This window comes from Chiloscyllium plagiosum, chromosome 12 (genome assembly GCF_004010195.1).
Source record: "Chiloscyllium plagiosum isolate BGI_BamShark_2017 chromosome 12, ASM401019v2, whole genome shotgun sequence".
Taxonomy (NCBI): domain Eukaryota; kingdom Metazoa; phylum Chordata; class Chondrichthyes; order Orectolobiformes; family Hemiscylliidae; genus Chiloscyllium; species Chiloscyllium plagiosum.
The window spans coordinates 79,329,523-79,394,211 of record NC_057721.1 but is presented as its reverse complement, the minus strand read 5'-3'; the positions used below and the strand labels follow the sequence as shown (position 1 = coordinate 79,394,211).

At 43.5% G+C, this 64,689-nt stretch overlaps 2 protein-coding genes across 2 annotated transcripts; both read right to left on the bottom strand.

Annotated features, from left to right (window-relative positions):
• Positions 1 to 10,700: 10,700 nt before the first annotated feature.
• LOC122554856 (lysozyme C-2-like) lies at positions 10,701 to 28,337 on the bottom strand. The gene is made up of 4 exons (XM_043700202.1): positions 28,208 to 28,337; positions 25,416 to 25,628; positions 12,936 to 13,014; positions 10,701 to 10,767 (listed from the first exon to the last, which is right to left on the bottom strand). The coding sequence occupies exons 1-4, from the start codon at positions 28,335 to 28,337 to the stop codon at positions 10,701 to 10,703; spliced, it is 489 nt and encodes a 162-aa protein (XP_043556137.1).
• Positions 28,338 to 44,792: 16,455 nt separating this feature from the next.
• On the bottom strand, positions 44,793 to 61,543 carry LOC122554855 (lysozyme C-1-like). The gene is made up of 4 exons (XM_043700201.1): positions 61,414 to 61,543; positions 54,649 to 54,828; positions 51,541 to 51,616; positions 44,793 to 44,859 (listed from the first exon to the last, which is right to left on the bottom strand). Exons 1-4 carry the CDS (start codon positions 61,541 to 61,543, stop codon positions 44,793 to 44,795), a joined length of 453 nt encoding a protein of 150 aa, XP_043556136.1.
• Between the last annotated feature and the right edge of the window lie 3,146 nt (positions 61,544 to 64,689).

Here is a 64,689-nt window from a genome sequence, read left to right as displayed (position 1 = left end):
GCATTATAAGAAGGATGTGGAAGCTTTGGAAAGGGTGCAGAGGAGATTTACTAGGATGTTGCCTGGTATGGAGGGAAGGTCTTACGAGGAAAGGCTGAGGGCCTTAAGGCTGTTTTCATTGGAGAAAATAAGGTTGAGAGGTGACTTAATAGAGACATATAAGATAATCAGAGGGTTAGATACAGTGGACAGGGAGAGTCTTTTTCCAAGTATGGGGATGGCATAGCTTTAAATTGAGGAGTGATAGATATAGGACAGATGTCAGAGGTAGTTTCTTTACTCAGAGAGTAGTAGGGGTATGGAATGCTTTGCCTACAATGGTAGTAGATTCGCCAACTTTAAGTACATTTAAGTCGTCATTGGACAAGTATATGGACGTACATGGAATAGTGTAGGTTAGATGGGCTTCAGATTAGTATGACTGGTCGGCACAACATCAAGGGCCGAAGGGCCTGTACTGCACTGTAATGTTCTATGTTCTATGTTCTATAACTTGAACATGACTCTGGGCAAATGAACTGTGCCTAGAATCCTATGAAACTCGCTACAAACATCAGAGAGTCTACAGTCTATCAATACCTCTACTTCTTCAGGAGGCTAAGGAAATTCAGCATGTCAACAATGACTCATAACACTTTTGTCAGATGCACCATAGCAAACATCCTATCCGCATATACCATAGCTTGGTACTGCAACTGGTCTGCCCAAGATCACAAGAAATTACAGAGAGTTCTGAATGCCGCCCCAGTCCATCTCGCAAACCAACCTTCCATCCATTAAATCCACCTACATTTCCCGCTGCCTCAGGAAAGCAACTAACATAATCAAAGGCCCCTCCCACCCTTTTCCACTGGGCAGAAGATAATAACGTTTGAAAACGTGTGCCAACAGATTTAAGAACAGCTTCTTCCTGACTGTTATCAGACTTATGAATGGATTTTTCTCTGGACCTTTCCTGTAACACTATCTACTGAATTGTGTTCCATTACTCTGATGCACTTATGCAAGATCTGATTTATCTTGTTAGCACGCAATGCAATACTGCATCTTGGTAAATGTCAATAATGAATCAAATCAAATTGTATTAGATAAGATGGTTACTCAGGGAGAGTTAGACTATTAAATGCATTACCTCCCGATTAACTGTTAAACAAACCCAATAGTTACTTTACACACAAACCCCAAACCCCTCACACCCTCAGATTTTGACCTGACATTCCTCCAGGACTGAAAGAACCACATCCCCGAGCCCTACTCCTCCATCCCGCCACCACCCCCTCCAGCTGAAGCCAATCTGATCCTCTCACCCAACCCCCACCGTTGCTGAGGAACCTGACCCCTGACCTGACAGCCCTCCTTTGGACCAGGATACCTCAGACGGAACACCAGTCCTCCCCACTGAACCTGTCCTGCACAAATCGACTTGCCCTCAATGCGTACCTGTCCTCTTGTCACCTTGCATCCTGGCACTCTGCCTAGCTATCATCTTACCCAGCAGGCACAGTAATTTCTGGCCACCTTGGCACACTACCCTTCTTTACCTGTCTGGCAACTAACACCATAGCATCATCACATTTACTTTTGGGTATTTACTGTTCGAGAGCAACGGCCAGGAAATGTAAATGTCGGAATACAGTGGCTGGCTGATGTGAAAAGGGGCCACGTTTCACCTTTCTCTGACAATTCCACAAGCAGGAGAGCTGTCAGGGTGGATGCATGGCTCTGCATTTCTGAAGGAGAGAGACCTGAACAGACTCTCCTTCTTTCCTTCTAAAAAAAGATGAGCCAGACCAGTAAAAGTTGAGAGTGTGTTGCTGGAAAAGCACAGCAGGTCAGGCAGCATCCACGGAGCAGGAAAATCAATGTTTTGGGCCGGAGCCCTTCATCAGGAATGAGATTGATTTTCCTCCTCCTTGGATGCTGCCTGACCTGCTGTGCTTTTCCAGCAACACACTCCAGCTGTGTCTGGAGCAATGGAAGCAGTGAGAAAGGGAGATGGAAACATCAAGCATTGCAACTTCTGCAATTGCAGATGTAACACCTGCCCGTTTAATTCCTCCCGCCTCACTATCCAAGGCCCCAGACGCAACTTCCAGGTGAGGCAGCGATTTTCCTGCACTTCACTCAATCTAGTCTCCTGTATTTCCTGCTCACAATGTGGTCTCCTCTGCACTGGGGAGATGAAATGCAGACTGGGTGGCTACTTTGCAGAACACCAACTCTCTGTCCACAAAAATGATCCTGAGCTGCCAGTTGCCGCCACTTCAATGCATCACCCTGTTCCCTGGTCACCATCTCTGCCTCAGGCTTGCTGTAGCGCTCCAGCAAAGCTCAGCCCATGCTGGAAGAACAACACCTCATTTATCGCTTGGGGAACCTACAGCCATCTGTGCTCAATATCGAGTTCAATAATTTTAGAACTTGAACACTTTCTTCCATGTCCTTCACTCACCCCCACACCCCAGGCTATGTCATGATATGAATTGTTTTCACGTCAGCCAATCTATTCCCACCTACTTATGGTTCCCATTATCAGTGTTTCTTTCTCCCTGGTTTATTATTATCCATCCCTTTGTCTGACTAACTGACTTTCTCTCCCAGTAAGCTCTGTCTCCACCTGTCATTTACACCACTTACCCCCCCACCGTCTTCAGCATTTGTATCACCTTTTCCCAATTATTAGTTCTGTAGCCAGACAGAAAATGGACTCAAAACGTTAACTGTGCTTTCTGTCCACAGATGCTGCCAGACATACTGAGTTTCTCCAGCAATTTCTGTTTCTGTTTCAAATTTCCATCATCCACAGTTCTTTGTTTTACTAAATTACCTGTTTTGTTTAGAATTAATACCTTTTCATTGCTTATAATTCTGTTTTATGCATTAAATTTTTAAAAATAGTTTTGCAATGTATTTTTTCCAGTTGCAGTTCAAACTGTGAAACTCCCACCCCTGTTTTACATCTGTGCTTTTGAGAGTTAATAAATTAATAAGTGCAACAAATAACAGGCCTTGAGTGTTACATTCCTATTGTACGAAACAATTCTTTGGAATATATTTGGAGGTGCCAGTGTTGGACTGAGGTGTACATGAACCCAAGGTCCCAGTTGAGGCCATCCCCATGGGTACTGACCATGGCTATTAGCCTCTACTCGGCCAATTTGCGTTGTTGCCTGTCCCGAAATCCACCTTGGAGGATGGTCACCTGAAGGTCAGAGGTCGAATGTCCCGGACTGCTGAAGTGTTCTCCGACTGGGAGGGAACACTCCTGTCTGTTGATTGTTGTGCGGTGTCCATTCATCCGTTGCCATAGCCTCTGCTCGGTCTCACCAATGTACCATGCCTCAGGGCATCCTTGCCTGCAGTGCATGAGATAGACAAAGTTGGCCGAGTCACATGAGTACCGACCGCTTACATGTTGGGTGATGTTCCCACGTGTTTTGGTGGTATCCCTGTTGATACTCTGACATGTCTTGCAGTGTCCACTGTGACAGGGTTGTATGGTGCTGTCCTGAAAGCCAGGCAGTTTGCTGCAAACAATGATCTGTTTTAGATTTGGAGGCTCTCTCTCTCTCTCTCACACACTCACACATCAACATCCACGCTCAGACACGTACCCTCTCACAGCCTTATACCCCTTTACACTCACACTCGCACTCATACACATGCACACACTCATATCCTCCTCCCCTCCCCAAACACGCACACACATAAGTTTGTGGGGTGAATTTGTACTTGCAGAATTGCATTTTATTTTGCTCAAAAACTGCATGAATCTATGTAATATTCTGTAAATCCATTTTTTAGAAATTTAATCCGTCTGAACATTGGGGCACAGACAGCCTCACATAGGGTACCTTACACCTTCAATGCATTATCTGAGCTGACATGGCACCTATTGTTAAAGTTCACTTGAGAATGTAACTTTAAAAAGATTCTGGATTTATATATGAAAGAACTGAAACCAATATGGTCATTCTAAAAGATGAGTGACTTAACAATACATCCAATATATAATCTTAATTGCATTATACTGTAAAATTTTAGCTATAAATTCTGTGCCTTACGATGTTATACTCCACAACCACCTGACGAAGGAGCAGCGTTCCGAAAACTAATGCTTTCAATTAAACCTGTTGGGATATAATCTGGTGTCATGTGATTTTTAACTTGGAATGTGGGCATTGCTCGGTAGGCCAGCATATATTTCTCATCCTGAGTTGTCTTGAATCACATAACTTCATGCATTGTATGTACAGATGCATCCACAAAGTTGTTAAGGAAGGAATTCCAGAATTTTGACCCAGCCCCCATTGAAAGAATGGTGATATATTTCGGAATCAGGATGGTGAGTGAATGGCAACTTGTAGGCGGTGGTGTTCCCATGTATCTGGTGCCCTTGTCCTTCGAGGTGGTAGCGGTTGTGAGTTTGGTAGGTGCTGTCATCCCAGTTGTGGTGAATAATGTTAGATGATGAATTTCAGCAATTTGACTTTTCACCAGTGACAATGTTGCATTGCTGACCATTCCATCTTCATGGATAATGCCATGCCTGAGGTGAAATGTCCCCTTCATGGGTGAACTCATAGTAGTAAGGAGTGGAAATATTGCAGGCAGGGTTGTTGGGTATGAGGACATCACTGCACTTCCAAGAGGATAGTTACAAGAGGTTGTTTCCTGGATCTGGAAAGTCTTGAACTACACATTGCAGTCTCAGGGTAAGGAATCATCCGTTTCAGATGGAGAAGAACAACATTTTGTTCATACTGAGGGTTGTGAACTTTTTCCTGCCCTAGAGGTCTTTGGGTGCTTTGTTGTTGAATCTATTCAATATATATTTCATGTTGACTTTCAGGATAAAGTTTGATAGATTTTAGGATTCAAAAGAATTCAAGGGTTATGCACTTGGTAAGGAAAATGCAGTTGCAACAGAAGATTGTACAAGTTCTTATGAACTGGCTGAGTAGGCTTGAAGGCCTGAATAGATGACTTATGTTATTTTTCTTATTCTCTTATGAGGCTGGTGGCAGGAATATGGCAAATTTACCTGATTTAGAATCGAACTAATGAGCTGCAGAAACCATGAAAAGCCTCAGATGATGCTGTCTATTCTTGACTGGGAAGGGATCTGCAGCAGGGTGAGAGTCACAGATTCGTAGAGATGTACAGCATGGAAACAGACCCTTCGGTCCAACTCATCCATGCCGACCAGATATCCCAACCCAATCTAGTCCCACCTGCCAGTGCCCAGCCCATATCCCTCCAAACCCTTCCTTTTCATATACCCATCCAGATGCTTTTTAAATGTTGTAATTGTATCTGCCTCCACCTCATTGGACAAATAACATAAAAATAGGGGGTACAATTCTGAAAGAGGTGCAGGAGTAGAGGGACTAGGTGTACATGTGACAGATTATGAAAAGTGGCAGCACAGTTGGAGAGAGGAGGAAGGAAAGCATACGATGTTCTCGACTTTATTAACAGGAGCACAGGGTACCGGAGCAAGGAGGTAAGGTGGTACTTGTACAAAGACACTGGTTAGACCTCAGCAGGAGGATTGTGCTCAGTTGAGAGTTCAAGACTAGAGGAGCGATGTAAAGGCACTGAAGAGAGAGTGCAGAAGTTGAGCCATTCCTGGAGGACAAGAAGGGCTCCAGGAATGAGCAACATCAGTTCTGAGGATAGTTTGAAGAATTTGGGGGCGGCACAGTGGCTCAGTGGTTAGCACTGCTGCCTCACAGCACCAGGATCTCAGGTTCGGTTCCAGCCTCGGGCGACTGTCTGTGTGGAGTTTGCACATTCTGTGCATTAGTCAGAGGGAAATGGGTCTGGGTGGGTTACTCTTTGGAGGATCGGTGTGGACTTGTTTGGCCAAAGGGCCTGTTCCACACTGTAGGGAATCTAATCTAATCTAATGGGAATCTAATCTAATTTAGGACTGTTCTCCCTGAGGCGAAGAAGGCTAAGAGGAAATTTGATAGAGGCTTCATGAACATAGAACATAGATTGTTACAGCGCAGTACAGGCCCTTTGGCCCTTGGTGTTGAGCTGACCTGTGAAATTCATCTGATGCTCATCTAGCCTACACCATTCCATTATTATCCAAATGCATGTCCAATGCCCATTAAATGCCATTAATACCAATGAGTAACTACTGTTGCAGGCAGGCCGTTCCACACCCCTACTACTCTCTGAGTAAAGAAAATACCCCTCATATCTGTCGTAGATCTATCATCCCTCAATTTAAAGCCATGTCCCCTTCTGTTAGCCTTCACCAGCTGTGGAAAAAGGCTCTCACTGTTCACCCTGTCTAACCCTCTGATTATCATATACGTCTCAATTAAGTCATCACTCAACATTCTTCTCTTAGTTCCCTCAGCCTTTCCTCATAAGACCTTCCTTCCATATCAGGCAACATCCTAGTAAATCTCCTCTGAACCTTTTCCAAAGCTTCCACATCCTTCCTATAACGTAGTGACCAGAACAGCACACAATACTCCAGGTGCGACTTTACCAGTGCCTTGTACGGCTGAAACATGACCACGTGGCTCTGAAACTCAATCCCCCTACTATTATATATCAATGCACGCATTTGCTCGGTGGTTAGCACTGCTACCTCACAACGCCAGGGACCCGGGTTCAATTTCCACCTCGGGCGAGTGTCTGTGTGGATTTTGTACGTTCTCTCTTTGTCTGCGTGGGTGTGCTTTGGTTTTCTCCCACAATCCAAAGATGTGCAGGTCAGGTGAATTGGCCATGCTGAATTGCCCATAGTGTTGGGTGTATTAGTCAGGAGTAAATGTAAGATAGGGGAATGGGTCTGGGTGGGTTACTCTTCGAAGGGTCGGTGTGGACTTGTTGGACCGAAGGGCCTGTTTCCATACTGTAGGGAATCTAATCAAACACCATATGCCTTCTTAACAACCCTATCCGTCTGGGTGGTAAATTTCTGGGATTTATACACCTGGACACTGAGATCTCTCTGTTCATCTACACTGCCAAGAATTTTACCATTAGCCCAATACTCTGAATTCCTATTACTTCTTCCGAAGTGAACTACCTCACACTTTTCCGGATTAAACACCATTTGCTACTTCTCAGCCCAGCTCTGCATCTCATCTATCTCCCTATGTAAACCACAACATCCTTTGGCACTGTTGACAACTCTGCCTACCTTTGTGTTATCCGCAAAATTACTAACCCATCCTTTTACACCCGTATCCAGATCATTTATAAAAATGACAACAGCAGTGGCCCCAAAACAGATCCTTGCGGTACACCTCTGGCAACTGAGCTCCAGGATGAACATTTCCCATCAACTACCACCCTCTGTCTTCTTTCAGCTCGCCAATTTCTGATCCAAACCGCTAAATCACCTCCAATCCCGAAACTCCATATTTTGTCCATGTGGAACCTTATCAAACGCCTTACTGAAGTCCATATACACTACATCAACTGTGTTACCCTCATCCACCTGTTTTGTCACCTTCTCGAAGAACTCAATAGGATTAGTTAGGCATGGTTAGAATAATGCTGGAAAAGCACAACAGATCAGGCAGCATCTAAGGGACAGGAAAAAAGCCCATTATCAGGAATGAGGCTGGGAGTCTCGGGGGTAAAGAGATAAATGGGAGGGGGTGGGGCTGGGGAGGAGGTAGCTGAGAGTGCAATAGGTGGATGGAGGTGGGGGTAAGGGTGATACATCAGAGAGGAGGGTGGAGCGGAGAGGTGGGAAGGAAGATGGACAGATGGGCAGGTCATGAGGATGGTGCTGAGCTGCAAGGTTGGAACTACGGAAAGGTGGGGGAGGGGAAATGAGGAAACTGGTGAAGTTCACATTGATGCCCTGGAGTTGGAAGGTCCTGAGGCGGAAGATGACCCACTTTTGCTAAGTTAGGCATGACCTACTCTTCACAAAACCATGTTGACTATCTCTAATCAAATTATTCCTTTCCAGATGATTATAAATCTTATCTCTTAGAACCTTTTCCAACACCTTACCCACAATGGAAGTCAGGCTCACTGGCCTATAATTACCAGGGTTGTCCCGACTCCCCTTCTTAAACAAGGGAACAACATTTGCTATCCTCCAGTCTTCTGGCACTATTCCTGTAGACAATGATGATATAAAGATCGAAGCCAAAAGCTCTGCATTCTCCTCCCTGGCTTTCCAGAGAATCCAAGCGTAAATCCCATCTGGCCCAGGGGTCTTATCTATTTTCAGATTTTCCAAAATTTCTAAAATCTCCTCTTTATCAACCACAATCCCATCTAATTCAGTAGCTAATATCTCCATATTCTCACTAACATTGCCTTTTTCCAATGTGAATACTCACAAAAAGTATTCATTGAGCTCGTCCCCTCTGGCCTCAGATTCCACACACAACTTTCTACTACTATTTTTGATGGGCCCTAAACTCACTCTAGTCATTCTTCTATTCCTGATATACCTATAAAAGGCCTTAGGGTTTAAGTCATAGAGATGTACAGCCTGGAAACAGACCCTTCAGTCCAACTTGTCCACGCCTACCACATATCCTTATTTAATCTCGTCCCATTTGCCAGCATTGGGCCCATATCCCTCTAACCTGTTCCTATTCATATACTCATCCAGATGCCTTTTAAATGTTGTCATTGTACCAGCCTCCACCACATCCTCTGGCAGCTCATTCCATACACGTACCACCCTCTGTGTGAAAAAGTTGCCCCTTAGATCTCTTTTATATCTTTCTCCTCTCGCCGTAAACCTATGCCCTCTAGTTCTGGACTCCCCCAACCCAGAGAAAAATCTGTTTACTCTATCCATGCCCCTCATGATTTTATAAACCTGTATAAACTCATCCCCTCAGCCTCCGGCACTCCAGGGAAAACAGCCCTAGCCTGTTTAGCCTCTCCCTGTAGCTCAAATCCTCCAGCCCTGGCAACATCCTTGTAAATCTTTTCTGAACCCTTTCAAGTTTCACAACATTCTTCCCATAGGAGGGAGACCAGAATAGGTAGAAATTGCTCAGAAAAGGATCAAGAATCTGTGGAATTCATTGCCACAGAAGGCTATGGAGGCCAGGTCATTGAGTACATTTAAAACAGAGATGGATAAGTTCATGATTGCCAAGGGGATTAAAGGTTACGGGGAGAAAGTGGGAAAATGGGGCTGAAAAACCTGTCAGCCATGATTGAATGGCGGAGCAGACTTGATGGGCTGAATGGCCTAATTTTTGCTCCTATGTCTTATGGTCTAAGAACAAGAGAACATAGGTTGGAAATTAAGAAAGTGTAATGTGAGAAAAAAATAACATTTTCCCAAGAGTGGTTTGGATCTGGAACAGATGTATGCTTTTATCAGATTCAGTTGAGTCAGTCAAGAGTGCAGTAGCTAATTGTTGCAAAGGCATAAGGAAAAGGCAGGAGAATAGCACAAGGTAATGATGCTCCTATGGAGAGCTAGTACCCATTCAATGGGTCAAATGGCCTCATTTTGTTCTGTAAAACTTTGTGATTATGTGACCTGACCTCTCCAGAAGTCCATAAACTGTGATCCTAGGATTAGCGATTATTCCCTGATTAACATTCCGAGGAGCATTCAGATGCTCACTATGACTAAAGTTTGATTTAAAGTCAGGCAGCTATTGAAAAATAACGTGGACACTTAACAATTTGAGTATGTTCTTGTATTTATTCATTTCCTAATCCTTGTGGGAACATTTGGAAAATGCGTGGGTTTCCTCTGCGTGCTCCAGTTTCCTCCCACAATCCAAAGATGACCATGTTATGTGAATTGGCTGTGCTAAATTGTCGAGGAGAAAGTGAGGACTGCAGATGCTGGAGATCAGAGCTGAAAATGTGTTGCTGGAAAAGCGCAGCAGGTCAGGCAGCATCCTTGGATAAATTGTCCCATAGTGTTCAGGGATGTGTATGCTAGGTGCGTTAGTCATGGGAAATGTAGAGTAATAGGGTAGGGGAATGGGTCTGGGTGAGTTACTCTTTGAAGGGTTGGTGTGGACTTGCTGGGCCGAATGGCCTATTTCCACACTGTAGTGATTCTATGATGATTCTGTGATTCTATTAGCCAGATCAAAACAGAACAGGAGCTCAATGCATTGCAGAAGCAGAAGTCAAACAATGAAGGGAATTGGTGTGAGGTTGGAGCATGTTAATAGACCTTCTCAGGGACTCTGTCCCTTACCATCACACTCTCATCATTTGAAATTGTGAGATTAATAGCAACATCTTGAAGAGAAATTTTGTTGTTGGTCTCAAATAGAATATCCAAGGCTGAGTTAGATTTTTGCTGAGGAAGGGAATCAAGGTTTAAGGGGATTGAATGGCAGAGCTCACTCGATGGGCTGAATGGTCTACTTCTGCTCCTGTATCTGATGGTCTTTCCGGGTCAGTCGACTGTTTTATTTCATCCTGTACTGCCCAGTGACACTGAAGCTCATTGAAGGCCATCACCCCTCTCTCAGCAGGAGGAAGGGGGAACTGATTCAGGAACTTCATGGCAGTGAACCACAGATGAAAATTCACAGTCCTACACTGCCTTCCAAACACTGATCAGGTTGGGGGGGTCAACAGCAAATGATTCCCAGGCCTGACTAATTAGCAGCTCCTGCAAGTCCAGGTTAATGAGATGTAAATGCGCTGGCAATGTGAAGATGTGAGAGGTGAGGTACAAAGTGTAAAGCTGAGCATTGGCTCTTCTGTCTTCACATTCTGCAACTATCCAGAAGATGACTGAGATCTTGCCCCATGCACTTCTTCTTCCAGCCAGACCTGCAATGGAAAACAATGTTAAAGCTGGAAAAAGCAGGAACTTTGAACAAGAAGAGTCCCATTCATTCCACTCAGCTATATGCCATTCTAGTCCAGAAATAGGTCATTCAGCCCTTTGGGTCTCACATTTAGAATATTGTGAGTAATTGTGGGCCCCATATCTCAGGAAAGATGCACTGGTCCTGGAGCGAGTCCAAAGGAGACTCCTGAGAATGAAGGCTGAACATATGAGGAATGTTTGAGGACTCTGGGTCTATACTTGATAGAGTTTAGAAGGCTGAGAGGGGATATAATTGAAACTTACAGAGTGCTGAAAGGCCTGGATGGAATGGGGTTTGGGAAGATATTTCCATTAGCAGGAGAAACCCCCTAAGACTGGAGGCCACAGCCTTAGAGTAAAGGGAAGACCCTTTAGAACGGAGATGAGGAGAATCTTCTTCAGCCAGAGAGTGGTGAATCTGTGGAATTCACTGCCACAGAAGGCGGTGGAGGCCAGGTCATTGAGTATATTTAAAACAGAGATAGATAGGTTCTTGAGTATCAACTGGGATCAAAGGTTACAAGGAAACATATGTGAGAATTGGGTTGTGAAACTTATCAGTCATGACTGAATGTCAGATTAGACTCAATGGGCCAAATGACCTAATTTTTACTCCTATACCTTATGGTTTGTAAACAGCATGGTATTAAAGTGAAGTCCAGATTCAACCTTCCCCAGTCAATTGTTTTTTTACCTCCCTGCCAAATGGTGCAGAATCCTGGTTCTACTGGGGCTGTCACTTCAAATCTCTGTTATGTTTACACCACTGAGGCCCACCAGGATTCATAGTGTCCCTACAGTGCAGAAAGAGGCCCTTCAGCCCATTCAGTCTACACTGACTCTCTGAAGAGCACCCCACCCAGCACCATCTCATCTCTATAATCCCACATTTACCATAGCTGGTCACTTGCCCCACAGATCTCTACAAACTACGGGGCAATTTAGACTGAGGAGTGACCTTGTAGAGTGGCAGAGATACAGTAAATGGACAAGGGCTTTTCCTTGGGGTAGGGGAGCCCAAAACTAGAGGGTGTAGGTTTCCGGTGAGAGGGGAAAGAGGGACCTATGGGGTAACTTTTTCACACAGAAGGTGGTGCATGTCTGGAAAGTACTGCCAGAGGAAGTGATGGAGTCTGATACAACTACAACATTTAAAAGGCATCTGGATGGGTATATGAATAGGAAGGGTTTGGAGGGACATGGGCCAAATGCTGGCAAATGGGACTTGACTGATTTAGGGTTTCTGGTTGTCATAGATGAGTTGGACCAAAGTGTCTGTTTCCCTTCTGTATATCTCTATAGCTCTAATCCACCTAAATTACGCATCTTTGGACTATGGGAGGAAACCCACACAGCCACTGGGAGAATGTGCAAACTCCACACAGACAGTTACCCAAGGCCAGAATCGAACCTGGGTCCCTGGCGCAGTGAGGCAGTAGTGCTAACCACAGAGTGACCTAAAAGGTGAATCTGATGGCAGGGTAAAATCACAAATAATCTTTATGTATGTGCTGACAATATTCACAGCAAAAAGCTGAGCCAATCCCATCAAGTCATTCAACCCAATTGAAATAAGGGCACGCTGCCTCAGAAATGGCTGCACTGTGGATCTCCCTTTTGAGAAAACAAACTTCTACCTTTTTAAGAAAGTGAGGCAAGCATTGAACTTGCTGGTGCATGTTCTCAGGAACGGCTGTTCAAATCTCTACCCTCTGGTATGACCATGAGAAAAGCCTGAGGTGTCACCAGCTGCAGAAAGTTGGCCGAATACCAACATTGACGACATTGGCTGCAAGTTCCATGGGTGTCCTGAGAGAACTCATGGTAGGCAATGACATCCTTCATAGCTCAGGCATGTTCTACCACAAAAATATCCTAAATATCCTAAAAGTCTCAGATCCCCATCACCTTGTCCAGTTCCCACCTTCTAAACAGGCAACCCTGACTTTCAATTTCACCATTTCTCTGATTCAATCGACTTTCTTCATACCATGATGATGTATTGTACTGTGAACCCTAGCTCTTCACCTTGCATTCCCTTTAAGTCTGGTTTCTGTCATATTAAATTGTCATCATGGTTCACAGAGGCAGCGAGAAACTAAATAATAAAGCAGGGCTCAAAACATACCAGATATCCATTCCAAGCTGAGTAACAACCACAGACTTTACACATTGAATATCATCAGTGATATCATCATCCAGCAAACCTACAATAAGAAATGAATAAATTTAGCTTTAGTTTTTAGTTGCTCTTTTACAACAAAACCATTGTGCCATTAGAGAGAGCCAAGCTGAAGTTAGGGGGTATTTAGGGTAGGCCACACAATCCCAGCAAACAACTCAATTGATAGACTCAAATAGAGTTCACATCATTAAAAAGTGCAAGTTTTTCTTGCCCCACTGTGTCAACGGAAAGAGAGGACAAGCGGCAGTTTAACCTGATGGTCACCGCATTTCAGACAAAGGGGCAGCTTCAGAAGGTCGGCCATCATGGTGGGGATTGAACCAATGTTGTTGGTACTATCAATGAATCTCAAGCCAGCCATCTAAACTAACTGCCCCCAACATCAACGATACCTCACAAACAACAGTGACATCTCTTTCTAATCACAAGGTGATTTCCCCAGGAAGGAATGGTGACTGAAGGAGAGTTACATACTGAGCATTACATCAATCGAGGAGCTGTGTTTAGTTGACCAATATCTCACCTTCCAGGGAATCTCCTGTTTTCTGAAATCTAAGATGGCCCATGTTCTAGGGAAGGACAAAGAAAAATCTTCCAAGACACTCTGATGCTCACCTTGAAGTACAGCAACTCTATTATCAATGACCCTGGGAAGTCCTGAGGATCAGAGGGACCTTGTATGACTACTGGTCATTAGGACAGGTAGATAAAGTGGTTAAGAAAGCATATGGGATATTTGTCTTTATTAGTCGAGGCATAGAGTTTAACAGCAGGGGGCATTATGCTGGAACTGTATGAAATGTTGGTTGGGCCACAGCTGGAGTATTGCATGCAGTTCTGGAATCCACATTATAGGAGGGATGTGATAGCACTGGAGAGGGTGCAGAGGAGATTTACTCCTGGTGCCTGGGCTGGAGAGTTATGAAGAGAGATTGGATAGACTGGTGTTGTTTTCCATGGAGCAGTGGATCTGGAAGGGAGGGCATGATTGAGATGGATAAAATTATGTGGGCATTGACAGGGTAGACAGGAAGAAACTTATCCACTTGATGGAGGGATCAGTGACCAGGGATATAGTATCACAAAGCTAGTCCCTTTTTGTTTCTAAAAGCTGTTCCTTGGTTCAAGGATACTCTGACCTTGATTTGTTTCAGAGGGGTAATAAACCAGGCTGGGCTCTGAATCAGTCTGGTTTGGTACAGAGATGAAAAAGATTTTGAGAGGCCTTTTTTATATGTGTAAACAGATGAGACTTCAGGCCAAAGTGGTCATGTTTTAGAAGTGACCTGTATAAAGAGAGGAGAGTGGTCAGTTCTTTAGCTGAACTGAGCAGTTTTAGTTCAGTCTTGAACGGGTTGGAATTTCAACAGGGAGCTGTGTGGATACTCTCTCTCTCTTTCTGCCCTTCAACTTCAATCTGTAAGCATGTGATCCATTCAAACTGATTTTTAAAGGGAGTTTGCTTATTGGGGCAGTTGTGTATATGTGGAACAGAAAAAAGGACCCCTACAGAACTCAGTCTTGTTGGATAGTCTTTATTCTGTTCTTTGTGTTTCATTGTGTAATTTTGTGAATACATTTTTGTCTGTTTTAAAATCTCGGAGCCAACCCAGCTAACTTAATCTGGGTAATTTACACTACACCTACTGAAATAAATTGCAAGGTTATGGGCTGAGCTGACTGCTGAAGCAGGTTTTGAGTGGTCTAGCTGAGTCCATAACAGACTGGGGGCTCTTGGCAGGATTGTAAACAGCGAGTGGTCGGTGTTAGTGTTTGTATTTCGGATGTTGGTTTGGGTGGGTAGACAAAGTTTGGGATAGGAATGGCTCTTTCAGTCACCAAAAGGTTTCTGGATGTGGATGCTGTGACTATGGATGTTTTGCAAAAATTGAATAAGACCAAGCTGCAGGAATTAGCAGGGAAGCTGGAATTGGAAGTGTTTGCTTCTGTGGGGAAATGAGATTACAGCAATAGCTCAGCATTTAAACTTGCTGGAGAAACCATTAGAATCTATAGAGATGGCAAGAATTCAATTGCAAATGAAGCAGCTTGAGTTAGAGGTGAGAGGTAAGGAAAAGGCAGTAGAAATGAAAGTTTGAGTTACAATTAGAAGCAGAAGAGAGGGAAAAAGAGTGTTTGAACTTCAAAAACTGACACTTAAAAAGGAAAGTCAGCTTAAAAGGCTGGAGATAAAGATTGAGGGTAGGCTCAGTGAGGAAGTAGTGAAAACTCATGTGGAAGAGCAGAGAGTTAAAACAGCGAGGTCAGCAGCTGAAGGGGCTGATGACTATGAGCAGGTCCATAAAACATGGTTTGGCTTCCAGAATCAATTTCAGTCTCTGAGGGATAGAAATTGGGGTAAAGAGAAATCCTCATCTGGAAAGGGAATGGTAGATCTCAGTGAAGATCATCAGGATAACCTACCACAGGGTAAAAAAAACACCTTTGAGGGGGACAAAGAAGTTAAAAAGCTCCGGTGTTTTCATTGTAATAAAACACAGTGTTGGTGGGCTCAGAGAAAGCCAGATGTCGGAAAACCCGATGAGTAGCAAAAAGCTCAGGGGACGTTAGACAACTGCTTCAGAGCGTACAAGATGATCAGAGGTTGATTAAGGAGGAAGTGCCAGATCTGCTTAAAAAATATACATGCAAGGGTAAAGTTTATTCACATAGGCCAGGAGTAGTAGGTAAAGAGGTTACAATATTAAGGAACACAGGAATCCTTTCAGTCTTAAAGCTGAAGGATGAGGGACTATTGCTAGAAAAGGTTCTGGTAACAGGAATTCATTGTGAGACAAAGAGTGCTTAGTTATGTAAAATGAGGCTAGAGGATCCAGAGAAACGTAGAGAATTTGTAGTTGGAGTACTGGACAAACTCTCAGCTTCAGGAATTCAATTTGTCCTTGGAAATGATATAGCTGATTCACCGGTAGGTGTGCTGCCTACTCTAGTTGAAAAGCCAGTGGAGATGCAGGCAACTGAAGACATGAAGAATGTTTGTCCAGGAATTTTCCCAGATTGTGTGATCACAAGATCACGGAGGCACAAGTTGAAGCAGAAGAGATCAAAAGACACAGATAAGGAAGCTTACATAGCATTATCCGAGATCTTTTTTGATCAGATAAGTGGAACAGAGAAGAAGCAAATAGCTAAACATGCCAGTATCTTTAGCTCTACTAAACTGATTGAATTACAGCAGAAAGATGAGGAGTTAAAACAGTTAAATCAAAAGGCATCTTCAGAGAAAGAAAGTTAATGCATTCCTGTGTGTTATTACTGAACAAATGATGTCTTAATGAGGAAATGGAAACCATCAAATATCTAAGCAGATAATAAATGGACAGAGATTCATCAAATTGTTTTGCCAGTAGGGTCTCAAAAGGAGGTGCTGAGAGTGATGCTGATAGCTTCCAAGCTATCACTTGGAAGTCGTTTCAGGGTGAAAACACAGGCTAAAATGCAAATGCATTTTTACTGTTCAACAGTACAAGTTGTCATTGAATTACTGCAAGGTGTAGTTGAATTTTGCCAGACATGTCATGCATGTCAGCTAATCGGAAAACCACAGGCAGTAATAAAACCTGCACCTTTAATACCTATTCCAGCATTTGAGGAATCTTTCACAGATTCTTGATTGATTGCGTAGTTCCCCTACCTCAAACAAAAAGTGGGAATAAGTATTTATTAACAATAATGGATGTGTCGACTAGATTTCCAGAGGCAATCCCATTACACAACATTACAGCTAAAAAGGTTGTCAAAGAACCACTTAGATTTTTTACTCGATACGGCCTGCCAATAGAAATCCAGTCAGATCAAGGATCAAACTTCACATCCAAACTATTCATAGATAACTTGGGAATAAAACAATTCAAATCTGCCGCATACCATCCAGAATTGCAGGGAGCACTAGAGAGATGGCATCAAGCATTAAAGGCAATGTTGAGGGCTTATGGTCAGGATTATCCAGACATTTGTACTTTTTGCGATCAGAGATGCACTGAATGAATCGACCAAATTCAGTCCATTTGATTTAATTTTGGGGCACTAAGTAAGAGGACCGTTAAAATTGATTAAGGAGAAATTAATAAGTCAGAATTCAGAGATCACCCATTTGAAGTATTTGTCAAATTTTAGAGAATGACTAAATAGAGCTGGAGAATTGGCTAGACAGCATTTAAAAGTATCAAAGTATACAATGAAACAGGAAGTGGATAAGAAATCAAAAATTCACAATTTTGCATTTGAAGCTGAAGTATTGGTGTTACTTCCAGTAACAGGAGAGCTTTCAAAAACAAGGTTAAGTGGACCTCATCAAATCGAGAAGAAATTAAGTGAGGTGAACGACTTGATAAGGATTCCAAACAGGAAGGAATCTCACAGAGTGTCTCATGTGAATATGCTCCAAAGTTATTTTGATCGGGAAGGAAAGCAAGAGAGAAGGTGTTAATGATTATAGCACAGAAGGAAAAGCCAAGTTCAGAGGATTCTGAATTGGGCATTCCTCAAATCAAACTGGGCATGCTGTGGATGGGGATGAGGGACAGAAGCAACAGCAAGTAAAATAGATGGTCAAGGAGCGAAAAGCAAGGGAATAATAGCAGTCATGAAGTGATATAGGTAAAGAGTAGGTGTTAATAGCAGAAAATAGATCAGCTCTTCTGAGAACAAATCCCCATTCCAATAGGCCGCTTTGCTTTCATGCTCATATTTCTCTTACAGGTCTCAAAGCAAGTTGAAGGAGGAGCACTACATTTTCCACATTGGTAGAAACTCTATTGATACTGCCAGACCTGCTAAGTTTCTCCAATGCTTTCTGTTTTTATTTCAGGTCTCCAACATCCAAGGTACCTTGCTTTCCATTGGCATTGTACTCACTGGCGTTCAGAAGAAGGAGAGGTGATCTTTCTGACAACCTGCAGCTCTTGACAGGGTGACTGCTGCGAAGATGCTTTGACTCTTACATTGACATTCACCATAGTTGCTGAGATTAATTCAGTGGTGGGCTTTCTCACATATTCATTTGTTCCACGATTAGTGTGGCGTATCATTCACAAAGTTCACTGCAACAGCTTACCAATCCTCCTTTGACAGCTTCTGCCTTAGCTAGAAGGACAAGGGCAGCAGATACATGGGGATGCCACCACTTGAAATCTAGCACCAACCCCCCCCCCCCAAACCACTCGTCATCCTGACATACAAATATATTGCCATTCCCCTAGTGTTGTTTGGTCAACGTCCTGGGAGAGACGTTCTCTCTCTAATGACATTGTGGGTGTCCCTGCTCCCCTGGACCTTCACATGACCTTCTTGAGAATGATTAGGGATGAAGAATAAATATTGGTTTTGAGCCTCTTGACCCATGTTCCTGCCAGGCAGGTGCCCACTTCCCCAACCTACTCTTCAGGCTCCATGCCATCGTACACTGTAGGCCGGGAAACTGAAACACTGAAACATTCATAAAGCACCTTTTACATTTTCAGGGCCTCTCAAACTGTTTTACAGCCAATCAAGTAATTTTTGAAATGTGCCAGTTTTGCATTGCAGGAAATTGTTTTATTCACTTGTGGGACATGGGCAATCCTGGCAGGACCAGCATTTATTGTCCATTCTTATGTCATTGAGAGGCTGGTGGTGAGCTGCCTTCTCAAATCACCACAATCCATGTGCTGTATGTAGTCCCAAAATGTAAGTTCCAGGATTTTGACCGAGTGATGCTGAAGGAACAGCGATATATTTCCAAGTCAGGATAGTGAATGACTTGGAGGGGAGCTTGCAGGGAATGGTGTTCCCATGTATCCGCTGCCATTGTCTTTCTAGATGATCATGGTCATGAGTTTGGTAAATGCTATCTAAAGGTCTTTGGCGAATTTCTGCAGTGAATCTGAGAACATAGAACAATGAACTTGGAACATTGAACAGTCATAGAGTCACAGAGTCATACAGATGTACAGCATGGAAACAGACCCTTCGGTCCATCTTGTCCATGCATACCAGACATACCAAACAAATCTAGTCCCACCTGCCAGTACCCAGCCCATATCCCTCCAAACTCTTCCTATTCATATACCCATCGAGGTGCCTTTTAAATGTTGCAATTGTACTAGCCTCCACCAGTTCATCTGGCAGCTCATTCCATACACGCACCATCCTCTGTGTGAAAAAGTTGCCTATTTGGTCTCTTTTATATCTTTCCCCTCTCACCCTAAACCTATGCCTCCTAGTTCTGGACTCCCCCACCCCAGGGAAAGACTTTATCAATTTACCCTATCCATGCCCCTCATGATTTTATAAGCCTCTATAAGGTCACCCATCAGCCTCCGATGCTCCAGGGAAAACAGCCCCAGCCTGTTTAGCCTCTCCCTGTAGCTCAAATCCTCCAACCCTGGCAACGTCCTTGCAAAGCTTTTCTGAACCCTTTCAAGTTTCACAACATCTTTCCAATAGGAAGGAGACCAGAATTGCACGCAATATTCCAACAGCGGCCTAACCAACGTCCTGTACAGCTGCAACTCCCGTACTCAATGCTCTGACCAATAAAGAAAAGCATCCCAAACACCTTCTTCACTATCCTATCGACCTGTGACTCTACTTTCAAGGAGCTCTGAACCTGCACTCCAAGGTCTCTTTGTTCAGCAACACTCCCTAGGACCTTACCATTAAGTGTATAAGTCCTGCTAAGGTTTGCTTTCCCAAAATACAGCATCTTGCATTTATTGAAATTAAATTCCATCTGCCACTTCTCAGCCCATTGGCCCATCTGGTCCAGATCCTGTTGTAATCTGAGGTAACCCTCTTCGCTGTCCACTACACCTCCAATTTTGGTGTCATCCCTCATCAATCCTCTTTGTTACTTCCTCAAAAAACTCAATCAAGTTTGTGAGACATGATTTCCCACTCACAAAGCCATATTGACTATCCCTAATCAGTCCTTGCCTTTCCAAATACATATACATCCTGTCCCTCAGGATTCCCTCCAACCAGTTGCCCACCACAGAGGTCAGGCTTATTGGTCTGTAGTTCCCTGGCTTGTCCTTACCACCCTTCTTCAACAGTGGCATCACGTTAGCCAACCTCCAGTCTTCTGGCACCTCACCTGTGACTATCGATGATATAAATATCTTAGCAAGGGGCCCAGCAATCACTTCTCTAGCTTCCCACAGAGTTCTTGGGTACACCTGATCAGGTCCTGGGGATTTATCCACTTTTATGTTTTTCAAGACATCCAGCACTTCCTTCTCTGTAATATGGACATTTTTCAAGATATCACCATCTATTTCCCTACAGTCTAATCTTCCATATCCTTTTCCACAGTAAATACTGATGCAAAATACTCATTTAGTATCTCCCCCATTTTCTGCAGCTCCACACAAAGGCCGCCTTGCTGATTTTGAGGGGTTCTATTTTCTCCCTAGTTACCCTTTTGTCCTTAATGTATTTGTAAAAATCCTTTGGATTGTCCTGATTTACCAAAGCTATATCATGTCCCCGTTTTGCCCTCCTGATTTACCTCTTAAGTATACTCCTACTGCCTTTATACTCATCTAAGGATATACTTGATCTCTCCTGTCTATACCTGACATATGATTCCTTCTTTTTCTTAACCAAACCCTTAATTTCTTTCAACATGCAGTATTCTCTATACCTACCAGCCTTTCCTTTCACCCTAACAGGAATATACTTTCTCTAGATTCTCGTTATTTCATTTCTGAAGACTTCCCATTTTCCAGCCGACCCTTTACCTGCACACATCTGCCCCAATCAGCTTTTGAAAGTTCTTGCCTATTACCATCAAAACTAGCCTTCCCCCAATTTAGAACTTTAACTTTTATATCCGGTCTATCTTTTTTCATCACTCTTTTAAAACTAATAGAATTATGATCACTGGTCCCAAATGCTCCCCCACTGACACCTCAGTCGCCTGCCCTGCCTTATTTCCCAAGTTTTGCATCTTCTCTCATAGGTACATCCACAGACTGAATCAGAAAATTTCCTCGTGCACACTTAACAAATTCCTCTCCATCAAAACCCTTAACACTACGGCTGTCCCTGTCAATGTTTGGAAAGTTAAAATCCCCTACCATAACCACTCTATTATTCTTACAGATAACTGAGATCTCCTCACAAATTTGTTTCTCAATTCCCACTGACTATTAGGGGGTCTATAATACAATCCCAATAAGGTGATCATCTCTTTCTTATTTCTCAGTTCCACCCAAATAACTTCCCTGGATGTATTTCCAGGAAAATATCCTCCCTCAGTCCAGCTGTAATGCTCTCCCTTATCAAAAACGCCACTTCCCCTCCTCTCTTGCCTTCCTTTATGTCCTTCCTGTAACATTTGTATCCTGGAACATTAAGCTGCCAGTCCTGCCCATCCCTGAGCCATGTTTCTGTAATTGCTATGATATCCCAGTCCCAAGTTCCTAACCATGCCCTCAATTCATCTGCCTTCCCTGTTCGGCCCCTTATATTGAAGTAAATGCAGTTTAATTTATTAGTCCTACCTTGTCCCTGCCTGCCCTGACTGTTTGACTCGCTTCTGTTCTCAACTGTACCAGTCTCAGATTGATCTCTTTCCTCACTATCTCCCTGGCTTCAGAATCTCAACCTTTTCCCTTCCTATGCTGTTGGTTCCAATGTGGACAATGACCTCCTGCTGGTCCCTTTCCCCCGTGAGAACATTCTGCACCCTCTCTGAGACATCCTTGATCCTGGCACCAGGGAAGCAACACACCATTCTGATTTTTCGCTGCTGGCCACAGAAACGTCTGTCTGTACCTCTGACTACAGAATCCCCTAATACAATTGATCTCTTGGAACCCGTCTCAACTATACCAATCTCAGATTGATCTCTTTCCTCACCATCTCCCTGGGTCACACCCCCCACCTTTGCATTAAAACCAGTCTCAATACCAGAAACTTGGCTGTTCGTGCTACATTCCACTGACAATCCATTACCCCTACATTTTCCAAAGCATACCTGTTTGAAATGGGGTAACCACAGAAGATCCCTGATCTATCTACCTACCTCTCTTACCTTTCCTGGAGTTAACCCATCTATATGACTGTGTCTGCGACTTTTCTCCCTCCTATAATTGCCATCCATCACAGCCCCTTGCTCTTGTAAGTTCCCCATTGCCTCAAACTGTTGCTCCAACTATTCCATTCAATCTGATAGGATTCGCAACCAACAGCATTTATTGCAAATATAATCCTCAGTAACACGTAAACTCTCCCTAAACTGCCACATCTGACAAGAAGAGCATATCACTCTACGAAAGGCCATTTGTACTTCCAAGTGACAGACCCAGAAAATAGCACTGTCTTATTCCTCTACAAAACACTGCTCCAGGCTAACATAATACTTATGGCTTATATTTTATGTTCAATCAAGAGACATATCTCAATAAAACATATAATCAAGAAAGAACACAATATATTCATTACTGCTGACTGAGAGCAAGGCCCCAAAGCCACATTTAAATCTATTCACTTATCTGTCTCTGTGCTCTGACCTCTCCCAAACAGGTTCCTCATGCTCAGTTGTGAATTTCACTGTTTGTTCATTTTCCCAGATGCAGTTCGGTGTCCAGTGATACATGAATTAAACAGCAAAGACAGTAACTGCTGTGTCGGGGAGCAGTGTGGGTTTCCCTCTCTCTCTCTTTCTCTCTCTCTCTTCCCCTCTCTCTCTCTCTCTATCTGTTCTGCACTGACCTCACCAATACAGCACAAGATCAGGCCCTTTGGCCCATCATGTCTGTGCTGACCTTAACATTATTGTAAACTAATCTCACATGCCTGCACATGGTCTGTACCCCTCAAATCCCTACCTATGTCTGTCTGAATGTCTCTTAAATGTGGCTATCGTCTCTGCTTCTACTGACTCCCCTGGCAGTGCATTCCAGAAACCTACCATCCTCTGCATAAAAATCCTGCCTCTCACATTTTCTTTAATCTTTCCCCCCCTCACTTCAAACGTAATCCTCCTAATATTTGACATTTCCGGTCTCTGACGATCCACCCTACCCTTGCCTCTCATAATTTTATATACTTCTCTATCAGGTCACCCCTCAGACTCTGACACTCTAGTGAAAACAATCCAGATTTGTCCATCCTCCCTTTATATCTGATACACTCCAATCCAGGCAACCTCCTGGCAAACCTCTTTCCCACCCTCTCCAAAGCCTCCACATCCTTCCTGTAGTGTTGCAACCAGAATTGCACTCCATACTCCAAAATGTGGCAATCCAGCTGTAATATCACTTTTATATTCAATGCCATAACCAATGAAGGCAACATACCATGTGCCTTCCTTACCACCTTATCTAGTTGTGTTATTACTATCAGGGAGCTTTGAACTTGTACCCCAAGATCCCTCAGTGTATCAATGCTCCTCAGGGTCCTGTCATTTACTGTACATTTTCCATTGATTTGATCTGCCAAAATGCATCACCACATACTTGTCTAGAGTAAACCCTGTTTGCCATTTCTATACCCAACTTGCCAATTGATCAATATCCTACTGTATCCTTTGGTGATCGTCCTCACTATCCACAACTCCATCAATGTTTGTGTCAGCTACGAACTTACTAATGAGACCACTTACATTTTCACTGAAACCATTTATACATTTTACAATCAGCAGAGGTCCCAGCTCTGAACCTTGCATAACACTAGTAATCACAGAGCTCCAGTCAAAACAACACTCCTTCACAACTATCCTCTGTCTCCTGTGACCAAGCCAATTTTTTTATCCAATTTACCAAATCAATGTGGATCCCAAGTGATTTAATCCACTAGACCAGACTACCATGACAAACCTTGTCAAATGCTTTAGTAAAGTCCATATAGACATCCCTATCCTCAGCAATCATCTTTGTCACTTCCTCGAAAAACTCTATCCCGTTTCTGAGACAAGACCACCCTTGCACAAATGCTGACTATTTCTGTATAGCCCATTCTTTCCCAAATGCGAGTAATCCTAGAGCCTAATAGTCTTCTCCAATAATTTGCCTACCACGATGTAAGGCTCACCAGCCTAAAATTACCTGGGTTATCCCTCTTGTCCTTCACAAACAACCAACCAACATTGGCCTTTCTCAAGTCTTCGAAGGCCTCACCTGTGAGACCTCACAGGAATGTGCTGGTCCTGAACTCTGATCAACTGGCCTTTGAAAGATTTATCCTCAGACTCCCCCAATCTAATTTCTCCACTTCCTGCCTAATTTTGTATTCATATTACTGATCGTCTAGATGCTGCTACTGTACATTGGTGATAGAGGTGATTGATGTTAGGGTTGGTGTAAATGAAGTGGGCTGCTTTGTCCTGGATGGTGTCAAGCTTCTTGAGTGTTGTTGGAGCTGCACCCATCCAGGCAAGTGGGGAATATTCTATCACACTTCTGATGTTTGTCTTGTGGACATCAGGTGGACAGAATTTGGTGAGTCAGGAGGTGAGTTCTTGCTGCAATATTCCTAATGTCTGACCTGAACCTTTAGCTCCTGTATTTACTGTACATACTCGAGTAATAGTCATATTTTTATGACTACTTTTTAAGGTAAAATTTTGGGGGTCAACTATTACATGGATACTACTTTTGAGGGGCTGAAAGAAATGAATTATGGTAATTCCAAACACCTGGAGTGGAACTAACAGCCAGAGGACTGGAAGACCGGGAGCAGAGCAGAACAACCAGCAGATTGGAAAACTGGAACGGAACGTGGCGGCCTGCACACTGACTCATAAACGTTGATCTGTTATCTGTGAAGAACTGGGGTCAACTTTTACATGAGATAAATGGAAAATCCCAGGTTATTTGGCCAAAAATAGGGGGTTGACTTTTACATGAGCTCGACTATTACTTGAATATATACGGTATATGGCAAATCCAATTTAGTTTCGAGTTAATGGTAACCCCCATGAAATAAATAGTGTGGGATACAGTGATGGTAACACCATTGACTGTCAAGGAACAGTGGTTATATGTTAGATGTCTTGTAGTTGAGAATGTCATTGCCTTGCACAAATGTTGCTTGCCACTTGTCAGCCCAGGCCTGCATACTTTCCAAGTCTTGTAACATTTGGACTGATTCAGTTTTTAGGAGCTGCAAACTTAGTAATCAAATTGCAAACCACAACCTCCCACAAACGGCAATTTTAATGGCCAGATCATCTTTGTTCTTTCAATTATGTTGGTTCAAGGTGAGAAATTAACTCTCCTGCTCATCTTTGGAAAAGTGCAGCTACCTGAGAGGGCAACCAGGGTCCATAAGGCTGTGCCACTGACAGCGCTGCACTCTATCAATATCGCAGGAGCTAGAAACGCTGCCTTGGCAGTTATGCTTCGGAGGACACTTTAAACTCACATCCTCTGGCTCAGAGGTTGAGAGTGCTATTCATGGAACCACAGCAGGTACAAGACAAAAACAAGATTGATGTAGTGTTGGTCAACTTACTGCTACAGTTGATTTGACAAAGATTGTAGCTGAATGTAGGTGTACCATCATTGCACCACTCCTTGTTGTTGATCTGGAAAATCCCATAGTTAGTTGATGTGATTATTCCAAGATAGCGGTAATGTCTTTTTAACGTTGTGTTGTATCCACTTTCAATGTCAACCATACACACCCCTAAAATTAAAACAGCACAAGGACACAATTGGCTGTAATATTTCACAAACACAAGTTTGACTCACTTTTAACCTTTACTTTTTTGGTTTGCTCACAGTCACAAGAATTCGGTCAAGTGCACTCGCTGAAAGATTTTCCAACTATCAATGATTACTCGGACATCCCCAGAAACTGAAAGTTAATTCCATGAGCAATGAAGACTAGCAGCAGCCCTGAGAAGCAGATTCACAGGAGAGGTTTTTTTTTGCCTACTTTGCAATGTTTTGTTGAATCTGGAAATGGAGAATTAAAGCCTATTTGGCAGAATTAGGTGATTGGTGATGCAAAGTAACCAGGAAACCTAACCAGAAATCAATGTCCAATTCTGGGGTTTGGCAGTGAATGCAGTGTTGTTGGTTTTCAGCACAAAGAGCAAATTGTGCAAAGATTTAACTCGAGTTAACTTGGCATTTGTAAAATGTTTCAAACAGCTTGGCCATCCATAGCTCTCAGATAATTGCAGGTTCTTGTTTATACTTCAGTTAGTGTTAACAGTGAATGCATGCTGTACGGAGTCACGTGACATCTAAAATGGGCACCAACTTCACTGTTTGGAAAGTGATTGGTGAATTCCTTCTATTGTGTTCATCATATACCAGCTCAGAAATGCCCAGAAGGTCTCTGCTGGTGTTTCTACTCCATGTAAGCCTCCTCCCACTTTGCTTCATCCCACCCTTTCACCGTAACCTAAATCCACCATCCCATTTCATCGACCATCTCTGTTGCTCAAATTGCGAGGAAGGTTTAGATCAATTTTTGGAATGTTACTTCAGGATCTCCGGACAACATTTTCAGTACATGTAGAACACTACATTATTCAATGGCCCCAAAATCTCCTGCAGTTGAAATCTTTCATTTTGTTTTGTTGCTCCCTCTGTTGTTCTGTCATAAATTTGCTCCACTTAGATTTCAGTTACGTTGCACCTCAGGCCTTTCTCTGACTTTTACTTTGATAGTTAAGTGTTCTCTAGGGAGTAGTGATGGTGGAAATTCAAATTCAGTTTGAGTGAGAGCACCTCAGGTCTCAAAGCAGTGTCCTCAACCTAAACAAGGCCAATTACTGACATATGGAGAAAGAGTTGCCTAAAGCAGGAAAAATTGACTGAGGGGAAAATTAGCAGATAAGCAGTGTTTCAGCAATATTTTGTAACACTTAGCCAAAATTTATTCGGGTCTAAAACCATGATTAAATAAGAAGGATGTACCACCTGTGATTAACAAAGATAGACAAGGAGAGTATGCAATCAAAAACCAAGGTATACAAAGTAACAAAAATTATTGGTAGGCCAAAGGATTGGGAATCTTGAAGGAACCAGCAATGCATGACTAAAATGCCAATGAAAAGGAAAAAAAAACTGTGAAACTAAATTGACAAGAAACATAAAAACAAACAGAAAGAGCTTCTGCAAGTTTACAAAAAGAGAGTAGCTAAAGTGAATGTGAGGCTCTTGGAAGATGCAACTCTCGGGAATTAATAAAGGGAAATGGCAAATGAATTAAAACAATATTTTGTTTTGGACTTTGAGTGAGAATGCTATGAGCATCTGAAAGATAACATGTAAGCAAAATGCTAATGGGAACAAAATTCTTCAATAGTCACCATCAGGAGGGATAAAATATTTGACAAACTTATAGCTGAGTAGTTGCCAGGACCTGCTGGCTTGTATTCAAGAACTTTAAAGGAAGTGGCTTCAGAGGTAGAGGAAGCATCGGTTGTAATATTCTAGAACTCACAAGAAACTTGGAGGGTTCCAGCAGATTGGAAAATCACTAATGGGCCACCCTTGTTCAAGAATGGAGGGACAGAGAAAGTAGAAAACTATAGCGTAATACATTGACAGAAGTCACATGACACCAGGATCTCGTACAATATGTTTATTTGAAATCACAAACTTTCGGAGCACTGCTCCTTCGTCAGGTGTCATGTGACTTCTGACTTTGTCCACACCAGTCCAACACTGGCACCTCCACATCACACCTATCATTGAAAAAGAGTTAGAGTCCATTATCAAGGAAGACATTTGGAAAAGCTTAATGCCATCAAAGCAGTGTCAACATAATTTAATGAAATGGATTTGGAAATGGAGGGATAGAGATGAGATGGAGATCAAACAGAGCACTACAGGACCTAACATCAAATCTGATGAAAAGTCACAACCTAAATCTCTTTCTCTGCCTTCAGATGCTGACTGAACTGTTGGGTTTCTCCGGCCACTTTCTGTTTTTATTTTTGGCCTACCTGCAGTTTCTTATTTGCTGAGACCTGAAGATGCACCGACGTGAGGAAGGTAAAACCGTATTTCAGCTGTTTCCCCCTTCTCTCCTCTAATGCTTTCTCTTCCTGGTAGCGGCTGGCCCCCTGTAGCTGGGGGCTCTGTAAAGCCCAGCCCGACATCACACAGTGCATTGACTCTCTAACTCACTGACAGGAACCTAACATGAACACTATTGTGACAGGCAATGAGGTGAAAGAGAGGGCCTAGTGCGGATACATAAATGCACTGGGCTTTGTTAAAAAGCAATGAAACAGTGAGACTCACAGTCCGCCAATCTGTGCCTGTGAAATCCATCTAATCCTTTATCCTTCAAAATCCGAGCAAATTCGCATTTCTCATAGACCTTGGCACCTATTGACATAAGCAGGAGACTGAGAAGTAGGAGTGCCCTCATTAGCTCAGCTGTCTCAATTGATTCTGCTCTTACACGGAAATATTATGTTCAGCTCACAAAGATCCGCAAAGACAAACCTGGAAAATAATGAGAGAAAGAAAATGCATTTTGAATGACAAAATGTGCCAATGATTTAATGATAATCGGAATAAGGGGAAGGAAGAGAAACAGCTGGGGGACCAGGACAGCTTTGCCTAATCTCTCCCCTCTATCTTTCTGAAGGCTGGATACAACAGCTTTACTTCTCATTGCCCAAGAGATGCATTTGTCATATGTTAGACAGGTTCTCTGCCACAGAAAGTGGTTGAGGCCAAAAACAATGAATGTTTTCAAGAAGGAATTATAGACCTTAGGGTGAGAGGGATCAAAGGGCATGGAGGTAAAAGCAGGAACAGGGACTGAGTTGAATAATCAGCTCATAGGGCTGAATGGCCTACTCCTATTTTCTATGAGTGACTGAAGTCTCTTCACCTGATGAAGGAGCAGGGCTCCAAAAGCTTTGTGATTTTAAATAAACCTGTTGCACTATAACCTGGTGTCATGTGAATCCTGAGATTGTACAGGACATTGGTAAGGATTCTTCTGGAATACTGTGTCCAATTCTGGTCACCCTGTTATAGGAAGGGTTCAGAAGAGATTGACCAGGATGTTGCCGGGTATGGAAGATTTGAGTTAAAAGGAAAGGCTGGGACTTTTTTCCCTGGAGCGTAGGAGGTTGAGAGATAACCTTGGAAAAGTTCATAACATAATGAGGGGTATACTTCATTCCCAACTTCCTGACTTACCCCTACATTCATTGATTTCCTCAGTGTGTAAATTTCCATTTTTTAAATTTAAGTGTGGGATTAGGCACATTTGGTGATGACTAACACACCATCCCCATCACTGCGAAAATGTCCAATTGCCCATTGATCAGCTCTGCTAATTACTCTGCTAGTAATCTGTACTAAACCTGAGGTGATGGTTATTGTCAATGGACTAAGACTCCAGAGACCTGGGAAATGTTTTGGTCAACTGGGTTTAATGGAAAACGATGGAATTTTAATTTATTTTTTGAAATAATCTGGTATCAAAAGTCTGATGACCACAAACCATTGGCAATTATTGTAAAATCTGTCTTCCAGATGGGCCTAGCTTATATTTGACTCCAGACCCACAGCAATGGTGTTGACTCTTACCTGCTGTCTGAAATAGCCCAGCAAACCGCTCAGTTCAAGGGCAAAGAGAGCTTGGCAGGACGTGCTGGCCCAGGCAGCAATGTTCCCATCCCATACATTAATTTAGAAAAGGAACCCAAATGGGGAGTGGCCTACAAAATGTGCCCTAAAAGCAGACTGCCCACTGTCTCCAGGCAGGGGAACAATAATCTACAAAGTCACAATCTTGAAGAAGGAAAAGAAAGTCCCACAGTCCAGATTCTACTACCTTGTGAAATGTCCTGCCCATGTCTCTGACATCTGCAAGTTGAGAGTCAACCTGTTGAGTCCATGGTAGAAACCCATAATCCTGAGAAGGTATCGTTCTTGAATTGAGGGACAGCTGAGGAGTCACTTGGTTCTGCTCCAGGGCTGACAGCTTGGATTTTGTGCTCAGTTCCCAGGAGTGATAATTGAACCAACGACTTTCTGACTCCCAGGTGGGATAGTCTTACCCCATTGAGCTGGGCAACTTGATCATCCTTAACTAGGCAGTCATTCCTTTAAAGATACACAGGGTGTGACAGATGGCAATCCACCTGACATGCATAGAATTGGAACCAGTCCCACCCAATGACTCAGCTCAGACAGTGCAAAGATATTAATGTAAGATCACAGAAATTAGGAGAAGGAGCAGGTCATTTGGCCCCTCAAGCTTGCTCTGATAGTCAAAAAGATGCTTTCATTCATTCACAGGCTGTGAACATCATTGGTGAGGCCAACATTTGTTGTCCATCTCTAATTGCCCAGAGGGCTGCTAAGATTCAACCACTTTGCTGTGGGTCTGGAGTCACTTGTAGGCCAGTCAGTGTAGGGATGACAGATTTCATTCCTTGAAAGGCATTAAGGAACCAGATGGGTTTTTCTTGATAATTCACAATTAATTCATGTTCACTATGAGACTCTTAATTCCAAAGTTTTATTGAATTGAAATTCTAGTATCTGCTGTGGTGGGATTCAAACCCAGGTCCCCAGAACAGTACCTGAGACCTGGATTGATTGTCTAGTGATAATAGCACTGGGCCATCACCACACACCCCCATTTTTAACTCTACATTTCTGTCAGCACTCACACCCTCAATCCTCTTGTCAATCAGTAAGCTATCCAAAGAAGAAGTGAGGACTGCAGATGCTAGCGAGTCAGAGTTGAAAGGTGGGGCGCTGGAAAAGCACTGCAGGTCAGGCAGCATCCGAGGAGCAGGAGGGTCGACATTTTGGGTGTAAGCCCTTCATCACGAATGTGGGAGGTGGGAAAGGGGCAGAAAGATAAATGGAGGAGTGGAATTGGAGCTGGGGGCAAGGTAGCTGGGAAAGCAGCTAGGAAAGTAGGTGGGGGTTAATTGTGACAGGTCTGTGGGGAAGGTTGGAGTGGATAGGTGGGGAGGAAGATGGACTTGATTATGTTTAATGGTCCCATTGTGCTATTGGAGGGGAGAATTCTGAACACTGGCAACTCTCTGAGATTTTGTATTATCTGTGTCTTATATGGGAAACCCCTTATTTGAAACTGTGCTCCCTGGTTCTAGATCAGCCCCATGAGGTAAACCCACCCTACCAAGCCCCTCATATTTTACAATCCAGTCTCATTCTTCTAATCTCTAATCTGCCAATCCCTTCACTTAAAACAAACCCCTCAATCCCTAAAACATTTTCTGAACAGCCCACAATGCAGATGTGCCCCTCTGAAAGTAAGATGTACAAACCTGCACAAAGTATTTCAGCAGAGGTCACACTAGAGAGAGAGAGAGAAAGAGTTTTAGAGAGTAGATTTTATTTGTCATTTCTACCATATACAACCGATACAGTAAAAACGAGACAGCATTCCTGCAGGACTGAGGGTGGTACATGGACAGCACAAACTACACGATCGTACATGGCATAAAGTGCATAAAAAGTGCAAATAACAACAAGTTACAGAGTAACAGAAGGATAATGAATAATAGACATTGCTCTTGCAGCAATTCGAAGTTGTGAAAAGAATTTCAGATGGGAAAGAGTCTGATTATACAATGTTAAGGAGCCTGTTGGCTTGGGGGAAGAAACTGTTGCACAGTCTGACCGTAAGAGACTGAATGCTCTGGTATCTTCTGCCAGATGGCAGGAGGGAGAAGGGTTTGAGTGAGGGGTGTGTGGGGTCTTCCACAATGCTCTTCGCCTTTCGGATGCAGCGTATGGGAATAAATGTCTGTAATAGTGGGAAGAGGGACCCGATGATCTTCTCAGCTGCCCTCACTATCTGCAGTAGGGTCTTACAATCCGAGACAGTGCAATTCCCGAACCAGGCAGTGATGCAGCAGCTCAGGGTACTCTCAATGAACTCTCTGCAGAATGTGGTGAGGATGGAGGGCGGGGTGGGGGGGGGTGGGAGGGAGGTGGGCTTTCCTCAGCCTGTGCAGAAAGTAGAGACGTTGCTGGGCTATGGAACTGGCCTGATGGCCTGAGCTAATGTAACAAGAGTTCCCAAACACTATATTCCATCACCCTTACAATAAAGGCCAACATTCCATTTCTAGTCTTGATTACATGTTCTACCTGCTGACGATGTTTGATTCATGGACAGCCAGATCTCTCTGTTCCCCAGCATTCTGCCTCTCTCTATGTAAAAAGAATTAGCTTCCCTCTGCTTTCTGTCCAAGTGAACACACTTTTTACCAAGTTACGCTCCATCCGACAAATTTTGGCCAACTGACTTACTTCCCTTTGCAGCCTTTTCTCCATTCCCCTCACTACTTGATTCCTACCCCTTATTATATGGTCAGCACTTAGCAACATGACAAGCTGAGGTTTGCTTTCAGTCCTCAGTTGGAGCCAGGTCAACCAGACTGGGTGAGGATGACAAGTTCTTGCCCTTAAGGAATTAGTGAACCAGATACTATCTTCCGACAATCAACCACAATTTCACGGACACCTTAATTCCAGATTGTTATTGAATTCAAATTCCACCATCTGCCATGGTGAGATTTGAACCTGGGTCTCTGGATTAATAGTTTAGCAATAATACCATGAGTAACCGAGACAGATCGGGATAATTGCACCAACTCACCATGTGCTTGATTGAAGCAGGCTGGATTTATAGGCTATCCATCAGACTTTGCTACTGAAGCAAAGAGTATTGGCAAATATCTCCAGCTTCAACACAGTGGGAGGTGTCATAGTGCCTCATTCTTCATTTTCAAATCTACACCCCTGAGATTCTGCTCCTCCCTCACTACCAGCAATGAGCCAATGTAACATGTCCACTGACAGAACCCTGGTTTTGCCATGTCTGGAGGGAGGTGGAGACTAGTAGAAGAGTAGGAGGGGAAATGATAGGGAACATGGGAAGGGGGCTGGTGTGTGTAGAGACAAGCCCGATTCATATTCAATCGTACAGACCTATAACAGCACTTTAAAACCCAGGATGACATATGATGTCAAAGTTATTATGATCGGCATATTATAATTAACTCAATGTCCTGCTCAGGATAGAATATCATGTCCTTGCCCTAACAGATCGATGGTTAAACATTGCAGTAGTACAGCACGTCAATAAGTAATAAGATAATAAGTGATAAAGATAGGTGGTCAGAAGTTATCACAAAACTTCAATTTGGCACCTCTGGCCTGTTGGAGTGCATCAAGTGCAGCACAATCTACAAAGAGACAACTCCTTAACCTGTTGCAGAGTTCTAGAGTTCACAGTTCCTATCTTGCCTCAACTTTCCATAATCACCTGGAAAGCCAATGGAGAAACAATCTTTCTGTTAGGGTGAGAGAAAAGTCCAACCATCATTGTGTTAAAAAATCAGGCGATCAAAACCTAGAAGGAAATTCAGAAAAAGGATCAAAGGAAACTATTGTCAACAAAGCATCAAAAATAAAACAGATATGTAAACCCAAATAAACAGGATGCCAGCTATCAAATTATTGAAAAGTAGTGATGACATCAAACATTGAAGAAATTGTTGTGGTTCTGCTCGCCGCGCTGGGAATTTGTGTTGCAGACATTTTGTCCCCTGTCTAGGTGACATCCTCAGTGCTTGGGAGCCTCCTGTGAAGCACTTCTGTGACGTTTCCTCCGGCATTTATAGTGATTTGTATCTGCCGCTTCCGGTTGTTAGTTCCAGCTGTCCGCTGCAGTGGCCGATATATTGGGTCCAGGTCGATGTGCTTATTGATTGAATCTATGGATGAATGCCATGTCTCTAGGAATTCCCTGGCTGTTCTGTTTGGCTTGTCCTATAATAGTAGTGTTGTCCCAGTCGGACTCATGTTGCTTGTCATCTGAGTGTGTGGCTACTAAGGATAGCTGGACACCAACTAGCCACAAAACAACATGACCAGCTATCCTTAGTAGCCACACACTCAGATGATAAGCAACATGAATTCGACTGGGACAACACTACTATTATAGGACAAGCCAAACAGAGAACAGCCAGGGAATTCCTAGAGGCATGGCACTCATCCACAGATTCAATCAATAAGCACATCGACCTGGACCCAATACACCGACCACTGCAGCGGACAGCTGGAACTGACAACCGGAAACGGCAGAAACAAACCACTACAAATGCCGGAGGAAACATCACAGAAGCGCTTCACAGGAAGCTCCCAAGCACTGAGGATGACACCTAGACAGGGGACGAAACGTCTACAACACAAATTACCAGCTCGGCGAACAGAACCACAACAACGAGCACCCGAGCTACAAATCTTCTCCAAAACGTTGAAGAAATTCTCCAGACTCAGACCTTGAGCATTGACAAACTTTATTGCATGATATCATGGGGAGCACACGTTTCCTTAGTACAGTCTGGTGGTTCTCCAAAGTGTTCCAGGTCGCCACAGATGCTGCGCTGACAGTTACTCAAACAGACACAAAACCACAAGATAGTCACTAGATGGCATATATGAGCAGAGTCCAGAGGCCGGCCTTGCCAAATATTGCATATAACGAGGTATCATTCTCAGACTTTGAGTCAATGCACACTCTAGATACTATATTCGCCCATTGATAGCATCTGACTGGGTTGCACTTTTGCACAGCAGATAGCAGATAAACAGTTCATGAGTTATGTGGGAAAAACAGAATGTTCTAGCAGGCTAGGGGCCACCCAAGACAAGGGGCCAAGCTAGGCGAGAGCAATATCATGACTGACCAAACTGGCTGAAAAACAAGCAGGCCAGCAAAAAACAGTTTCCACACCAAAGTACAACACAGGGATGGTTTTGCAATTACGATTTTCACATTTAAACTCAAGTAGCATCAGAAATGTAACAAGTAAATTAGAAAGACCTGACATTCACTCAAAAACATGGAAAAATGCCTGCATGTGATCTGGATACAAAAAGCAGGACCAATCCTGTTCAGCTGATTTCTACCTCATCAGTCTACTCTCGATGACCAGGGTAGTGATGGAAGAGGCATCTACACAGCAATGATCTGCTCATGATGCTCACTTTGGGATCCACCAAAGTCACTCAATTCTGGGCCTCATTATAGCCTTGGTTCAAATATGAATAACAGGAGGTGAAAGTGACTGCCTGTGATATCCGAGTGCATTTGGCTGAGTGTGGCATCAAGAATCTCTGCAAAAACACTGGAAGGGAATCAGGGGGCAAAATCTCTATTGGCTGGAGTCTTATCTGGAATAATGGAAGATGGCTGTAAGGTTATAGGTCAATCATCCCAGTCCCAAGTCATCTCTCCAAGCATTCATCAGGATGATGTCCTGGGCACTATCATCTTTGACTGCTTCATCAATGACTTTCTTTCCATCATAAAGTTAGAAGTGGAAGGATTCACCACTATTGCGAATGTTTAGCACCATTTGCAAGTTCCCCTCCAAGCCACTTATCATCCTGATTGGAACTACAGTCAACTCCCGGGTTGTGAACAGATTCTGTCCTGAAGTCTGTTCGCAATTCAATTTATCCACAAGTCAGAGCACAATGCAGGACAAGATAAAATAGCCGTTCATAAGTATGAGGAGAAGTCTGTATGTCGGATGTTTAAAATTACAATTAAAATATGCCTGGAGAGGATCACGTTCATAAATTCGAGGACTTTCTTAAATTGAAGACCTGTTGTATATCATTGTTTCTTGACTCTGGCCAGTAATTAACTCAATTTCCTGCTCAGGATAGAATATTGTATTCTCACCCTAACACCTCATTGTTTAAATATTACAATAGCGCAGCATGTTGCTAACCAGTAGTTAGTATGTGATAAGTAATGCAGGTGCATCCTCTTTGCTGGGCAGTAGTTACTACACAAATCCATTTAGATTCATTCATGGGATGACGGCATCGTCAGCTCTCGACCAGCATTTGTTGTCCATCTCCAAATGCCTTTGACAAGTTGGTGGTGAAGTGCTTTCTTGAATCATTGCAGTCAAGATGTTTAATGACATCAACAGTGTCGTTAAGGAGGGAGTTCAAGATTTTGTCTCAGCGACACTGAAGGAACAGCGATATATTTCCAAACCAGTATGATGAATAGCTTGGAGGGGAACTTGTGAGCAGTGGTGATCGTGTGTACCTACTGCCCTTGTCTTTTCGATGGAAATGGTCATGGGTTTGGAAGGTGCTGTCTAAAGAGCTTTGATGAATTTCTGCAGTGAACTTGTGAGATGGTACACACTGATGCTCCTGTGTGCTGCTTGTTGAGGGAATGAATGGTGCTCATGGTCGATAGTTTGCCTATAAATAGCCTGCTTTGGCCTGGGTCGAATCAAGCTTTTTGAATATTGTTGAAACTACTTTTATTGAAGTAAGTGGGAAGCATTCTATCGCAGTCCTGACTTGTAGATGTTGGGCAGGCTTTGAGCACCAATAGAGGGATAACTAATTGCAGGATTCTTAGTTTCAAAAATGTTTTTGTAGCCATAGGAATTACAAAGCCAGTCCAATTCAGTTTCTGATCAATATGAACAATGAGGATGTCAATTTAATGATAAGGATGCCATGAATGTCAAAAGGAGATAGATCGATTTTCTCTTGGTGAAGGTGGTCAGTTCCTGGCACTTGTGTGGCATGAATGTTGCTTGCTGCTTATGAACCTAAACCTGGATATTGGTCAGATCTTTGGAAGGAATTGCTGTTTGTAGACAAACACGTGAACCAATTGTGAGTAACAAATACAGCCAATCAAATCTTTCTTTTGGGTAAATCTTTAGCCTATCTTACTGTCTCTCCCTACAGTATGACTTTGGCATCGTTTTCCTCATCAGGAAAGGCAGATGCAAAGTCCTCCTCTCCTGTCTGCTCCCTCTGCCAACTTGCATAGATCCGAATTTTGTTCCTCATTACATCCTGTCAATGTTGCTACCCTTTTAATATTTGTTGATGACTCTTAACTTTCTATCCCCTCCATATTTAGTTACAAGCCTCTGAGAAAAGAACAGGTTTGGAAATGAACCTACTTTTCACAGGTTCTGAAGAAGGGTCATTGGACTTTAAAAATTAAGAACATAAAACATAGAACAGTACAGCACAGGAACAGCCCCTTCAGCCCTCCAAGCCTGTACTGAAAATGATGCCATTCAAAACTAATCCCATCTTCCTGCACATGGGTTCATATCCCGCTATTTCCTGCTTGTTCATACATTGTATAAAATGTTGCTATCTTATCTGCTTCTAATACCTCCTCTAGCAGCGTGTTCCAGGCATCCACCACCCTCTGTGTAAAAAACTTGCATTGGGCAGCTGCTTTATACTTACCCCGTCTCACGTCAAACCTATGTTTCCTCACATTTGACTTTTCCAGTCTATCCATGTCTCTCATCATTTTATATACTTCTATCAGGTCACCCCTCAACCTCTGACACTCTAGTGAAACCAATCCAAGTTTGTCCAACTTTTCCTTGCAGCTAATACACTTCAATCCAGGCAATGTCCTGGTAAACCCCTTTTGAACTTTCTCAAAGCATCTACCTCCTTCCTATAGTGTGCTGAGCACACAATACCCAATTGTGACATAATTACATTTTATATAACTTTAACATTACCTCCCAATCAACAAAGGTAATATGCGATACGCCTTCTTTACCACATTATACACTTGCGTTGCCACTTTCAGGGACCTATGGACTTGTATCCCAACTTCCCTCTGTATTTAAATGCTCCTAAGGGTTCTTCCATTTACTGTAATCTTTCCTCTTGCATTTGATCTTCCAAAATGCATCACGTTACACTTGTCCAGATTCAACTTCATTTGTCATTTGTCCGTTCAACTTTCCAACTGATTTATATCCTGCTGTATTCTTTGACAACCTTCCTCATTATCCACAACTCTACCAAACTTCAGGTCATTAATTTTGCTTTTCTCTCCAGAAATGCTGTTGGACTTGCTGAGTTTTAACCAGTGTGGTCTGAGTTCATTTCAGAATTCCAGCATCTGCAGTTTTCTCTTGGTTGACTGTGTGCTTGGAAAAATAACAATTAAATAAATGCTTCAAGGTACTTTCGAAAACAATTGCTCTCTTCCACTGTGGCAACTTTTAAGTAGATTAGATTTCCTACAGTGTGGAAACAGGCCCTTCAGCCCAACAAGTCCTCTGACGAGCAACCCACCCAGGCCCATTCCCTTACGTTTACCCCTGACTAATGCACCTAACACTACAGGCAATTAGGAAAGCCAATTCACCTAACCTGCACATCTTTGGACTGTGGGAGGAAACCAGAGCACCTGGAGGAAACCCACGCAGACACGGGGAGAGTGTGCAAACTCCACACAGACAGTTGCCCAAGGCTGGAATTGAACCCGGGTCTTTGATGCTGTGAGGCAGCAGTGTTAACCACTGAGTCACCGTGCCGCCCTCTATACGTGGATTACTTATGATTGAACAGGACTTACAACATTAAAAGAATCTGTTCTGCCCAACCAGTCCATGGTTGTTTGTATTCTACTTAAACTGTCTCGCATTTCTCCTTATCTAAATCTACCATGTGACTAATAATTTCCTTCCCCATCATTTGTTATTTAGTTTCTCATAAGGTGCATCTATATTATTCAGTTCAACCACTTCTTGCCGAATAATTGAGGAATCCATATTGGATTTCTTGGTGACTAATTTTTTTTTATTTGCATGTTGCCATCACTTAATGCCCATCCCTAATTGTCTTTATTGAGTTGACTTCTTGCTATCTGTGTATAATGCCATTTGGGAGGGAATTTCAGGATTTTGATTCAGTAACACTGAAGAAACGGAATATATTTCCAAGTCAGGATGGGGAGTGAATTGGAGGGGAACTTGTCAGGGATGGTATCCTTGTCCTTCTGGATGGAAGTGGTCATGTATTTGGAAGATGCCATCTAAGGAACTTTGGTGAATTCCTGCAGTGCATCTCGTAGATAGTACACACTGCTGCTCCTGAGCATCAGTTGTGGAGGGAATGGATGCTTGTGGATGTGGTGCCAATCAAGCAGGCTGCTTTGTCCTGGATGGTGTTAAATTTCTAGAGTGTTGTTGGAGATGCACCCATCCAGGCAAATGGGAGTATACCAGCACACTGCTGACTTGTGCCTGGTAGATGGTGGACAGGCTTTGGGATATCAGGCGATGTTGATTGCCACCAACAATGCAAGAGGAAACTCTGTCTGCCCCCACTCAAAACCTTTCACAATTATAAAATCTCCATTGTGTCAGATCGCAGTCTTCTCTTTTCAAGAGTGGAGACATCCAGACTGTCAATATTTGAAAGTAACAACCTTTGAAACCTTCTCTGCGTGCTCCCAGTGCGTCTATATCCTTCATATACTGTGGAGATTGGAATTGCATGCAGTTCTCTAAGTGTGGCCCAGCTAATATTCTAATGCAGCCATTCTTCTATAAAACGATGACTGTGTTCTTGTGCAAGCCCGCATTACAGAAGAATCGCATGTTACTAGCGGCACTTAAAGTGTTGACGCTACAATTGCGTTACAGCAAACACATGTTTTAAAAGTCTGCACTTTAGAAACAATGTCCCTAATTTGTCAATAGCATTGCAATGAATTTACATTGATGAAATGGGCATTATAGCAGAATAATGTGTATTCTAATGTTCAATATATTTTAGCATAACTTTCCTGCTTTATAATTTGGTCTCTCAAGAAATGAACTAAATGCTTTGGGTTTTTTTTAAATGGCATTTCTAACCTGTGACACAACTTTTAAGTGTTGATGTATTTGTACTCAGATGTCCTCAAACCCACCAAGACTTGCACTTCCCAGTTAATAATCAACCTCTGTACACTTCTTTCCAGAAGGCACTGTCACAGATATACCTGTGCTGAACTTTATTTGTTAACGAATTGTGGGTCATTAACACCTTCCTGTAATTTGCTTCACTCCATCTTGGAATTGACTATCAGCCCCACCCATCAATTTATTAAAATTTTAGAAACTTTGTAAATTTTTGAGTTCAAAATGTTAGATGTAAAATCTTACCTGTGAATATTTGTTGACTTATCGTGAATATTGACACTTTCTCATCTCCATATTTTAGGCTGGAGCAGAAGATATACAAGATTTTAATAATTGCCAATTCTAACTTAAAAGTCTTGAAAATTCTGTTATATGACACTCCTATCGCTAACTTCTATTTCTGTTTTTTGCCCTTTGTCTCTGATATTTTTATCAATAAGAAATCATACATTCCTGCAAAGAAAAACACAGGATATTTCATCTTGAATCTCCTACTGCATCATCCTGGAGACTAAGTTTTAATTTTTGGAGACCCGTGGGCTATCTTGAGGATTTGATAACACCATTTTGAAGTGTAAGTGAGTTACTTTTACCTTACCAGCATTTGCCAAATGAGGGCTCTTTTCATTTCAGAAGGAAGAATTGAGGGGTAACAGATTGTGAAAGTATTTGAGGTGGAAGCCAAGAGAAAGGCAGTTCCTTACAGAAGGAATCAAAACTATCATACATTTTGTCAGGAAGAATGCAGAAGCAGATATTATATAAAGGGATGAAAGCAAAGAAATAAAGCAAAATAGTGTGCATGCTGGAAATCTGAAAGAGAATGCTGGAAAAACTCAACAGGTCTGGCCGCACCTGTGGAGAGAGAAAGAGAGTTAACATATCGAGTCCAATATGACTTTTCTTTAGCTGAAACCAGGCAATGCTTCTGGACAGGTAGATCTTGGTGTTTTCGACATGAATTGTACAAAGTTTACCATGTAGGTGCAGCAGGTAGACAAGTAGAATGTTAACCTATATTGTATTATCAGAGGGCAGTTAAGCCTTGCCAGGACCATGCCAAAGGGCAATTAAGAGTACAATTACATTGTTTTGGGTCTGGAGTCACGTGGAGGCGAAACCAGATAACAAAAACATCTTTTCTTCCTTAAATTGCATAAGTGAACAAGATAGATTTTTAATGATGGTTATCTGGTCATGACAAGACTGGTTTTTAATTCCAAATTTTTATTGAATTGAAATTTTAACATTTGCCCCATTTTGGAATTTGGAGCATATTTCCAGACCTTTAGCTAAGAGGCTCAGGACTCCTAGTCCATTGATTTTGCCATTACACCACTCACCGCTCCTTAAAGTGCTGGAGGTGGATAAGAGAAGGTCACCCAGGCTGACTCCTGGAATGAAGGTCTTGCGTTGTGAGGAAATGTTGTGCAGTTTAGACCAATACTCATCGAAGTTTGGAAAATTAACGTGATCTTATTGAAACATGTAAGATTCTGAGAGGGCTGGATGTGAAGATACTACCTAATGTACAGGAATCAGAACTAGGTGCACAGTTTTATAATAAGACATCTTCCAATCAAAGTGCAGATGCGGAGGAATTTCTTCTAGTGATTCAATGTTTGCTATTCTTTTCCACGCATTGAGCAGTGGACGCTGAATCATGGAATCGTTCCAAAGCTGAGCTGGATAGATTTTTGATCAGCACTGTGCTGAGGGTGATAGCAGGCTGGCGGGAGTATGGAGTTGAGACCACCAGAAGGTGATTGTTTATTAGTTTCATAGTAATAGAAGCAGAAGTAGGCTATTTGGCCCGTCCAGCCTGCTCCACGATTCATTAAGATCATGGCTGATCTATCCATCATCTCAGCTCCTCCTACCTGCATTATCCCCATAATCCTTAATTCCCCTACCATTGCAAAACCCATTCAACTGTGTCATGTATATATTTAATGAAGTTTTTTTCTGCATTCTTGGGCAGAGAATTTCATAGATTCAATAATCTCTGGGTAAAGCAGTTCCTCTTCATCTCTGTCCTAAGTCTACTCCCTCTAATCATGAGGCCATATCCCTTAGTCCTAGTCTCAACCACCAGCGGAAACAATTTGTCAGCCTCTGTTGTATCTATCCCTTGCACATAATAAGGCAGGCACAATTAGATTAGATTTCCTACACTATGGACACAGGCCCTTCGGCCCAACAAGTTCACACCGACCCTGCGAAGAGTAACTCACCCAGACCCATTCCCCTATCCCATATTCACCTCTGACACTATGGGCAATTTAGCATGGCCAATTCACCTGACCTGCATATCTTTGGATTGTGGGATGAAATCCACGCAGACACAAGGAGAATTTGCAAACTCCACACAGACAGTTGCCCGTGGCTGGAATCAAACCCAGGTCCCTGGTGCTGTGAGGTAGCAGTGCTAACCACTGAGCCACTGTGCAGCTGAAGGGCTGTACCAATTTCTTGTGATCATACATGAAGCAGACGAGATGAGCATCGATCTACTTAAAAGAAACCACAATAAACACATTGGGAGAGAGGAAGAAATAAAGGTAGGACGAGGCTCACATGGAGTTTACGTACCCTCAAACACGAGGTATGACAAAAGGCCAGCTTCTGTGTTGTAACTATGATGAATCTTGTAACACAGTGTAGTGAAAGTCGACAAGTGTGCTGCTGGAAAAGCACAGCAGGTCAGGCAGCATCTGAGGAGCAGGAGAGACTTGACCTCTCCTACCTCATCTTCCTTCACACCTATCTGCTCCACCCTCTCCACCGACCCATCACGATTGCCAGCCACTTGCATCCACCTACTGCCTTCCCAGCTACCTTCTCCCCAGTCCCACACCAGCCCCACAACAACCCCCATTTATCTCTCATTCCCCCTTCCACTGGCACATTCCTGATGAATGTCTTATGCCCCCGAGTCTCCTGCTCCTCAGATGCTGCCTGACCGGCTGTGCTTTTTCAGCGCCACACTTTTCGACTCTGATCTCCAGCATCTGCAGTCCCTCCTTTCCCCTCCATGGTTTGGTGATCCAACAACAGTAAAAAGTGCCATTGCTAATTGTACGAGCATCAGTGATTGGGAGAACATAACAATTAGTCATCTCAGAGGAATGAAAAGCTCAAGGTCTGACATTTGTGTTTTTCTTTATTGGCTGCTTGTGGTTTTTGAAGTGAATACACAATAATGTTAAAGAGCAGAAATTATTCTTAGATTCACTGTCTACTGCATGACTACGTGCATTATAAACATTAGTACAAGCCTGAGGTATGTTGATGGTTACCACAGCAGTCTCTCACTATAACAAGATCCAGTGTCCATGTCATCATCTTGAAGGAAATTCAATGTAAGCTTCAGGCCTTTAATGGAAGACAATGTGGAGAAAGCAGGAACAGGCTGCAGAGTCAGATGATCAGCCATGATCACATGGAATGGTGATACAGGCTCGAGGGGCTGAATAGCCTACTCCTGCTCCTATCTTCAATGCAACCATTCTGTCGACCAGGTCACATTTATTCTGCCAGTCCTACACAAACATGTACTACACCTTCATTTGCTTCTCAGCTATTGGCTTCGAGAGTGTGGTGCTGGAAAAGCACATCGGGTCAGGCAGCATTCGAGGAGCAGGAGAATCGACATTTCGGGCAGAAGCTCTTCATCAAGAATGTGATGTCGATTTTCCTGCTCCTCGGATGCTGCGTGACCTGCTGTGCTTTTCCAGCACCTCACTCTTGACTCTGATTTCCAACATTTGCAGTCCTCACTTTTTGCTCTCAGCTATTGGTGTTTGATTAACTTGAAAATCTCACAGCAGTTGATTTTTACCCCAACAAGATGATGTTACCACAGCCTTTACACGCTCGGTGACCTCTTCTCTGTGCTATATTGGTACGAGGACTGAAGTGCTTGGGTCTGGATGTTCTTTGGAGGGTCATGCAGACTCAATGGGCTGAATGACCTCTTTCTGCACAGAATTGGTTCTTCATTCTGAATCAGATGAAGATGGGTTTTAAATACACTTCCAAAAGGAGGCTGCTTCTTCTCCTTTCAACAACTTTATCCTTTCCTGTCTTCCAGATTGTGACCTTGTGTTAGTTCACAGGCATGGGCTGCTTTCGAATGTGAGGGGAGAAGTGACCATTGTGCTTGCTTACAATGCACATCCACTGGGATTGAGCAGCACACCTGACTGTGGGAAACCTCACTGGATCCCTGGTCAGGTGAGAAATTCTCCCTGAAAACTGGCAGAAAGTTTATTTTCCTGATTTTATCTGAGACTTCTGCCAACGTATGACTGTCACACAGGCAAACACCTTCAGGAAATTCTTCGAGGAGAAAGTGAGGGCTGCAGATGCTGGAGATCAGAGCTGAAAATGTGTTGCTGGAAAAGCGCAGCAGGTCAGGCAGCTTCCAAAGAACAGGAGAATCGACGTTTCGGGCATAAGCCTGAAGAAGGGCTTATGCCCGAAACGTCGATTCTCCTGTTCCTTGGATGCTGCCTGACCTGCTGGCTTTTCCAGCAATACATTTTCACCTTCAGGAAATTCCCATGCTTGCATGCACATTTGGAATTTTAGTAATCACTGAATGGTGAACAGAGCTGGAGGGATGGAAACCGTCAGACTCGCTAACTTAGCAACATAAAGTACTAACACTTGTTCATTTTCATCACATCAGTTAGCCCCCCACTCTCTCTCTCTCTCTAAAACAAGACTGTTAATGCAGCAAGGTTGGAATAGCTGATATTTAGATGTTCCTGGCCTAAATTTCTCAATTTTGTTTGGGAATTACATCTCCACACTGAAGCGGTGTCAAGTGTAGATCCTATCTTACGGGGATGCAAGCATTTCTGTTACTGGACTGAATTAGTTTCTTCAAGGTGACTGATGAAAATGTGGTGTAATCACTCACTAATCAAATGCACTGAATGTGTTTACATAACCTTATGTATGCAGCGTCTCTAGAAATGCAGGTTAACCAATCACACCTTCACTAGACATTTAACAAATTCAAGCTAACTTGTTAATGCAGCACATGTGATGTGTTGGGTCCAATGAGTGGACTATATCATGAATTATATTTTACAGTCATCCAGAAAATTGCCAAGGTTTCGACTCTGACATTTTTTCTTCCAGCTATACCTGCAAAAGAAAAAAGCATAAATAGTGTTAAACAAGAGGGTGTTCCAGGTACAGCCAATGGAAGAATCAACAAATGTTCATGTTTTTTTTTCCCCAGGGAACATTCACATCAAATGTTAACTCTGTTTACTTCTCTCCACAGATGCTGCTGGACCTGCTCAGAGTATCCAGCACCAACTGTACTTGGCTCTGATTTCTTCCTGGGTCTCAGAAGTTATCAGTGTGTACAACATCTGTCCGTTGTCTCCTCTTCTTTGTTCTTTCAGAGGAAATGGGGGATCACTGCCCAGGTCAGAATTTACTGCATACTCTCAGCATGGCTTGCTAGGTCACTCCAGAGGGCAGTGAAGAGTTACCTGCATTGATGTGGGTCTGGAGTCACATTTTGAACAGATCGGATAAGAATGGCAGATTTCCTTCCCTAAAGGACTTCAGTGAACCAGATACATTTTTAACTGATGATATTTTCATGGTCACCATCACTGAGAACAGTTTTAAAATTCCTGATTCATTAATTGAATTTAAGTTCACCAGCTACCAAGCTGGGATTAACCTATGTCCCTCGACCATGAGTTGTGCCTCTGGATTTTTTTGTTTCCCCCAAAAACCAGAATCTAACAGCAGCAGGCACACACTGCCAATGACCCAGCCAGCACAGAGTAAACCCCTGACCTGAGGAGGTTCTAAATCCCCGGTTATATACTTTTTTCTTTTTTTTTTGAGACTCTAAGTCTCCTGGTTATATGTGTATATTTTTTTCTACCCCATACTACTTTCTAACTGTGGTAGTGCTTACATTTTTGTGCCCCTAGTTTATTTTTTTTTCTCTTTTTTCATTTTCTTTTTTATCAGAAACCAGCAGCAGAAGCACCACCCTGACTGTGGCCCAGCCAGCACAGAGTCAGTTTCCTAATCTAAGGAAGTTCTAAACCTCCTGGTTATATTTTTTTTTCTGAGGAATTTCTAAATCTCCTGGTTATGTTTTATTTTTTTTTTCTAATCTCCTAGTTATATTTTGTGCCTCTGGCTTTTTCTTATTTTATTAAACAAATGACAAAAACAGTTTACAACAAACAATTACATTTACAGCTGCATACAAGAGACAGCAATTTTACAAGGGAGGGGAGCAGCGAGAGGAGCAGCAAAGCCAGGCCCCAAACCCTACCGTTCAAACAGTTTACAGGGACATGAGGACAAACCTCAAATTCCAGTTTAACATAAAAATCTAAAGAGACATCAACAATGACATTTGTACATTAGACAATACTGTTACATACCTTTCGACCACCTCTAGGACAGCCCGCCCCGGTACCCGCCCGGGGTGACAGCAGTCAGGACGATCTACCCACCTTCCAGCTTCACTAACCACCCTCAGCACCTTTTGACGACCTCTGGGGCAGCCCGCCCCGGTACCTGCCCGGGATGACAGTGCTGAGGACGGCTACCCGCCTTCTGGCTCTCGGTCTGCCTCTACGTACCATTGGGCTCTCACCCACCCTGTTGCACCTCCGAGCAGTGGGCTATCCTGGCACACCTTTCGGCCACCTCTAGGACAGCCCGTCCCCTTCCCTGGGACGACAGCGTGTAGGGTAGCCCACAAGCATTCCGGATCTCAGCCCGCCCCTACCCGCCTTCTGGCTCTCGGCTGCTCTGACACCTTTCGACCACCTCTAGGACAGTGCTCAGAACAGCCTACCCACCATCTGGCTCTCAGGGCGACTGGCATCAGGGTGGCCTACCCACCCTCCGGCTTTCGGGACAGCCTACCAACCTTCAGGTTCACAGGATGGTGCCTCTGGTTTATTTTTTATATATATATTTTTTTCTTTTTTTTTCCCTGCGGCGCCCACTTCTCCTGGTTATATATATATATTTTATCTTTTTTTTTCTTTTTTAAAAAATTTAACCCCCACACTACCGCCTAAGTGCGGTAGTGCTTATTTTTTTCCCCAGCACCCATGGTGTGTGTGTGCAGATGTGAGACACAGTGAAGTACCTCTGGTTTATTCGTCCCTGTGGTGTTTGGAAACCAGGTGGATCTCATTGCCTACGAGATCCTTGAATGGGATTGTTAAGCTGGGAAAATCAGGAAGCCCTGGCTGACCAATATAAACAGGTGATTTAGAATCTCCTCAGTGTAGGTGAATGATTCTGTGCTGGCTAGGCCATGGTCAGTGTGTTACTGCTAATACTCTCTTGTGGTTTGGAGGATGGGAGTTTTCTTTTTCTTGCTCCCTCCTTTTTCAAAAGAAAAAAAATATAAACAGGGATTTAGAATCTCCTCAGTTTAGGGCACTGACTCCATGCTGGCTGGGTCACAGTCAGTGTGTTACTGCTGCTGTTGGTTTCTGCTTTGTTTTTGTGTGGGGGTGAGAAACCTGATTCTTGATCTGGCTGGACTATATACCCAGTTTGTTAACTGGTATTCCTTTTTTATTGAGGACTGACTCCTAAACTGCCTGATCTATCCCCTCAATATCTATCCCCTCAACGTGTTTCAGGTGTAATTCAGCCCACATTAGGAAACTGTTATTTCACTGGCTGGGTACAGCCTGTGTGTTACTCTTTTCTCTTTTACTTTCAGAAAAGGATAATGTTGATTTTGTGGCAGCACTTAGCCCTTGAAATTTGGTTTTCTCTTTTTGAATTGCGTTTTCACTTTTTATTTGGTGTTTGGACTGAGTCCTTGTAAGAAAATACATCTTTCCAGATGGGCTGCTCCTGTGAGTAGGCCTGGTCCTTTGTCAGTGGACTAGGCCTCTGTAAAGACTGAACACCTGTGTGTGCACTAGGAGGTGAACATCTGCTGTATGCTGGTGTTTGGGAGTGGACTAAGCCCCTGTGAGTTAGCTACACCTTTAGATTCCCTACTTTGTGGAAACAGGCCCTTTGGCCCAACCAGTCCACACCGACTCTCCGAAGAGTAACCCACACAGGCCCATTTTCCTCTGACTAATGCACCTAATATTATGGGGCAATTTAGCGTGGCCAAATCACCTGATCTGCACATCTTTTGACTTTGGGTGGAAACCGGAGCACCCAGAGGAAACGCACGCAGACATGGGGAGAATGTGCAAACACCACACAGACAGTCGCCCGAGGCTGGAATTGAACCTGGGACCCTGGTGCTGTGAGGCAGCAGTGCTAACCACTGAGCCACCGTGCTGCCCTACAGTACAGTACAATGTACTGTATTCTTGTGAGTGGGCCTGGTTCACCATGGATGGAGACTGAACACCTGTGTGCTGTGGGGTGTGCATTTGCGGTGTTCAGGAGTGGATTCTGCCCACGGTTGTGGACACTGTTTTTGGCAATGGTCTCTGCAGTTTAGAGTGGACTCTATTTCTGACAGTGCACTTTGTGTATTGGAGTGGACTGTGTTCCTGGGAATGCACTCTACATTTTGAAGATAACTGTTCATGGTCGTGGACTCTGTGCCAGAAAGGACTCTATTTGTTGATGATTGACTCTGTCTTGTTGCTTGTTGGGTTTACCACCTGCACTGTCTTGTGTGTCCCTGGGTCTGTCAGGCCTTACTGTGAGCTGGAGACTCACAGGTCATCACGAAAGCTGACACCCTGAAAGCTGGAGGGTGCGTAGGCCACCCTGATGTCGGTTGTCCTGAGAGCCGGAGATGGGTAGGCCGTTCTGAGTGCTGTCGTCCTGAGAAGAGGTAATCGGGACGGGCTGTCCTAGAGGCAGCTGGGAGGTGTGTCAGAGTGGCTGAGAGCCAGAAGATGTGTAGAGGCAGACCGAGATCTGGAAGGCTTGTGGGCTGCCCTGCGTGCTGTCATCCCAGGGAATGGGATGGGCTGTCCTAGAGGTGGCTGTAAGGTGTGTCAGGGCAGTCCACAGGTCGGATGACGTGTCAGGGTGGGTGAGAGCCTGATGATACGTACGAGAAAGTGAGGACTGCAGATGCTGGAGATCAGAGCTGAAAAATGTGTTGCTGGAAAAGCGCAGCAGGTCAGGCAGCATCCAAGGAGCAGGAGAATCGACGTTTCGGGCATAAGCCCTTCTTCAGGAATGAGGAGGGTGTGCCAAGCAGGCTAAGATAAAAGGTAGGGAGGAGGGACTTGGGGGAGGGGCATTGGGAATGCGATAGGTGAGAGTGATGGGGTGGGGGCGGAGAGGTCGGGAAGAAGATTGCAGGTCAAGAAGGCTGTGCTGAGTCTGAGGGTTGGGACTGAGACAAGGTGGGGGGAGGGGAAATGAGGAAGCTGGAGAAATCTGCATTCATCCCTTGTGGTTGGAGGGTTCCTAGGCGAAAGATGAGGCGCTCTTCCTCCAGGCGCCGTGTTGCCATGGTCTGGCGATGGAGGAGGCCAAGGACCTGCATGTCCCAGAGGTGTTCTCTGAAACGTTCCGCAAGTAGGCGGCCTGTCTCCCTGAAACGTCGATTCTCCTGCTCCTTGGATGCTGCCTGACCTGCTGTGCTTTTCCAGCAACACATTTTTCATCAGTGATGATACGTAGGGGCAGGGAGAGAGCTGGAAGGCAGGTAGGCCATCCTCAGCGTTGTCACCCCAGATGTTGCCAGGGTTGGGGGATTTGAGCTGTAGGGAGAGGCTGAACAGGCTGGGGCTGTTTTTCCTGGAGCGTCGGAGGCTGAGGGGTGACCTTATAGAGTTTTACAAAATTATGAAAGACAATAAATGCTGGGCCTAGCCAATGATGTCTGTGTCCCATGAATGAATAGATTAAAAAAATCGAAAGTTTTATCACAGCTGTACAAAGCTTTGTTAAGACCATACCTGGGACGTTGTGTCCAGTTCTGATTTCTTACTTCAGGAAGTATACATGTGTCCTTGCAAGGGAAGGGGGGAAGGGGGTGCTGAAGAAGTACAACTCAGATTAATCAGACAGATTCCTGAGCTGGCAGAGTTTTTGTTTGAGGGACCTCTTAGCCTGTATTTAAAAGAATAATTTGGAATTTTATTGGAAGGTAAAGACAGGGCTTGATTGATGTTTCATTTTGGCAGGGCTATCTGCACAAAGGGGTCATGGACTCAGCATGTGCAGTCAGCCTTTTTGGACTCAGCTGAGAAGAAATTTCTTCACTCAGAGGATGGTGAACCTGTGGAACTTGACTCCACAGAGAGCTGGAGAGGCCAAGTCATTGAATGTAAATTTAGAAAGAGATTGACTGACAGATTTCTCCAGACCGGGGTTTCAATGGGCATGAGGAGAGTGGAGGAACACGATGTTGAGATAGAAGTTGAAGTGTGAAGAAAGTTCAATGGGCCAAATAATGTACTCCCGTTACCATGGGAGGCAATTGCTGGATTGTTCATCCAGAGACACAGGTAATGTTCTGGGGATCTGGGCCGAATCCTGTCTCGGTGATTCAGTAAAGAACTGGAATTGAGAGTTCTAAAGACCATGAAACCATTGCCAGGAAAAACCCATCTGGTTCACTAATGTCCTTTAGGGGTGGAAACTGCCATCCTTACCTGGTCTGGCCGAGATGTGACTCCAGATCCACAGCAATGTGGTTGATTCTTGACTGCCTTCTGGGCCATAAGGGATGGGCAATAAATGCTGGCCGAACCAGTGATTCCCTTCTCCCATAAATGAACTAAAAAGAAACAATTTTTACATTCATGTGTAATCTCATGTAGGGTAGGATGTGCTAAGTCTCAATTTTGTAATCTAAGAATGCCAAATATGAGTAAGAACAGCCACCATCTTGTTTCGCCTCCCTGACTTTGTTTGGCGTGTACCCCGAAATCAGAGCTGTCGAGTTTAAGTTAGGAATGGAAACCAACTTTTTAAAGCCATATTTAACATTCGGGCTAGGGACAGCTATTGATCAATGAATGAGCCAATCAAACTATCCTTCACTCTAGAGTATTTTCAGAGCATCTAATGGGAAGAGGTGTATTATACTTCCCATGCATTGTATACCCCGGTGGCACTTATAGACAGTCATAGACCAAGATCATGGACCTTTGAGACATTAAGGATTCTGAAAGGATCAATGCTGAGTGGTGCACTAAGCATGGCCTAACACAATGGTTTGACATGAGGGACATGAAGAACTCAGAAGGTGAAAGACCCCGATATCTGTTCTAACACACATTAACTGTAACAAGGTCTACCACAACGATAGTTTGTTGTCTGGCCATTACTGTCCTTGAATTAATTGGTTTGCTAAGGCATTTCTGAGGACAGAAAAGAGCTAACCACATCATAGTGAGTCTGGAGTCATTTGTAGACCACACGGTGTAAGGAGAATGGAGTTCTTTTCTGGAACTGGATAGGTTTTTTACAGCAATTCACAACAGTTTCACGGTTAGCATTACTGACATGAGCGTTCAGTTCCAGTAAAATTAATTGATTTTAATTTCCAGCAGTTTCAGATTTGAAGCCATAGTCCATCAGACATTCACTTGGCTTATTACTCCAATGGCATTGCATTCTAGCAATTAGGGGAATCTCTTGTTGTTAGACTACCTGGTGGTTTTCCTTTACCACACTGGACCAAGAGCAGTGCCCTGGAAATCTCAACCGAGAAAGAGGATCTTGCAGCATATCAACGAGTTAGAACTTGTGTCACGATGTACAGTGGTGAGGATTAATTTTGGAACCACACCAACAATAGCAGACTCCACTCCTCTGAAATGGGAATGATATTTAGAGACAGCTAGAAACAAGAAAGTTAAAAAGTTATTAACATACCAGGCATTCATCCCTTGAGGTGTCACTATCCTTTTCACACACTGAATGTCATCTATGATGTTGTCATTGATAAAATCTACAAGAAAAAGACAATACTGTATTAGAATAATCCTTTGAATGTTCATGTGTGAAATGTCCATGATCTACGTTGCTTCTGGTTTGAAAAAGATGACCCTGTCTTTTTAAAACAAAATCCCAGAGTTCACTAAATAGTTAATCCCAGATAAGATTTTGTTTTATCAGCTCCATTTCACTAGGGCATTACAGTTTCAAAGGTATAAAACTTCTCTACCAGTCCAGTAAAGAGAATTGCTTGCAGTGTTATCTGTCACAAACTGACCAGCAGAGATCACCTTATCTTTCATACTGGTGGTTATTTTGAATCTATTACGTAAATTTAGAAAAGGGTTTTCTTTTCCCTTGTTTCCCCCCAGGTTCCCATTTGTCTGTCACTGATGCATTTGGATGAGGTCAAGTCAGCTTTTCCCTCATGTCGGTTTCCTATTCCAGCAGCTACATCTCTTAAGACTTGGCCAACTCAATCAGTTGTGCTGCCTTGGTCATGGACAGTGGAGTCCATCTCCCAGAGGACATTCTGCACCCTTCCTATTCTCTGTGTGTGATGATGTTGCTCCTTTAACAAGGTTATGTTGTCCTTGGTTTTTTTTCAGACAGACTCCAAAAAGTCTGGGGCTGAAGGGTTTTAGGGCCAGTTTGATTATAGCTAACAGATACTGCCTTAGACAAAAGGCTGGTACTCTGTCTCTGACTTTTCTCCTGTTTGATCTTTTCCTTTTGTGCCAAGGGGTGTTTATGGGGGTTGTTGCAAGTATTGGGAATGGCATCCTTAAGTTGGGATAATCTTTAAGGTTCTCGGATAGGTTAGCTTATTCTGTATTCTCTTCTCTTTTGTTTGTGTTTCATTCGGTAATCTTGTAAATAAATTCTGTTTTGTTTAAAACTAAGTGGTTTGACCAGCTGCATTTGTCCTGGAATATCCACGTCACACCCGCTTAAAACAATTAGCAAATTTAAGGTCTGAGCTACTTTCTGTAAATGTTTTGAGGGGGTCTGGCCTAGTCCATAACAAGCGCATTTTCTAATTGTTGGTCAACATGTAGGTGCTCTGGTTCATCAGCTGAAGGGGTGTGGTAAGTACGCATCAGTGTGAGGTTTCCTTGCCCATGTTTGACCAGGAGCCATAAGACTTTAGAAGGTCTACAATCAATGTTGAGGATTTCCAGGCTAACTCCTCTCAATGATATAGCACTGTGTGGCATCTCTGAAGTCCATCCCACTGATGGGAGAAGATGGAGCCATGGATGGTGATGCCAATATTCTGACATTGTTTGAAGAGGTGCATTCTAGTGAAGATTTAGAAAATATCCTATTAAATTAATTGAACGAATTAAATTCAATATCAATCAGAAAGTGTTAAGGGGGTGGGGGGAAGGTTTGCTGAAGCAGGAGTCTGGCCAGAGAGCTTAACAGCTGCTACAGAGAAAACGTTAGAATAAATTTTTAAAGACGTTATAGTACATAGAAATATTCTAGCTAATCAGGCAGTATCAAGCATGGTCTTGTGAAAGGGAAATCACGTTTAACTAACTTGTTAAACTCCTCTGAAGAAGTAACATGTGCTGTGGATAAAAGGAAATTTGTGGATGGACTCTCAAGGTACTTATTGAGGTATCACATCAAGGATTAGTGCAACAACTAAAGGTTCATGGGATGGGGGTCATATATTGGCATAGATAGATGATTGACTTGCTTATCGGAAACAAAATAAGCAAAAATGGGACTCATTCTTGTTGGTAAGATGGAGCAAGTGGTGTTTCATGGGAGTTATTGCTGCTAACAATTTACATAAATAACTTGCAGAAAGGGAGAGAAAGCACAGCAGCTAAATTCTGATTGAATTCAAATCCCACCATTTACTACGGCATGATTTGTACCTGGTCTTGTGGTTTCCATAAAACACGACCTGATTTATGTGATTAGTAGGCTAATGATAATACCATTGGGCCACTGGTTTCTATAAAAATATCCATTTATCCCAACTCTGTTTTCTGTTGGTTAGTCAATCTTCTATGCTTGCCTTGTGTATTAACTAGGTAAAAACAAGGACTGCAGACGTTGGAAACCAGATTCTAGATTAGAGTGGTGCTGGTAAAGCACAACATCCGAGGAGTAGGAAAATCAACGTTTCGGGCAAAAGCCCTTCAAGGGCTGCCTGAACTGCTGTGCTTTACCAGCACCACTCTAATCTAGAATTGTGTATTAAGCTTTCTTGCAACATCTTACCAGATGCCTTTTGGAAGTTCAGATACACTGCGCCCACAATGCATCCACTGTCTCTGCTGCCCCTTCCTTTAATACCCGATTATGTAGACCATCAGGACACAGGAGTTTGTCTGCTTTTCATCCCAATAGTTTCCTCAGTACTTTTCCTTAGTGAAAGCAATTGATTTAAGTTCCTCTTTTTCTATAATCTCTGCATCTGTCGTTCCTATTGGTATAGTTTCAGTATCTCCCACCATGAAACTGAGGCAGAATATTGATTTGTGTCTGCCATATAAGCGTCAAAGACCATGAGAATTAGGAGCAGGAGTAGGCCACTTAGTCCCTTGAGCCTTCTGCTATTCAATAAGATCATGGCTCATCCAACACTCCTCACATCCACCTCCCTGCCCTTTCCCCTTAACCATTGATTCCCCGACTGATCAAGAATCTCTCCATCTCAGCCTTCAGTATACACAAGGATTCTGCCCCCACAGCTCTCTGTGACAAGGAGTTCCAAAGTCTCTCAACCCTCTGAGAGGAGAAATCCCCCCTCAAATCAGTCTGAAATTGGTGTCCCTTTATTCTGAGACTGTGCCCTCTGCTCCAAGAATCTCCCACATTGTTAGCTCCCCAGCCTCATCCTCTAAGGCACTAACTTGCTTTCTTTAATTCTTGCACAGTATTCTATTTCGCTTAAATTGGAATTTTTATGATTTAATTCTTTCACTTAACAAATGGGAGTTGAGAAATTACTGCTGTACACCAAAATCATAGCCTAAGGGAAGAGATAATTTCTGACCTGTCCTGATGTGATGAATTGCTTACCATTGCACCTCTTCCCACATCCTTTCCTTCTCTTTGGGTGCTGTGTCTGACCATCTTCACACCACCTGACGCTGTTGATCTGAAAGATCCCGTAATCTGATGATAAAGTCCTTCCAGCCCTCTTGTTAAGTCCAACTATTCTTGTGTTGTAGTTGCTTTCATATTGAACCAGACAAATCCCTAAAATGAGAACAAACAGATCACAGCCTTGTGTTCGGTATTTCCTTTGATGCCCCTTCCTCAAGTGCAAGGGGAGGTGGTGGCATAAGGATAACTGAAATAATTCCACAGAGGCTGGTGTCCAGTCACCACATCACCCTTTATTTACACAGGGAGAGTCCTTGACACTGGTCCAGCTCCCTCAGAGCCAGCTCTCAGAGTGAGCAGAACCTCTGTCACTCCTGTTTTTATCTGTGAGCCAGGGCTCCCTGATTGGACCAGATGAACAGCCCCAATCACGGAACTCATTTTCTATGAGGTCCACCTGACTGACTTCATTACAATTACTACATCCCTCTCTCTCTGAGTCCGAGGACATTGGCTGGTTCTTTTCTTTTTGTAGTTCCTCCTGAGGCATTTTAGCACCAGCTCAGGTTCCTCCAGGTCTGCCTCTGATATGGGCAGTGTGTAACACACAGTAGCTCGTCTCTTGCAACTGGAGCATCTCAAAAGAAATTCATTCTGTTTTTCAGGCGGGAAAGGCATTGAGGTGATGACATCCGCTGTGTCCATCTCAGATTCCGAGGTATTTTCAACACCTGATGGAGAGGGAGCACCCACAGGTTCTGGAACAGTCCGAAAGGCTGTCGAGGAGCTGAGCAGGTTTAGCTCCCGCACCGTTTGTGAGTTTGCAGTGCTTCTTCAGGACTATCACACCGAGTGGAACTTTCTATGTCACTGAACCTGACCTCACGGCAACCATACCCCTCACCCAGTCAGGGCCATTCCTGTGGTTCTTACACCAAACTTTGTTCCCTGAAGTAAACAGCGTCTCTCGCTTTAGTGGACTCTTGTGTCCAGGAAGATCAGACTTCCCCTGTTGGCAACTCTGCTGGTGCTGTCCCTGTTGTTGCATGAGGGGTTTTCCTATAATCAAACAGCTAGCAGGACAGTTTGGTATCGAATGATACTGTAGGCAGTTTCTTTCAGCCTGCCTTCAAAGTTTGGTCTGCACTTTCTGCCAGACCACTGGATGATGGATGGCATGGAGCTACCCTGACATGCAAAATACCATTTGTCTTTCAGAAATTCTCAAATTACCTGCTGGTAAATGATGGACCGTTGTATTTGACCAACACTTCTAGGAGTCCGTGCATTGCAAAAGATGCTCATGGCTTTTCTGTCATTGTTCCCATATTTGGTGAATGAATTCTATGGATCTCCAGCCATTTTGAGTCAGCGTCCACAATGGCTAAGAACATTGAGCCTATGATAGGACCCGTGTAGTCGATGTGTAACTGAGTCCAGGGTTTACTCTGCCATTCCCAGGAATGGAGCAGCACGGTGTCACAGTGGTTAGCACTGCTGCCTCACAGCACCAGGGACCCAGGTTTGATTCCCGCCTTGGGCGATTGTCTGTGTGGAATTTGCATATTCTCCCTGTGTCTGTGTGAGTTTCTTCTGGGTGCTCCTGTTTCCTCTCACAAACACAAAGATGTGCAGGACAGGTGAACTGGCCATGCTAAATTGGTCATAGTGTTAGGTGCATTAGTCAGGAGTAAATTTAGGGTAGGGGAATGGGTCTGGGTTGGTCAGTGTGGACTTGTTGGGCCGAAGGGCCTGTTTCCAAACTGTACGAAAAAATGTAGGGGAGGAGCTGTCAGTAATTTTCGTCCTCTGGGTGCCGCCCCACCAACATAGCTATGTCGACATCCAATCCTGGTCACCAGACATAACTTCTCGCCAATACCTTCATTTTAGAAACCCTTGGGTGACCCTGGTGGAGTTCAGCCAGTATCTGGCAGTGATCATTGCTCAGGACAATCGTTGTTGTTCCCCATAATAATATACCATCTTCTTCTGTGATCGGGTTTCTCTGTGTCCAAAAAGGTTTCAATTCTGGGTGCGACAGCCCTCTCGTTTCCCCCATCACCACCAGCTGTTTCACTTCTCCCAGGACCGGATCTTTCTACATCCAAAATCTGATATTGTCAGCTGTGATGAGAGAGAGCGTTCAGAAGAGATTTATCAGAACGTTGATAGATATGGAAGGTTTGAGTTATAAAGAAAGGCTGGATTGGCTGGGACATTTTTCATTGGAGTGTTGGAGGTTGAAAGCGACCTGATAGAGGTTTATAAAATAATGAGAGGCGTAGATAGAGTTAATGGTGGTTGTCTTTTCCCTAGCATGGGGGATTTCAAGACTCGGGGACTCACTTTAAGGTGAGAGGGGAACAATTTTAAAAAGACATGAAGGGCAAATCTTTTACACAGAGGGTGGTTCATGTGTGGAATGAACTTCCTGAGGAAGTGGTGGATGTTGGTACAATTACAACATTTAAAAGACACTTAGATAAGTACATGAACAGGAAAGATTTGGAGGGATATAGGCCAGGAGCAGGCAGGTGGGAATGATTTAGTTTGGGATTGTGTTTGGTATGAACTGGTTGGACCGGTGGGTCTGTTTTTGTGCTGCATGACCCTACGACTCTGACTTTAAGTGTGTTCAGAAAATATAAAACCATTACAGACTCTTTGAGTGCCTAGGCAGAAGTGGGTACTGCAGATGCTGGAGATTAGAGTCGAGATTAGAGTGGTGCTGGAAAGACACAGCAGGTCAGGCGGCGTCCGAGGAGCAGGAAAATCAACGTTTCAGTCAAAAACTTTATCAGGAAAGCTCTTCCAGTGCCTGCCCCATCAGGGGTGTATCTGGCAGCAGGAGGCAGTTCAATGCATCCACTTTCGCTACTTGGCCTCCTGGATGGAGATCCAACTTGTAATTGTATGCAATTAGTATGAAAGCCCATTGCTGAATTTGGTCTGAATCTGTGGGTGGCACTGCCTTGTCCTTTTTAAGTGGACCCAGCAGGAATTTGTGGTCCATTATTATTACAAAGTTATGTCCACAAAGGTATTGGTGAAACTTCCTGAGTCCAAATGTGGCTGCCAAGCCTTCCTTCTCTATCTGAGTGTATTTACGTTCTGCATTAGCTAAAATGCTGAATGCATAAGCTGTTGGGGCATTCCTCTCCATTGGCCCACTTTATGGACTGGTACCACACCGATGCCATAAGGACAGGCACCAATTGTCATCATCAAATCTCACTTGGGATCGTAGTGTGCCAGCCTTAGAGGATGATAGCTATTTAGTCAATTCCCTGAAAGCTATGACTTGACGACAAGACCATTTCCAAGGCTGACCCTTTTTTAGGAGTTGACACAAAGATGGCAGGATGGGGGCCAGGTTCTGTATGAACTTTCCCTAATAATTCACCAGCCCAAGGAAAGAACTGAGCTCTGGTACAGACTTGGGACTTTCATCTTAAGTGATCACTCTCACTTTATCTTCCAATGGATGTAACCCAGTCTTGTTGAATCTGTAATCTAAATAGATCACTTGGGGTGCCTGGAAAACACATCTTTCTCTTCTAAGGCATACACCCACCAGGTAGAAATAATGAGGTGCTCCTCCTTGGCCTTCCCTGTTATTAGCATGTCATTTAAATAAATGGTGACCTAGGGTAGACCTTGTAAAATGTTCCCCATTGTCTGCTGAAAAATTGCACAGGATGACGGAACCCAAAAAGGCAGTCACGTACCTTAATGGTATTAATTTTAGTGTACTCCTGGAAATCCTCATCTAGCGGCAATTGCAGGTATGCAAGGAACATGTCCAGCTTCATGAAGTACAGTCTCCCTGCCAGCTTTGCGTATAAATCCCCTCTCTATGAGAGGGATTGTGGATTTATCCAGCTATGAGAAGTGGTTTATTGTTTGTTTAAAATCTCCACAAAGGTGAACTGACCCATCAGGCTTCACAATCAGGGCGCTCGCCGCTGCCCATTCCACAAACATGGAGAAAGTGAGGACTGCAGATGCTGGAGATCAGAGCTGAAAATGTGTTGCTGGAAAAGCGCAGCAGGTCAGGCAGCATCAAAGGAGCAGGAGAATCGACGTTTTGGGCATAAGCCCTTCTTCAAGAAGGTCCCAAGACTGAAGAAGGGCTTCCTGAAGAAGGGCTTATGCCCGAAACGTCGATTCTCCTGCTCCTTTGATGCTGCCTGACCTGCTGCGCTTTTCCAGTAACACATTTTTCATTCCACAAGCATTCACTGGTTTGATGATTCTTTCACTTTCCAGCCTCCTGATTTCTGCCTCTACCTGGGCCTCCTCCATCACCAAATCCTAGCCACCTGACGTCTGGAGGAAGAACACATTATCTTCCGCCTTGGGACCCTCCAACTACACGGAATCAATGTTGATTTCACCAGTTTCCTTATCTCCCTTGCCTCCCCACCTCATCCCAGTTCCAACCCTCCAACTATGCCCTGCCCTCTTGACGTGTTCCGCCTGTCCATTTTCCTGCTCCACCCTCTCCACTGATCTGTTGCCATCACCTCCCACCTGCATTTACCTATCACCTTCTCAGCTACCTTTTCCCCAGCTCTACACCTCCTCTTGTTTATCTCTCAGCACTGCCCCCCCACAACATTCTTGATGAAGGGTGTATGTCCGAAACGTCGATTCTCCTGCTCCTTGTATGCTGCCTGACCTGCTGCACTTTTCTGGCACTGCACTTTTTAACTCTGACTCTCCAGCATCTGCAGTCCTCAGTTTTTCTGTTTTACCCGTAAGTAAATGGCACCAAGTGGGCCTTACGGACTCGTGGAATTACTTCCTGGTCAACATGCAAGGTGGCCTTGGCTCCTCGGACAGTCTCTGGACCTTCCTGAAAATCTTGCGCTTGGTTAATTAGGACATCGCTCAGACATCCGTTTTCAAATCGAAAAATGATAAGCCAATCTCAGTGAATCTTTCTCAGCCAATTTCACGCCAGCAAAATTGGGCCCAATCAGTGGTAACTGAACCAGCTCCTTCTCATAAGACACCAGAACCGAAGTCCAACCTTTAGCCTGTAAAGGTTCCCTGGTGTAGGTTCTTAGTCCAGCTGAGGCCTTGGGTCGGATTTTGGAGAGACGTTTGTTAAACATTGGTTCAGTGGTCACCGAAATGGCCACACCGCTATCAACTTTCATTAGAATTGGGTGACCAGTTAACCAGACATTTAGAATAGAATAGAATATAGCATATCCTTTTATTACCATGTGTATTCAATACAAAGTATAGTGAAAAGTGTGTACCATCACCATCCATAGGTGGCATCCACATTAACTTGAAATAAAATTAAAGAAGATAACTTAGAGAGAGCCCATCTTTCCCTCCTCTGCTGCTACAATATGCCGCCCCTGAGAGTGTCCAACGCAGGGCTTCCCAGCTCATGCCATGCTGCAGGAAGAAAGTGAGCACTCCAATGCTGAAGATCAGAGTCAAGAGTGTGGTGCTGGAAAAGCACAGCCAGTCAGGTTAAAATCAGGGTCAGCCATAATCTTATTGAATGGCGAAGCAGGCTGAAGGGCTGAATGGCCTGGTCTTGTTCCTTGTTTGAATGTAGATGACAAAACGGAGCTGAATTGTAAAGAATCTATTCCATAGCAATGGAAACCACATGATGTATTGAATTTGCATGTTCTCGGGAAACCCATTTCTCACCCAGAAATGGAGGATTTCAGTTTTCAGTTTCCAGCTTTCAGTTCCCAATCTCAGGAAACATTTAGAGATAAAGTCTGATCACTGGCTGGTGCTCAATTGCCATCGGTAGTCTTCCTCTCAGGATGCCTTACTATCAAAGGCCTCTTGGAGTCATCCATCCTCCATATCCTAGTCTTCCATCTCCAGCCCAGACTTAGTGTGTCATGAGCTGAGATCAACTGGGTGTTTCCTCTGTTCTGAGGCTAGAGTGGTTTGATTACTGTATATTTTATATTCCAGAACTATATGGAGAGATGACAAACCTGCATGTGTGTGTGTGTGTGGGGGGGGGGGGGGGGGGGGGGGGGGGGGAAGGGAGGGGAGGTCTTTCTTTACAATTTTTTTGAAAAACAATTCATGTTTACAGCTCTTTGATTCTATTCTATGAAAAGAATCCCTACATTGTGGAAGCAGACCATTTGGCCCATCGAGTCCACACCGACCCTCTGGAGAATATCCTGTAACAACCCCATCTCTGTAACCATGCATTCCCATGGCTAACCCTCCTAGCCTGCACATCCCTGGCCTCTATGGGCAATTTAACATGGTTAATCCACCTGACCTGCACATCTTTGGATTGTGGGATGAAAACAAAGCACCTGGAGGAAACCCAAACAGAAATGGGGAGAATGTGCAAACTCCACACAGTCACCCCAGGGTGGAATCAAACCCGGGTTCTTGGTGCTGATGAGGCAGCAGTGCTAACCACTGAGCCACCGTGCCAACCTTTTGCTTCCAGAAACTTCCATAGTTGGTTTTTACCCTTTTCTCTCAATCCACATCCAGGCTTAACTCATCAAGTACAGGGAGTGTCAACAGGAATCAGACTCGCATAATCAGACTTAGAACAATTGAGCATACTGCTCTGTCCAGTAACCAAAACAAGTAAGTCGACAAAAGCCATAAGCAATGCACTTAAAACTGAATGTGAACTTAATTATTTAGTGCAAAAACAATGTTCGACTAGAGTTGAGGATCTTCAGCTGACCCGACTTGTACAGAGAATGTGAGACTCACAGTTTTCCAGACTGTACCCACGATATCCATCCAAACCATTCCTGCGCAATAGTTGAGCAAGTTCACATTTCTGATAGACATAAGGCCTTGCCCCTGTGAGCAGAACACTGAGAATGAGAAAGGTCTTCATTTTCCTGATCATGGCACAAGAAGCAGTTATTGAACTAGAAATATGAATTAGAGTTATTCCCTTTGTAATCGGGTAGGAGTCTGTTGTCCGCCCCTCCCCCACCTACTCTTTACTACACCATTGTTACACACGTATCAAAACAATCTTGTAAAACATAACCAATCTCTGAACAGTCGATAAGTTTTGGCTTCAACTCATCAAGATGATGAGATTTCCAAGAACATTACTTTTTTAAGAAAAGCCTTTTCCAGGGAGCACAACAATCCTTCTTTCTTCGAAGGTGAACATTTAGTTTTCAGAAGATTATTTGGTCGATGGGAAATTCCTTGTTTTTATACAATAAGTTAAATCATACACTTCTCCAAGAGTCAACCATCTGAACTATGTCTGAATCAAATATTTCTCGTCATGGCAAATTGGCTGCTAAAGCAACCTGCATTTACATAACACCTATAATTTAGTAAAATATCTTGACACATGAATAGGAAAAGTTTGGAGGGATATGGACCTGGAGCAGGCAAATGGGACTTGTTTGGTTTGGGATTATGTTCGGCATGGACTGGTTGAACCAAAGGGTCTGTTTTCGTGCTGTATCACTGTACAAAAGGGGAGGTAATGGTGTCGTGGTGGTTGTATTATTGGCTTAGTAATCCAGTAACCCGAGGCCAATGTACCAGTGACAGGTTTGAATCGCAGCATCACAGATGGTGACGTTTGATTTGCGCAAAACTTTAACAGGAGTTGGCCCAATGTTGACTGCGATCAACTGTTGTTTAGAAAGCTGCTGGGCTCACTGGTCTCCACGAGAGAGGGAAATCTGACAGCAATGAGATTGACTCTAGGCAAGCAGAGAATGGATCTCGCCATTCACATCCATGAATGAGTAGTAAGAAGTATAAAGATGTGTCTTTATGGTGCATTTTAAGGGCGAGAGCTGAGTGTGATAGAGAGACATTGAGCTTTGGAGTGGAAATTACTCAGATTAGAGCATAGTAAGCTGAAGGCAGGGCCAATAGTGTTGTGCTGAAGGAAATTGGAGGAACACACAGTTCCTGGTCTTGAGGAGACTACAGAGTTGAGGAGGTGTTGAATCACTGGAGAGGTTTTTACACAAGCGAAATAGTTTAATAATTGAGATTTAATGGACCAGCAGTCAATATAGACAATGTGACAACTTGCCCTTATGTATCAGATGCTGGGAATTCTGCAGTGCATAACTCACCTCCTGATTCTCCAAAGGCTTTCCACCTTCTACAAGACACGTGGCAGGAATGTGATGGAATATTCTGCACTTATCTGGATGAGCACAGCTCTGACAATACTCAAGAAGCTTGACACCATCCAGGACCAAGCACCCCGTTTGACTTGCATGTCGATCATCACCTTATCTACTCACTCCCTCATCGATTGTGAATGGTGGCAGTAGTGTGTCTTATTCACAAGAGGCATTGAAATAACTTTGACAAAAGCTCTCGCGACAACAGCTTTGAAACTCAGGGAGGAAAGCAAGTAAGGCATACAAGTGGAAACACCATCAACTGCAAGTTTCCACTGCAACCTAGTGATAGCACATGAAGGAATTAAAGTAAATGTCTTCACTTTAACCCTTCTGCAAAGCACTCCATATAAATCAAGGAGCTATAGTTTAATCTCAACCCCCTTGTTAAGAAAAACTCTATATTAAAGTGACACCATGATCTTTATCTTGCTCAAGTATGTTTTGTAGTTTTCTTTTTACTCTAACTTGAAAAGGAATTTCCGGAGTTAAAGTTATTTTTAAGAAATAGTGTTCCCCTTTCTCAAGGAAATGTACCATCTGTTGTTCTCGGAAAGAACACATTGCCACTCCTTAGCTATCAGAAAGATAAGGAAAGAAACATTGGAACAGGAGATTATTCATTCAGTCGAAACTCAAGACTTTAAGACCTCAACTCTACTGACACAAGAAGACCTTGAACAGATCTAATGTCACCGTATCAGCAGCTTGATCCAAATTTATCCCTTTGCAACATCCATTTATCAGATTTGTTTCAAATTACTTTCACTCCTAGGTCTTTGCTGTATCTCTCTTTCTTTTGCTAGAGTAATGGAAGATCTTCCCAATTCCCTACATTCCAGCCTGTCATTTTGAAATAAACAGAGATCACAGGATGATTCTGTGAAGTGGAATCACTTGTGGTTAAACCCTGCCTCACCCAAATCCCTCCAATGTCCGTCTGACCTAAACTTTAAACATTATTCTGTGAATCACTCTTTTCTGTCATAAATATTAAAGTATTATAGTATGGTAACTATTAGTTCAGTGCTTCATCACTTAAAGGTAATTTGTATTAAATTAATTGTGGCCAGCTTTCTGGTTTGTTCAAAAATTGTTCAAGTTTTCTTTATTGTTCCAAAAAGCAGATTTGAATTAACTCAAGATTTTGCCTCTGGAATTCATGCTGCTTGACTTCCCATTGCCTGAGTGAAAATTAACATCTCTGATTATATATTCTCCCCAATAAGCTTCATTGATTTCTGTGTATCCTGCCTCATTATCTGCTGTGACAGTAGCCATTAATAACCTCTATCCCTCTTTACTTCACAAATCCACCCAGACAAGTTCTATAACCTGCTCATCTTTGTAAATCTTTCTTTTTTATGCTGTGATGGAGCTGTTGCTGGACTGGGGTGGACAAAGTTAAAAATCACACAACACCAGGTTATAGTCCAACAGGTTTAACTGGAAGCACTCACTTTCATAGCACTGCTCCTTCATCAGGTGATTGTGGAGTAGGCGATCATATAAATTTTGCTATAATTTCCGTGTCTTATGATTTTACACTCCACAACCACCTGGTGAAGGAGCAGCGCTCTGAAAGCTAGTGCTTCCAAATAAACCTGTTGGACTGTTACCTGGTGTATGATTTTTATCTTTTTTTATGTAACAGACCTCGAATACATGAAGATGCTAGAGGTCCCAAGTTGGAGATGTTTCTGCATAAGAAAATGCAGTAAAGGAAATAGCATCAACAATCTTTATTATCGCATTGGAATGGCATGGTAGCTCAGTGGTTAGCACTGCTGCCTCACAGCATCAGGTTCGATTCCCACCTCGGGCGACTGACTGTGTGGAGTTTGCACATTCTCCCCGTGTCTCCGTGGGA

Excerpts from the sequence above, each read along its gene's own strand:
- LOC122554856 (XM_043700202.1), bottom strand. The coding sequence starts at position 28,337 with ATGAGGGCACTCCTACTTCTCAGTCTCCTGCTTATGTCAATAGGTGCC. Across the intron at positions 25,629-28,207 it reads CAGGCACAGATTGGCGGACT|GGGTGTGTATGGTTGACATT; the intron begins GTGAGTCTCACT and ends TTTTAATTTTAG. Across the intron at positions 10,768-12,935 it reads CAGCTTGGAATGGATATCTG|GTCTGGCTGGAAGAAGAAGT; the intron begins GTATGTTTTGAG and ends TTTCCATTGCAG.
- LOC122554855 (XM_043700201.1), bottom strand. The coding sequence starts at position 61,543 with ATGAAGACCTTTCTCATTCTCAGTGTTCTGCTCACAGGGGCAAGGCCT. Across the intron at positions 51,617-54,648 it reads ATGTGGGAAGAGGTGCAATG|ATTTTATCAATGACAACATC; the intron begins GTAAGCAATTCA and ends TTTTTCTTGTAG. Across the intron at positions 44,860-51,540 it reads CCTCAAGGGATGAATGCCTG|GTATAGCTGGAAGAAAAAAT; the intron begins GTATGTTAATAA and ends TTTCTTTTGCAG.